We start from the raw sequence: 72089 nt of genomic DNA, 5'->3' as shown, positions 1-72089 counted from the left end.
AACGCATCTTGTTCCAGACCCTGTGAGTTTCTCAGAGATCTCCTGTCTCTGCAGGTCACACCTATTAGCCTTTGAAGCTCCCTGCTGCAGAAGACTTAATTGGCCCCTGTTGAGAAACCTTTTGTTCACACTAGACTGAGAAGGCCACGTCTATAAGGCCCTTCAAGAGTATTATGCATAGTGTTAACTTGACCTAAACTCTGACTATGAGTCTTAAACACAGAAATACATCTTTCAGTAAACTTCTTTCTATATAAATGTAATCTGTTACATTTGAACATGTCTAAATACAAAATTCCCATCACAATTCCTCCCTTTTTATCCATCTGGGATCAACATCTTTATAACATCTCATCATTTAGATTGGGAATTTTCCAGGATATGTGAATTAAAGAAGTAACACTAGTCTTAGCGCAAAAACAATACAACAGAGTTACACAATTGAAAATGATCAGTTTCTACAAACTTCAATAACATATTTTACAATTATTAAAATGATGTGCATCATATTATCAAAATGTTCACTGTGTTGGTGCCACACTTCGTCCTGATCGTGTGTCGAACACCTCCTTGTTGAAGAACATCTTGTTTCAGAGACATCTTGTATGCTCTGACTTTGATGATCAGAAATTTGATGTTGTTCCTGCCAAGCATTCGTGAGCAGGGAAACCATCTCTTTTCCCTTGAATGCTTCTCAGTCGTATAATCATGTGTTGCTGATCTCCTGTTGGTGCGGTTGTGTTCAGCGTGTAGCTCTTCAAATGTGTTGACTCTCCTTGCAACACCTAAAAATTTCAGACTGAAGCTCACACACTGGCACAAAGCACTTCCCGTCCTGTAGATCCACCCCTGGCTCTGGAAATCCTCCTGCGTTGGCCCTCATCTCCAGGTTGACCTCTGCGACCTTCCTGTCATCTGTGTTGAGAGGCATTTGGCTTGCACTCGTTCCATCGACGTCGTCTTCTTCTTCCATCCGCACGTCCTTAAGCACAATCCAGTCTCCTGGTTTCAGGTCACGCAGTCCTCTCTCCATGGATTTAGATAGAATCTCCTCGTCTGCCTGTGGATTTTAAAGAGTACAGGAAACAGTTTAAAACAATATCTACCAGTTTGTTTTTCAATGTGTTTTTCAATGTGTTTGTTATGTTTGTTTTTTACTTCCTTCTCTCTCCACTGTCCCATCCCTGGCGGGATGTGGCATGATGTTGCCTTGTGTTGATACTCATACTCACCAGTATCCATAAAGCTATGCTTATGAATATGTTACCCTTGTCAGCGGACATCCTTTTGAAATCTTCCATCATGGAATGAGTTCTCCGAACAGTATCTGTTTCACCGCTGGAGAATCCTGTTTAGATGTTTGGGAAACACTTCTGCTTGCATAGAAATCATGTCATAAAACAAAACAGTATTTATTTATTTCCCTAACCTACATTATTTAACTTAATCTTTATTAAACCTCTCTATAAATGATTAAACCGTTTGTTTTGAGGTGGATGTCAATCTTGTAGAATCTGGATGTCTCTATTTTATTTGTAACTCAAATTACATAACTCTGTTAAAAAAGTTTTATTGAATATTATTTAGAGTGTTTCTTGTGTACACCCAATAACCCAATTCATCTATATCCAGCATATGTTACTCCTCTCTCTTGACACACTGACTCCAGTCATGTGTCAATCCAACCTAATGAGAAAACATACACAGGTTGAACAAAATCATCCATATCCCACATCAAAAGTCCATCGACCACCAAACAAAACACAGTCTATCAAGACTACTTAATTCCTAAACTAATAAACCCAAATCTGCATTCTAAAAAAAATTTAGTTCGATGTAGTCATGCTAACCGCTCCTGTAACCCACATTAAATGTCAGTGTTAAGAATCATTCAAATGCCTTCCATGTCCTCTACAGACTGCATACTGTTTGCAACCAGTAACACAGTCAAGGCAAGACAATGGTGTGAAGTCAATCTCATGAATGTCTTCTTCAGCCCAAATCACATGCAGAACCCCCATGCAAACAAGCTATCAGTGTAAATCTTGACACTCTCGCCACTAGCATATTTGCATCTCTTTGGTCCATGCATGTAATGATGGGGACGGTTTTCCTTTGTTTCAAACAGAGTCGTAAAACCCCTCTGTCATTCGTTATCACACTGTGATGCTGAAAACCTGTCATCAAACACTTCAGTTTCACAGTAATCAGCTGTTAACCATTTAAATCTGCTCTACTGATAAAGTTAAGAGTTTCCTAGTTAAAAACTTTCTATTTGTAAATAGTAATGTCTATCATCCAAAACAATACTGTATCATAGCTGAACCTCCTAGCTGTTGAAAAGTGAATGTTATTTTCTCAAGCAAATATCATTGTTACAGCATATGACACTAGTAGAGTCTTATTTCAAAGTATCACACATATCACATTACTCTGTTCTCTCAGAAGCTGCCATTGCTCTGAGACTTGCTTGAAACTTTGCATCTGTTGCTTTTCCCCTAAAGGAAAAAGTTTTTCTGTTTAAACAAAAGATTACTCATATTCCACAAGAAGATTTCAGATATTCTTTTCTATTGCGTCTGCTCTTCTGATCAGACCAAAATCATATATGTGTCCGTTTCACAAACATGATAGTACCTGTTATCAACTCAGAAAAATCAATAATGTTTACAACAAACTAAAAATGTCAATCAATTACATCAAAGAAAATACATTTTCATGCAGAAATGTGTTCAGAAACCCCAATGTGATTTAGCATGAAAGAAAATCGTTTGCGATTAACTTTAAACCTTCCTTTTAAAATCTTTTCATTTGATTAAATGTATTTTCTTTTCTTATAGCCAATGTATCTATCAAAAACTACTGAGACAACACCGTATTTACTATTCTAAATGCAACCAAACTTATTTTATCCTTAATTTACTTACTATATAACCTTTTAAACTAAATTTGTCTTACCAAGTGTTTAGATAAATCTAAGTAAATACCATTTGTGCTCTAATTTGATCTCTCCCCTTGCTCTTTGCAAGAGGATGTTAATTTAGAGGTGAGAAATTTGTCTCGGATCATCCATTGATACGCTTGTGTCAGATCCCCCTTTCTCGTTTAAATAAATGCAGATGTTATTCAACTCTGTCTTCCACTACTGCCCTGCTGTTTTAAAATTTAGCATACTATTCTATCTTCCCCCTAAATTTTACCCAGCAGTAAAGTGACAACAGAGATAAATGTTTGTCTTGCATTTAGCCTCTAACCACATTATTAAACCCCAATGATAAAAATGGATCTATCTACAACTTTTGCATATGTTTTTCTATCATTATGAGCTATATAACATTCATTCTAAAAGTAATATCACACTATTCACACATATTTACTGGTGCTTTTAGTTCCTGAACCTAAAAATAGATTTAATTTGTGTGTTTTTAGCAATTAGTTTTATTGATTTCTAATTTAACTATAATAATGTTAACCATATGCTTTATGTGTAACATTAATTCACATGGTGTCTGCAGCTGTGTTCTTACTTATATGAAGTTTTGTTGAACCTCTCTCTCTCCATCATGGTCTGCTCTTGATGGCTGCTCTGTCTCCATGATCTCCCTCTCAGTGGAAATGTATCCAGATCAGAACCTATTTGGAGAGACTGATACCTGGAGATTATTTCGGTTACTTCCTTCTGTATACTGTCTCTTATGTTGACTTCAGTCAACCAACACTCAAATGCTCTCCAGTCTGGCACAAATAGCTCCACATCTCTCCCTCTTGTTGCTTCTTTGCTTCGTTCTTGTTCAATGAGCAATTTGATCTTAAGTTGCTTCAACTGATTTAAAGTTATGTTCCCTGTGTTTGGAAAATCATAGTTTTTTACCCACAAGCCAAACTGTGTAACACTATAATGACCATACTTCAGAACCATATCTTGAACTGTAGGAGAAGAAATCTGTGGTAAATTCATCTCTGTAATGGTTGTTTATCAATTTAAACTCTGATTTATTCAGTAGAATACGAATCTTTTGGGAATTTAAGTTCTACTGATATGGAAAAGACCCTAATGTTTCAGAATTAATTTCTAAAGCCAATTATTTTCCTATTTCTTAAAAAACGTCTATTTTCAAATTCGTTTTAAGATTGATCTGAATCTTTTTCTTTTTCTTTTGATATAAGCCTTTAAAACTTACACATATATCCCAAATATGATTGAAAATATACTCACCTTATTCCAGTGTTGAGAATTCCAAGAAATCCTCTCTCACTCACTCCTCACTTTTTCTTTTTCAGCTGTAATTCTCAGATTAGTCTCATCAAATCATGCATGTTACTTGTATCAAATCATCAACATTTGTGTAACGTTGATAGTAACCTTTCACCTTCAAAACACTTTTTAAGAGACAATGAGAAAAACCCCTTCAGTTATAATATTGCCACTGTAATCACCTCTTGTAATTACTAAGTTTTAATTTTAATTCCTCTAATACAATTCTAAAACTCTGCATGAATCAAATCGCCTTAGAGAAAACTTAATTTCACATTTCTCTTAAACAAGACACATGCAGGTATAAAATGTATGGGAATTTATCAGATTTTCAAACAGATTATTATGCTGAGACGATACAGACCTGGCCTAGGTCTCTCTGTCACAGCTTTTCCTCCATTTCAAAATAATAATACTATTATATATTTATATTCTACTCTTCTGCTTGTTTACAATAACTATGAGCATGCCGCAGCGTCCAATATTAAAGTAATTTAGCATTAAACTCTTTCGCTAAACCCTGTTTAACATTTTGATCTTTTTTTGAAAAGAATCTTAACCTATTAAGCTTATTGTGAATCCTACACCGGTCTCTAAGACCTCCTTAGTATATACACGTCTGTAACTCACTTCCCTGAATGAGTGAATTTCTTTGGACCTTTTTCCTTAAAAGATCTAAAAACAAGAATTATACTTTACCAGAATGAAACTGCTTGCCTGTCCCAGTCGGTTCTTTAGCCCACCTCAGTGAGCACTCCGGATTCTCAGAACATCAGGCCCACTGAAATAATAAAGGTTTAGTTCCAAACGTACTGCCCCGGCGCAATTACCTACCCTCAGCACCGAGAGCCAGAGTCGCTCACGTGGATGTCACTGCCAACAACAGCCAAATGTAATGGAAAATTATTACATATCATGACACAACAAGCAATTATCAATTCTGGATGTTTAATTCAAACCGTCTGCGGACGGTTTACAAAGGTCAAGTCACGACAACAGACTTGACCTCAATGGCACAGAGCTCAAACATCACGGTGACAGATATGAGGGCAATGGCAATGAGCTCTCAAAAGTACACTCCATTTATACAATCAGATCCCTCCTCTCCACAGTAAAATACATTTGTCCAATCAGCTTCTCTCCATGTCGTTTACAGGAAGACCAGACATTGGTCTCTGGCGGTCTCTTTGAAGTTTGAACAAGATGCTAAACGCATCTTGTTCCAGACCCTGTGAGTTTCTCAGAGATCTCCTGTCTCTGCAGGTCACACCTATTAGCCTTTGAAGCTCCCTGCTGCAGAAGACTTAATTGGCCCCTGTTGAGAAACCTTTTGTTCACACTAGACTGAGAAGGCCACGTCTATAAGGCCCTTCAAGAGTATTATGCATAGTGTTAACTTGACCTAAACTCTGACTATGAGTCTTAAACACAGAAATACATCTTTCAGTAAACTTCTTTCTATATAAATGTAATCTGTTACATTTGAACATGTCTAAATACAAAATTCCCATCACACTCCTATAGTCCACAGCTGGAGAGCCTCACTCTGCACTGTATCACATTTTTATGTGAGGACTGAACAAGTGCTTCTGGCTGTAAACATTGTTCCTGCTGATTATGTTCTGGCTTTGTATAAAACGTAGAGCTCAGCTCTGGGCTGCAATTTGCTCATTATTACAACAACCATTCCCATTCCCATTCATCCCTATGATATCAAATTAACCTTAAATTAATCTGTATGTCTTTGGAGTGTTAAAGAACAGATACCCACAGAAAACCTAGGCAGATAAAGGCAGAAGTCCACACGCAAGGAGAGTTTCTTCCCACTCCCTGGTCAAAAAAGGCACAGAAGGGATGAGAGTGTGTGCATGTAAGGGGGGTGCAATGGTACATTACTCTGAAAATAAAAATGTTGTTAGGTGATTATAGCTTGTCAGCTTCTGCAGCTCACCAGCTAGCCCTGCACGCTGCCACTATGACACCAGCTTGTTGTGACTGGGTCTGGAGAATGGAGGTTGTTGTGAATAATGAATGTGAGCAGTTGTAATGTATGTCTGCACCACTGACAGTCTCTCAGCTCTCCTCAGACAGCGTATCATTATAACATAAATTAACTAATTTACTCAACAGGATTTATTTTTAAGCCTAATACTAGTACATGTAATTCATTCATTTAATGAAATATGTTTGGTGAAACCTTAAATAATGTAATGAGGTAACTTGCAATTATGTGGACTCATAATCTCTGGGAGTAGGCAGAGAAGTTATATTGTACCATCAGAAAGGGAGATGGATTATTGAAAATAAAGACTTTTTCCCCCTTATATGAATGCATAATGATATTACGAAACAGAAATCTTGTCTAGAATAGAGCTGAGCTCATTCAAGCCTCTGAAATGAATGAGCATTGAAAGTCGGATCCCTGTTTCTAAGCCTGGTAATTGATTTCCTGTCCGCTGTTCTCCAAAGTCTTATCTCTGCCTCTCTCCCTGCCTCCATCACTAATATGTCTCTTTTATTCACGCTCTCTTTGTCTACTTATGCTCACTCCGTGCTCACCAGCTCACTCAGCCTGCATCCAGTGGCCTTGTCCTAATTAATCAGGCATGTGGGCAGCATGAAGAACAAGGCTGTGTTCTCTGTCAGGAGCCTGCCACACTGTGCTCATGCTTGCGTCTGTGCTTACTCATCTTTCTAGCTGCTACCTTCCCTGCGTGGCTGCCTGCTGGCCTGCCTGAAGGTGGCCATGCACCAGCAGGGTGTAATGAGCCTTAAAGGACAGGGGTTTTGACACAGAGCTTTGCTGTCCATGTGCGTCAGATCTGAGAACACAAACTCTCCTCTGAGGGCTCCTGGTGCGGGTACTGGACAGGAAAGGTATGATCTTAACCTTGGGCTTGTCCCTTTTGCTCATCTCAAGCGACAGGTTTATGTAACAGACGATCCATATATGTGTCAAATGTAATTAATGTAATGATGAGGTCAGGTGTATGAGCTGACAATTTGATCAAGGATGGAAAAGGTTAAGCATCCTCCTGAGGTTAGAAAGAATCAGTGCGCACAGACCCACAGCCTCTCTCTGAACCAAAAATAACTCACCTCACATCATCCTGAGGTGTACCTCTCTGGGCATGGAGAGTCAGGTGGAGCATGAGAGAGGAAATCACAGACTGGAGTTTCTTTTCCTCTCTATACTTGCTGTCAAGACTGATCGCACCTTCACATGTTCGTCTCCATATTAACAGAAAGAGGCATCAACCCCTGAGGTAGCTTTCTCTACTGCTCATCACAGAAAACGAGATTGCCAGGTCACGAGAGAGCCTCGTAAATGCTGATAAAATCTTGTTAGTGATGCTATACTTCTCACAATCTAACCCACAGAGCTGCATTTAATGCCTGCTTTTTTGTATTTAAAGTTCACAGCTCTCGGGAGACAAAGGTTACTCCACTCAAAACAGGAAATATTGAATCTGAGAGGTTTCTGTGATGAGCAACGTGTGTCTGTTAATGAGTGGTTTTCAAAAAGGTTAGAACCTTTTTCCAGCTCTCATGCTGATGCATTGTCTAACAGTAGCTAACGTACAAGCCTAAAATGGGAAGATAAATATATCTATGCAGCTACAGCACTTTATATCAACATCAGATCACAACTATGAAAACTAAAATATATAGGTTTTCCATCTATCCCACGTGTAAGGATCGACGATCTTTCTTTTGCTGAGTTTGGCATTGGACCAAAATTCAGTTTGGATCATCCACTGTACATAAATATAGACTGAATGACTGCTCGAGAAAAGAGCAACCAAAGCATCTTGATCAACACCTGGTGGCCTGCTGCAGTACAGGTCATAAATCCTTCCTCCTCAATGTAATTGTATGGGACATGGGGCAAACTAATAAAAAGTCATGTTTTATGATTTTATTATATAGCCCTCACAGACCCTCTGCAGCAAGCTCACATCACAGACCTCTGGTGCAATTCATAACAATTAAATTCTAGCACATCGACAACTATTCTTTTACCCACCTCTTTTAGTTCCACTCCCATGAAATGTGGTCTTTTTAATGGTCTATGCCATGATTTTATATCTTTTAATAATTTGAACTTTATTATCATCACAGAAACATGGCTTTCCCAAGGACACTATAGTCCTCTTATTGAAACAACCCCCCCTATTTTACACGTCCGGCAGGGGAGGCGGAGTTGCTGTCATTTATAGAATTTTTGTAATACATTTCATTCAAACACCTTGGTTTCATAATTAACTACAAAAACCCAGCAATTTTTTAAATAATCTATAGAGCGAGCCTAACAGTTTTTCTATTGAAGAGTTTGCTGAGCTTTCATCACATTTTGTACCAAAATTTGGTAAAATCCTATGCTTTAAATTGCATTACAGATCGTTTAGCAACTCTTTTATCTAAAGCGTCTTACAATAAGTGCATTCAACCATAACGGTACCATCACTTTTATTTAATTATTTTCATCTTTCCTCTTTAACATACATGTCTGCTGCCCTACTCAGAGTTTTATTACAGATTGTATAGAGAGACTGGAATCATGTTATCCTCACTCAGGCAATACATGTACCAACTCACTCAAGGGGTCACACTATTGATCTTGTCCTTTTTAATGGTCTCAGCCTTAACAACACTGAAACTAAGGATATGTTTTCTGAGCTTTTTACTTCTGCCTCTGTGTCTGCTTTTAATCCAAATTCTAACACAGAGGAGCTGGTCTCCCTTTTTAATCCCCCTGCCAGACAGTCCTGGACTCTGGAGCCCCTACATTGACAAACAATCCAAGATTGCAACCCAGCCCTGGCAAAATGAAACCACCTAGCATTAGTATAGGAGAAAGGACAGAAAATAAAAAAAAAACAGGCTTACAATTATTCTAAGACATCTGGAAAGCTGCAGTCCTACCCAACAACAGTAAAAGACTTCCTTTCTAACTTGATTTTGGTAAATGTCTCTAATCCCAGAATTTTAGCTTAAGTTATAAATTCTATATCCCCCCCCCCCCCCCCCCCCCACACACACACACACTCTCATTTTGTAGACGCCTCACAAGAGATGTGTAAGAGCTTTTTAAATGCTCTTACAGACAGATAGAATGACATTAGGCAATAAATAATTCCTCCTGACGCATTTTAAATGCCAAAAGGAACATTCACACTTATTTTTGCAAATTGAATCCGTGTCCCTGTCCTTTTTATCTGAAATCATAGCCCACATGAAACCAACTACATGTAGCCTTGATATCATTCCCACCAAATTCCTTAAAGAGGTTATTGACACAGTTGGGCCCAGTATTTTAATGATTCTTAGTGATCTACCCCAACAGAGAGAATTTTTCCTTGCAGTTTTACACATGCGGTGGTTCAACTTCTTTAAAAAAAACTTACCTTGAACCCTCTGTTCTTAATTATAGGCTGATCTCTAAACTTCGATTTTTATCAAAAGTTTTAGAAAAGTGGTTTCAACCCAACTTTTCTCTTTTATGTGTCATAAAAACATGCTTTTAAAAATTTACATCAGGTTTTAGATAATTACAGAGTACTGAAACTGCCCTCCTCCAAGTAACCAATGACCTTCTTTGAGCAGCTGACAGAGGAGAGAACACAATTGTAATCCTTCTAGACCTAAGTGCAGCCTTTGATACTGTAGATCAGGCCATTTTAATCAACTTTCTTAGAACCTGGCTTGACCTCAAGTATACTGCAATTAGTTGGTTTGATCCTTACCTTTTAGAAATAACCTGCTGAGTCATAGGCAATTACACATCCTCTTAAACACACATTACCTGTGGTGTACCACAAGGTTACATTTTAGGCCCAATTAGATTTTCTATTTAAATGTTCCTCTGAGACAAATAATCCAGTGCTACAACGCCTCCTTTCACTGCTATGCAGATGACACGCAGGTATACCTTCCGCTGAGATCTGATGACCCTGAAAGCCTAGCTGCTGTGTTAGACGGATGGAAAAAAACTACTTGCAACTCACCAACTTAAAGTCAGAAATAATATTATTTAATCCACCTAACCCACATGTGTCAAACACAAGGCCCGCGGGCCACATGTGGCCCGCGAATGAATTATATGTGGCCCGCATGATAAAATCTATTTACTATTAGAGCTGGCCCGCCGGCAGTGTTTTGCAAGTTCTCAATACAAAATAAGTACTGACAATTCCTGAGGGTCAGTGAACACATCGGGATGGGGCACGTGACAGTTCTAGACCAATGGCAGGCTCTTATTGGCTGACGAGTGGGCGGGTCAATGGTGAATGACAGATCCCACAATGCACTGCCCGTGTGTCGGCACGTCAATCACGGTCCCGCGACCGCGCACCTCACAGTCTGTATCACATATCACTTGTGACAACTTTCAACTATCCCTCTCCCAAACATGGCTAAACGAAAGGTGGCATTTGAAAACAGGAGCTTTCAAGACAGGTGGGAGGAACAGTATATGATCGCGGATGTAAAGGGTGGATCCGAGAAAAGATGAAGGAGAAAAAAAATGAGGAAAAAAGTGAGTTGACAGCTTATCACTGCATCATACACCAGGAGTCTTTGTGTTGCAAAGCCTTGAAAACGAACATGTGATGAGCATCATAACATTAGCGGTTAACTTAATCAGAGCCAAAGGTTTAAATCACCGCCAGTTCAAGTCTTTCTGAAAGCTCCGAAATACAACGTGTCTGTGTGACATCACGAGCCACCCGAATGCGCTCAACCTGCAGCTTCAGGGGCGGGGGGGGCGGGGCCGTGTCATCACTGACATGTACGCTACAGTGAGGGCTCTTAAAACCAAGCTGCGCCTGTGGGAGACGCAGATGCTGCAGGAAAACTTGTTTTTCTCTTGCTACTACAGGACATTTGATTTTTCTTTGAAGTCAATTATTTTTGGCTGTTGTTTGCCTGTAGAAAATGTTTTCAGTGGAAATTACTCTGGAAATACTGCAGATAAAGCCAGAAAGCAATTAATGAAACTGATTTTATTACTTTTATATTTATTTATGTATTATTTATTATTTGTTTTCATTTATTTCATAATTAATGTTGTTTTATCGGCAATACTCTATAGGCCTTGTTAGTTCCAGGTTCAATATGTGCACTAAGGTTCTTTCAATAAGTTTTCAATAAACGTTGAACCCATGTGGCCCTCGACTTGAAGCAATTTTTTGATTTCGGCCCACTGCCTATTTGAGTTTGACACCCCTGACCTAACCCCTTCAATCAATTGTATTTACTTGTCTTGCTTAGTTGTCAAAGCCTGCCATTATATGTATTACCTCAAACACTGATGTTTGTTCAAGTGTCCATGTTTCTGATAATTTGAGTTATTTGATGCCTAAAAGTAAGTGCCATGATTGACAGCTGAGACTGACCCACGATTGGTCAAAGGTGTGTATCAGCGGTACCTGGCTACCACGGCTCCATCCTCCTACTGCTACAGTGCAGACTAGCTTAAAATGTGCAGACTGCGTTTGTATCCATCCGCTTTATATACACTCTAAAAACAAAACAATATGGCAGCTGTAACTTCAGTCATCTCCATCTGCTTTCAGGGGATCTACCTACACTGACTATAAGCAGTTCAATCTCCTAGATTTGCTGAAAGAGAAAGATCAAGATTCAAGAGAGTACTGTATATAAAAGCACTGCATGGTACAACTAATGATCATATAACTACATCCAGTCATGCTGGGTGGCAGCACAGCAATATAAAAATGCAGAGAAGGTCCAGTCGATTTAGATTTTGTATCGACATGACAGGTACTTTAAAAAAGGATTCATTATTGGTGCAGAGATGGAAAATGGCAGGTGCTTCAGTCACAAAGACTCCTCCATCTTTAGTACATGAGGGTTCACTGAATGGTTTGATGAGTCTGAAAATTATGTGATTCATATGCTGTGACCTTTAAAAGCGAAAGAGTTTTGATCGATGTGATAGACAGAGCTCTCCATCGACAACATCAAATGATGGCATATATTTCAGAGAAATTGTGTTCATCAACCCAGTGGTGTTTCTCAGAAATGTAGAATCAATGCCAAGGTGCATAGAAGCTGTTCTGTCTGTATGTGGTGGCCAAATTACCAATACACTAAATGTTGGGTTTTCCCTGAATTCTTCCCCCATCTGTATATATTCAAGTCACTGAAATCCTCACTGAATTGATCTGCTATGATAAAAATTGAGTGAGATGTTGTTTCAGGCTGCATCTCATTTGATTAAGTAAATATGTGACCATACAATTTGTTGCAATTGACCTATTAAGTTGATTATAAAGACCTGGATCTGCTCTCTGGATTTCATTTTTTTTCCCCAAAAAATGTGTGCAATAAAAAGAAATTATTTGGTGTTAAAACACTTCAATGTTGAATATGTTTTTTTTAAATGCAATTTTTGAAGCAATCAGCGGATTTTAGAAAAAGGAACAGACACGGTCTGTAATCAAAAATGGATCACATTTGATTTGTAATGGTAAATGGTTTTGTATTTATATAGCGCTTTTCTAGTCTTGATGACCACTCAAAGCGCTTTACAGTACAGTTTTACATTCACCCATTCACACACACATTCATACAGTGCATCTATTCGCACCACTTTGTTATTCTATGGGGGGGCATTCAGGGTTCTGCATCTTGCCCAAGGACACTTCGGCATGCAGATGGGTCAGACTGGGGATCGAACTGCCGACCTTCAAGTTGGAGGACGACCACTCTACCCCTCAGCCACAGTTGCCTGAAACACACATAATATATCATGTGTGTTTCATACACTCTTATTGATAAGCTCCAACACTGTTTATATAAAAATCATTAAATGTTTGTAGGAGTACAATATGTTTCAGTAGACACTGCATGAAAAAACACAAGTGCATAAGTAGTGTTAAGATAACCTACAATTTTCCGTTAGTGTTAGCTATTTTTAGTTTTAATAATATTTGATCAACCTAATTCTTCATTATTTAAGTTAAAGTTGTTGATAATTATTCAGACATAGACATTAACAGTAGGCACAGGTTCATGGTTTCACGTGTGAATTTACTGTTTCTATCATGACTTCTCCGATATTTCAATATTCTTATGTGATATCACATGCAGAATGGTTGCTGTCTAAATATCCCATCTAAAATGTCTCGTGTTTTTTCATTTTATAGATCCTTACAAGTAGACTTGAAATGGGATCGGAGAAACTCCTGTCAAAGAAATCAGTGGAGGAGGAATAGACGCTTCCTCTGTCAAGTTAATGATAAAGACACAGACGCAGCTTCAACTTGACTATGGGGTTTTCACAATTCTTCTAAAAGTCCTGCTAACTGTGGCATTGAGTGACTCCCTTGTCATAAAGGCCAATTAGCTTGTGTTGCAGAACAGAGCTCCCCCCTGATGCTGAAGAAGAACTGGAGCCAAGCCACTGACAGGAAACTCCTTCGGGAAGATGGAACATGGAGAGAAGCAGCGATCCAGTGGCTGAATCCTCAAATTGAAAGGACAGCGTTTTGCTAGTCAGAGGGTCTCCTAATCATTTTAAATAAAGTTCAACTAAGTCGTGTATGCTTCTTTATCAAATAGAATTCCCCCCCAAACAGTGTCAAAGTCTTGCATACATGAAAGCCTGTATCACTTAGTGAGATCAATGACACGTTATAATGATCAACCCTTGTCCACCTCAAAGAGTAAGAAGGGATTCTTGCTCACAAGGATGCAAAAAGGGAAACAAGAACATTCATGAAACAATATGTAGTGGAAAAAACTAAGTGCCATACTACACACACACACTTCAAGCCTCACAGAATTGAGAACACTAATAGACAAACATAACAATGTTAATTATCAAATACAAATACTGAAACTGCATTACACTTTAATAAGCCCCAAAGTGCTGCTGAACTGCCAGTGCAACATCAGGGAGTTCAAATTGATCGGCCTTGCCACCACTCAGGGGATTTCTACTATTTGAGATGATTAGAGCTGTTTAGAAGATTGTGTGGGAGTGTCAGTATCTTCCTCTCTCTGCTGTTAGCGTTGTCACATCAACCAGAGTTCAAGAAATTACACCTCATCATTCTTATTGGTGCATGGAGTCCAGTTGTCAAAAGTGACACTAAGTGTTCCTCTGTCCACCTCCAACCTAAGCTGAGAATAGGACCTCTAGAGTCTTTGGCTCAATAAATACAGAGATCGGGGTAATGCTACAGTTACAATTAGAGAAACACTCTATTAAATGTGTATTAAATATTCCTAAATTAGGCAGTGCTGCCCATGTTTGAAGTAGTTAATGAATACTGTTTCAGAATCTTTCCCGGGTTAGGTCACTGCAGAGAACTCAGCCCTGCCTGTTATCCACCAAAAAATACTCAGTGGTTGTGATCTATCTCCAGTCCGCAGACGTTGCCTTGGTGGTGAGGATCATTTAATAAATTACTTTTTAAATAGGAATATGTTGATGATATTAAGGTGAGCACAAACGTTGGGCCAACTTACAAAAAGGGATTGTGAGAAACTGACTCTGGAGCCTCACAATCAAAATACCTTTCTGCAGGCTCCTCCTTGGGTAATTGTTACTGTGGTGTAATTCAAAAATGGTCATTTACACGCAATAAAATGGCAGGGCCATATGGAGTCATTTGAACAACCAATCACATCATGACGCTGCATTCGGCCTATGCTGAATGCATTAATGCCATTAAAGAATTGACTGCAATTACAAAAACGTCAAGAAAAATATTTGATAATAGTTAAGACATCATTAAGCAAGTGATCAGTGAGGCATTGCTCATCAGACTGAATCCAAAAGACTGTGTTAGATGTTATGTCTGCTGTTTACAAAACGATCACACAGACATCACTAATTGTAGAACTGCCCTTGACAATATTCCTTGTTAAAATCCTCCCATTGTATAATTTTCATGGTGAAGATCACATCCCCTCCAACACTAAGAAAAGTCTTTTCAAACAATATTTTACCAAACGAACGTCTGGGCATGATTACTGAGGGGAATGAGCAATTTCAACTTAAAATACATTGTGAGCCAGTTCTGCTCCAGGAGGATCATTCAAACATGATGACTTTGCTCTTTTAACAAGAGGAGATGGTCAGGGGGTGCTGAATTTTTGCGGTCGGCAACCCCCCCTCATCCTGCTACATCGCGTTCTTTAGGCTGTATATAAATTAATATTAATAATAAATAAAATTAATAAGTGCACTTTAAACATTTAGGTCTGAGCTGTTAACATGTTATTGTAGATAATTTAAGTGCTTTAAGATTGAAATGGTTATTTGAGTTGGAACAGCCAAACTCATTATGTTGACATTACTGCACAGATAAGAAACAGGAACAATGCAATTATTCAAACTTGACTTGTGTGATATACGAGTCAAGCCTGTCAGACCAGCCAACTCTGCACTCAGCTGTAATTTCTCTCCACGGTGATTTCAGGGGCTGTTTGCTGACTGAGGTGGGATATCAGTAACAAGGCTCACAAATCAACCACAACCTCATTTTACTTCCTTTTTCATTGCAACATAAAGAAGACAGAGAGCAAGGGAATCCCTCACCATCCTACGGTGTAGCTGTTTAGTCTTGTGTTTTATAAAGGTATTAAATTTGCTCATGGAAAGAAGCCAAAAAATGGTGTATTAAATTATGAACAAATCAAAGGTGGTAATACAGTCAATAGTTTGATTATCAGTGAGCCAGACAAACAAATCTGTCAATACCATTATTTTAACTCTGGATGAGGTGGAACCCTCCTGACTCCCACACATCCAGGCAATTACTGTCAATTCGGTTTATGGTTAGAAGGTAACCAGAGGAAAACTGTCGGCTTTAATCTGTGATGGAAGGGAGTCAGCAGGTCTAGACATGATCCAGCTTCCCCTCTGTGACCTGTTTGATTTGTAATTTCATGAGGAAATAACTAACTTGCAGGCTGGAAGAAATTCCTGAAGCTACATGTAGTCTGTGGAAAAAGTCATTCTGACAGATTAGTGTCAGTGTTGTGGGCATGTACATATGTCAGGGTCTTGATGGTAATATGAAAGCCCTTTAAAAGTACTGTAATAATCCAGTTTAGATGTAACAAACAGTTACTGATGTACTGAGTACTGAGTACTTATTATCTTATCTGTGATCTTGTTCCTGTGGTCTTCTCAAGAGGCAGAAAACATATTTACATAAAAGATAAATCATTTTCAGACACATCAGTCAGGTATTGTAGATCTCAACATGTGTTGCAGCCTCTGCAGAGAGTTTAAAGCTTGAAGTTGATACAGACTTAAGGCACAAGCAGCGAGACCCAGATCTACAGATTTTTCATTGTCAGTACATCAGTGATACAATACAGGGCTGGTCTACAAACAAACCATTACAATCTTAATAGCTAAGTTACAGTTGAGACTTCATACAACGTCATACAGAAAATGAACATGGTGAAAATCAGTATAATGGTGAATATATATAGCTAATACGACAGTAGTTGCTAAGAAGTTGCACGGACAAAATATATTTAAAGATGAATACATTTACATATATTTTATGTTAATTATTAAAAGACACATGTGCTGTAGGGATAATTATTCTGTCAACACAAAAATGTGAGGGTTTTACCAATGACATCAGCTGAATCCTGTGTAGTCTTTTTTCAAACATACTTGAATTTGATAACCTGTTAAAACTTAATGTTACTAAGCTGTATATGATAACCTCTACGGCTCCTCTGGTCGTCGTTAATAGCTGAATACATGATGCTTCGGGAGGGACAGCTCTGTGTAGACTGTGTAGTAAAATATATCTGTGACATAAACTGAGCCTAGATTCAGATGATGGCGCTGTGCGGAGAGTTTCTTCAGTCGCACTTGTTATTCAATTTAATTCAGAGGATCAAGATGGAAAATATCATCATTTTTCTCACCCTCGTAGAGAAGCCCTTTACATTAAACTGGCTCCTGGCCAATATTAACAAAACAATACATGGGGATATATTCTCACCAGTACCTGGATATCACAACTGTAATTTTTGTGTATATTGACAATGATTTCATATTGTGTTCAGTCTAATTTTAGGTTATGGATTGGTAAATTCTTGTTATCAAAAGCGACCATATCAAGTCCAAATGATATTATTTTACACTTTCAAGTAAATCAAATCTCAACGGTCATTTGATTACGTTTCACGTTAACAACCACTATCAATAGTTGCATGGGTAAGTAATCAGAAAGTCGAGCTGAAACTAATGTCCAAAAACAGTAATTGACCAGTCCATGCCCAAACATAAATCAAATTGCAACATTTGAACATTGCAGTAATTGTTTTAAACGTTGCAGAGCTTAATTTCTACAGTTGAGTGGCCTCAAAATATGTTTGATCGTGAGAAAAGCTGCTGCAGCATATCTGTCTCTATTTTCAGGATAAGATATAACCACGAATAGTAACCACGATTCACTGAGCATTGAGTTTAATTTTAGCCCTGTCTGAGTGTCCTTTTCACCTTTTAAGGTGTGCTGTTTGTCTTCATCAGCTTGTTATAGATGGTGTCCTGCACAGTAAGATGCTGCATTTCCGCCTTGTGGCCACTGACACCACAGAAAGTCCCCTCCTGGTTGGATATCACCATGGTAACATCCAGATCTTTGAAAAAAAGTAACTCAACTGTTTCTGCTGATACTAAAGTTAGAACAAAATGTTGTGTTTGGAATGAGGGAACATTTTAATTTAAAATGGTTTTAGCATCATGCTGAAGATAAATGTGAAATAAAAAGCACTTCTCATGGCCTTGAATCTAACAGGGAGAGACTGAAGAGGTCTGACCAGGGCTCTGTTCATCAAAAGATTAGTGGTCGACTAAATGAAAGAAGCTCTTCAATGCTCACCTGCTCCTGCCTTTTATTTCCACCATCTCAGTGCTGTTGAGTGTTTGTGTGTGTGTGACAGATGGAAGTGCAGAAGTGCAGCATATTAATCCTGCACTATTTTAAGGGTCATGAGTGCATCTTGTTTTGACCTGACTTTATCATGGCTAATACGATAATGGGTAAGTAAAAGACGGTCAAACCGTTTATAATGATAGACATTTTTTTATTTATTTTAATTAAATTATACATCCCTTTCTAATAAAGGACTTTTTTTTCAAAACATATTCAATGATGTGTGGCTTTGCTCAAATCTGTAGATCTATAAACAGTAAACAAGGGATGCCCTGCGAGTCAGGCATTGCGCATGGATGTTGGATAAATAATTTTCCCCTTTGTGTAAATTGTGGCCCTTTACTGACCCCTGTTTTACAAAAAGACTACATATGCTACTGAATTCTTAAGTCTTGTTTTTGTAATAAATTTCACAATAGAGAGACCCATATTTAAACTACGCTTCATTCAATTAAAAGGAAAGAAACGCTTTTCTTTTCGACCTTAACCATAGTTTATTTCATATTTTATGCAGTCTGTTAAAAAAACGTTAAGGAAGCTTTAACAACAACAGATTCTGCTATAAAACACTAGCATCCCACATGAAACAAATCTTATCTCGTTGTGTTCATGTACACAACTGATTACAAAATTAATAATTTGTCTTGCCTGGGGGGGCCGTCATGTTTCATGTATTGTTCCGCTACTGAATGCAGAAAATTGCTAGGGTAAGGAAATCAATTAATCATTAGTATAACTGGAACGTACATGAAGAAATGATCCTGGATGTAGTCTTCATTATTTTGCATGAAATAGTCACCAAGCAATGTGATCCATCAAAGGTTATTCGTCAAATTTAAATACCGTCTTCATAGTTATATTAAGGCTCAAGGATGTAATTAAAACTTTTAACAACAGGTCATTAATATTCCTAAAAGATTAGTGGGAAGCTAAAGGCTTTGACAGGAAGGGTTAGCTTGCTGTTGTTGCTCAGCAACATTTCCTTCACCTGTCAATAGCAGGCAGCCAGGGCCAAGGTCGCTGCTCACCTTGCTGCTCACCTCATCAACAATATGACAGGAATGTGAGCTGGACATTAAATGTGCTGCACTGAACACACACTCACACCTGACACTGATCCCATCAAGTCAAAAGGGAAATTTACACAGCTCCCTTCTGTTAGGGCTGCTTTGTTTTGGTGTCTCTTATTGACACGTACTACTTATTTATCCTCAAATATTTGAATAATCTGATAATGTTTCAATGACGTTCTCATTCTCATCATGTTATTATGCTACTCTCTTTTACAAGAGTCCCTGCACTATATCGTTCAATGACGATGAAAAAAGTTATCATTCTTAAATTAACAGTTTCCATCATTTAACGCCTGTATATTTTTAATACTAATCACAGACTCTGTCAACACGAGGCTAATACCACTGCCAGCAACAATGTCAAGCAAATACCCACAAATCATTGTGTTCATAAGGAACAGGTCTGTGCTGTTTGAACTGTACAACCCAAGAGCATCTTCGCAGATAGGAGCTAAATGACCCGAGGCTCAATAGGCAGCCATATGACACTTTTCACATGTGACGAACAGAATCTGGAACAGCAGCTGAGGAAACACACAGGCCGGCCGTGCTGAGGTAAAAGGAAAGCCACAGTAAATCAGCACAAAACATTTTCAGTGTCACATTGTTGAAAAACAGTACAATTCATCTAAAATGATCCGATTTGATGGCACCTGGGTAAATATTGGATTATTTATTGGTGCATTTGCAGCGATTCGGTTTGACACATCCTTTAGTTATCTTGTCTAAGTGGTGGATATTGTCTGCATGAAACATTCCTGACTAAAAATTACGAGTCAGACACTGACGTAGATGTTTTTTCCTTTCCGGTTACTCATAATGAAACAAACAATTTAACCTCCAAACATTATAACATGATGGCAGTTTAGCATTAATATCAAATCAGCACTCATTAAATGTGAAGTAAATCATCCTCCTACACTCTCATCTCAGAAACATTATTTGATGAAAGTAGTGCTGCCTGGAAGCAGCTCTTAACTAGATTGTTAATTTACCTTAAACCTTAATGACTTGTTGATCATAAGAGGTTCTGCTGAGATTGAAACATACTTGGGACTAAATTTAAATAATAATCATCAGTAATAATTTAATTTAATTAGCAAATGGTGCAGGGTTGATTTTTTACTTATTGCCTTAATTCTTATAGTTATGTGACAATTTATTTGACATGAATGAATTAGCATTTCATTTGTCGTAGAAGGGTTTTAAGGTGAATTTTTTTTTTTGAAAATATTTTGCATATAAAACCAAAAGATTATGACAGCATTTGTAAAAGGTCTCAACAGTCATTTGTTTAAAATTCTAGCAATTTTCTTAACAAGGTTTCAATGTAATTTACAGAGAAGAAAAACAACAAAGTTCGAATGTGAAATAAACTTAAGTTGGTAAAATGTCAAGAGTTGGAAGACAAAATCCAGCAACGTATTAAGTATTCATAAATGCTTTGCGATAAAGGAAAGGTTTAAGATGAGATTTAAATGATGCTAACGATGTAGCCCGTCCGAGCTAGAACAGCAAAGACCCAGTCACCTTTAGTCATAAGCCTGGATCTTGGAACAACCAGTTGAGCTGCATCCACTGATGGTCAGAGAGAGATTGAGGACATGATGAGTCAATCAATCTTTTAAGTTATTTTGAACGAGGCCATTTAAAGCTTTATTAAAATCTTAAAATCAATCTGGAATAAAATGGGCAGCCAGTGTAGGTGGGCTAACACAGGATTCATGTCATATTTCCAGGTAGCAGTGTTTTGCATCAGTTGGAGTTGGTGAATGGAATATTTGACTGATATCAGCATAAAGTGCATAACAGTAGTCCAGGCAACAAATAATTAAAGCATGTATGACTTAATGTAAATCGGATAGCATAAAGATTACACCAAGATTTCTAGCTGCCTGCTTCATATGTTTAAAGAGGGAGCCGAGTTTGCTGTGAACCAGGCTGGTGGAGTTTGTTTGGCTAGGCAGGCAAGGAGATTGTCTAAACTGCTAGGGTTGCTCGACTGAAGAGAGACATATAACTGAATGTCGTCTGCATAACAGTGGTGCGAGACACCGTGGTTTTTAAAGATCTGATGAGAGGAAGCAAGTATATTGAAAATAACAAAGGCCCAGGGACAGACTCTTGAGGAACACCAAACTTAAAATGGGCTTCTGAGGAACAGGCATTTTCTACTTCAACAGAGGAAGTTCTCTTAGTGAGATAGGGACGTAGGACTTGTAGTGCTCTTCTCTTTAGAAGCTGAGGGTAGAGCAGGTTTGATTCCAGTCTGCCCCCTCTGCATGCCTAAGTGTCCTTGGGCAAGATGCTGAATGGCCCCTCATAGATGTTGAATGCACTTATTGAAAGTTGATTTGGATGGAAGGGTCTGCTTAATGACATGAAATAATCCCATTTAAAAAACAAAGTTTTGAGTCAGTACAAGAGAACATATTGGTAAGAATAATCTCTCTATCATACTTGGCTAAAACAATTGATAAAAATGATAATACCTTGGAGGTCTATAAACTGAAATACATGTTGAAGGAGCAGGACCTGAAATTAGAAAGCATAAGACTTTAAATTTAGCACTTACAACATTTCTTATAAAAAAAAACATCCTAACCACCGCCTCTCCCACAGGGATGAGGAAGGAGATGGTTCAAATAAGGTTTCTGAATAACTGCCTATGTTCCCAGATGTGGCCAGCACAGGTAGATGAGAGCCAGGTGTGTACTTTAGTTGGGTATGGTATGTTTTGTATTGGTTGTTTGTATGGTTTGATTTGTGTTGTATTGGTTTGGTCGATTGGGTTTGTATGGTTTGGATTGTATGTTGGTTGGTTGGATTGTTAGCTAGAATACGCCAAAACTAATCAATGGATTACCATGCGACTTAGTGGAGGGATCAGGTGGGTCAGTGAGAAATCTGTAAAATGTTGGTGCGGATCGAGGGCAGATCCGGGAGTGTTTGTATCCCTTTCCCTAACATTGTTAGATAAGAACATTTTAGACATTTTCATCATTCCCAGGAAATATTTATTGTATGTTGATCTGGCAGATTTAGGAGACTGATTTCTATAAGAATGTGCAATTCGGTGCAACTTGATTGACTTTAACGGAACTACACTGCACAAAAAAAAAAAAAAAAGGAACACTTATCAGGGTATGGCATGAATTCAATTGCACTTTTTTGATAATTATCTGGTCAGTTTAGTAGCAGAGGGGGTTGTTAATCAGTTTCAGCTGCATTGGTGTTGATGGAATTAACAACAGGTGCACTAGAGGGGCAACAATGAGACGGCCCCCAAAATAGGAGTGGTTTTGCATGTGGAGGCCATTTCAATTTTCTCCCTCTCTTCAACTAGTTTTCCATTGGTGTTGGCTTTAGCTAGAGTCATTATCTCTACTGGGAGCATGAGGCGATTTGTTAACCCTATAGAAGTTGCACAGATTGTCCAACTCCTCCAGGATGGCACATCCATGCGTGCCGTTGCAAGGAGATTTGATGTGTCTCCCAGCATAATCTCCAGAACATGGAGGAGATTCCAAGAGACAGGCAGTTACTCTAGGAGAGCTGGACAGGGCCGTAGAAGGTCCTCAACCCATCAGCAGGACCGATATCTGCTGCTTTGTGCAAGGAGAACAGGTTGAGCACTGCCCGAGCCCTACAGAATGACCTCCAGCAGGCCACTGGTGTGAATGTCTCTGCCCAAACAGTCAGAAACAGACTTCATGAGGGTGGCCTCAGGGCGCGACGTCCTGTAGTGTGCCCTGTGCTCACTGCCCAGCACCGTGGAGCTCGATTGGCATCTGCTATAGAACACCAGAATTGGCATGTCCGCCACTGGCGCCCTGTGCTTTTCACAGATGAGAGCAGGTTCACCCTGAGCACCTGTGATAGTCGTGAAAGGGTGTGGAGAAGCCAAGGAGAACGCTTTGCTGCCTGCAACATCGTTCAGCATGACCGGTTTGGTGGTGGGTCAGTGATGGTCTGGGGAGGCATATCCATGGAGGGACGCACAGACCTCTACAGGCTAGAGAACGGCAGTCTTACTGCCATCATGTATCAGGATGAAATCCTTGAACCCACGGTCAGACCCTACGCTGGTGCAGTAGGTCCTGTGTTCCTCCTGATGCACGATAATGCCCGGCCTCATGTGGCAAGGGTATGCAGGCAGTACCTGGAGGATGAAGAAATTGATGCAATTGAATTGCCCTCACAATCACCTGACCTAAACCCGATAGAACACCTCTGGGACATTATGTTTCGGTCCATCAGACGCCGCCAGGTTGCTCCTCAGACTTTACAGGAGCTCACTGATGCCCTTAGACAGATCTGGGAGGACATCCCACAAGACACCATCCGTTGTCTCATTAGGAGCATGCCACGACGTTGTCAAGCATGCATACAAGCACTTGGGGGCCACACAAGATATTGAGAAGCATTTTGAGTTGCAGAAATTGAATTTTGGCAAAATGGACAAGCCTGCCACAACACTTTTTCACTATGATTTTCGGGGTGTCTAAAATTGAGCCCTCTGTAGGCTGAAAACTTTTATTTCCATCAAAGATGTGGCATCCTTTTGTTCCTAAGACATTAAACTGTCCATATCAGTATAAATATCCAACATAATTTTTTTTCACAATGAGATCTGATGTGTTTTCAAAGTGTTCCTTTCATTTTTTTGAGCAGTGTTTAGGCCTGGGCAGAGATGTGCGCTCTACCGAGTGCCGGTCTATCTGTGATGGAGTTAGCAGAACTTATGAAATGTAAAAGTTTTTGAAAATAGCTGCTACCCAATCACAGTATTGGTCTTATTCTGACAGTCAAGGTTATAGTGGCTAATATATTTAGAAACACATGTTAGGCTATCCATTTCATTGCTAAATTTGACAAATTTGTGTGAATCTAGTAAGATCTAGTAAATGACGCACTAGAAACAACCCTGTAACAACCTTCTCTACACATCCTACTTTATGTGTGACTAGCTCATCTGCCACAAATTGTTTTTAGCCTCCTCCCCACTGGCCTTATCAACTGCTGACATGTTTCATACAGGCTGCAGTCCTGTGAGAGATTTCCTGGGGTTCCTGAGTGATGAGCTGTGATTACATGGCTTCTTTAATGCCACACTCTCTCTTTCTGTTTACAATTTGATTGGCCGAGGTGGTGGAAACATTAGCCTGCACGGTCTCATTTCCCAATGTTTGGTCAGGATTTAACATGACTGTCTTGGTCCTTAAATGCATTATCCTGGTTTCTAATTTTAGTCTCGGGGTTTTTGCAGAAGCCTCTTTATTGACAGTTACATAAGATTGATGTGCATCCTCACCAGATACAAATTGTTCATGATTGTGAACATCTTCCGCCGCAAACTAAAAACATACCTCTACCGACTATACCTTGAATACAAAATTTTTTAAAAAATACTAACAATTTTTTAAACTAACAATTTAGTAGCACCTAAATGGCACTTACTTATAGCACTTTGTAGTTTTGCTTCATTTTTGAAGGAATTGTACTTTCTTGATTCTTGTTGTTCTGGGTTTGTACCCCCGGGGTTGAATACACTTATTGTAGGTCGCTTAGGATAAAAGCATCAGCTGAATATAATGTAATGTAATGTAATGTAATGCTGAGGGTCCACAAATCAGAAGGTCGGCGGTTGTATACCCAGCACCTCCACTTTGCATTCCAAAGTGTCCTTGGGCAAGACACTGAGCCCAAATTGCCCTTGAGGGTTGTGCATATAGAAGCACTATATCAATGGTTGCATGAATGGGTAAATGCGAGTTGTACTCCAAATTGCTTTGAGTGGTCTATAAGGCTGGAAAAATGCAATATAAATACATGTATAATATATTATGAATCATTATAAATTTGTTAAGCTTGTTTTTAAATGACAAATGCACAGGATTTAGTTTGAACATGAAAAGCATCTTAAAGGGAAAGTTCACCCAAAACTGAAGATTCACTCATCATCTACTCTCCACTATGTCGATGGAGGGATGGGAGAAGTGTTTGAGTCCACATTATTTCACATCACCAAATACTGAGCTTCAGTGATATCTGTAAAACAAATTTTTTTTTTATTTCAACTATAAAAAAAATGTCTAAGGACTTTGTAGGAAATTGGTTACTTTAATCATTTTATCTACACGGAACTTGATCGAGTGGAAAACTAATGCCAGCAAACGAAAATAGAAATACAGCAAAGCTGTGTTTTGGGAGAAGGTGTCACTGCTTTTTAGCTAGGACAGCTGAGCTGGCTCCCATAATGTGTGCCCCTGCTATTGAAAGTTAAATTAAACCATCAACAGTTTAATGATTATTGACAGGAGAAAATCACAGTCAAAATGTACTAACATCCTCTGTGTTTTTCTATTTGTGGGATTGAATGGATTATATATATAAAAAAAACGGTATCGTTTTCCACAAAATTGTGAAGGAGTAGAGGGTGACCTAAGAGAGGATCCGATCAAATGGGCAGACCAGGGTTTTTTTTCTCCACTTTTTTTTAACATGGTGAGATAGGTTGTTCTTAGATCCTTCCTCGATTTAATGCTTTCAACTGTAGGTACAAATGTTTAGCACAGATCAGAATATTTAATGAGAAAATTATGTTTGAACTATCTTTGAGTTGAGGCTGCAGCGGAAAAAAGAAAAATCTAAACCAAATGAGTTTGAGTTCAGTGGTTTCATAGTTGACCAAGGACAAAGCAGAAGGGACAGAGTACAGGATGAAGGCTGAGATGATGAACACGCAACATGTTCAGAAACTTGATCAATCAAACTTTGGCTGTTTCTTTTGCTTTTACACTTGAACACAGGGGCTCAATAGCTCATCCAAAAGTAATGATTGTGTGCTGGTGAACACCTGGGGAAGTCTAGCATGAAGGCCCTTCCTCTACAAGGCACTGCTGTTATAGGGTAGGATGTTTTTTAATGCAGAGCTTGTCAGTCTCAACAACTACACTAAAAACAACAATTTTTAGGCAGCATTTCCACCACCATTGATTTGGATTGTGTCAATAAACCCCCGGAGCAGCAAACTATTTAATATTTACAGACTAAAGTTGAAGGTATGTACATCATGATTTTACCTTGTTGAAAGATTTATAAAAGTGTAAAAGGGAAAGAGCCTAGCTATTAAAATATTCACCGTACAAATCAATCAACACATCTGTGTGTTGCATTCTTGATCACATTAATGGTAAAACATAGATCTGCAGAAGGGAAGCTCATTCAAATGGTATATCTTCTCAGTGCAAGAATAACAACATAGAGAACTTCTGAGTACATCGACAATCATGTAAATGAAGAGTAAGGAAAGGATAAAAGCCATAATTAAATGTCAGAGCCAACGCCTGGAATCCTGCACACAAGGAAAATGTTGAATTTTCAAAGTAGAATTCTTTGCTCGTGAAAATTTGTTGGCATTCTGCTAGCAGAGCATAATTTCCCTCCTTGTTTGTCATCGTCAAAAAGAACATAAAAATGTACAGCGCTTCAAATGAAATGGGGCTGGTAGGCAGAGCCGGGCAAATAAATAAGGTTTATGAAGCCAGTGCCATTTAACTGGTGCAGCTGTCCACTGCTGAGGCTTTTATTCTCATGCCTCATCATCTCAACCACTCCAGTTCTGGCCAATGGCTCATTTTCATACACTTTAGATATTTAAGTTTTTAGCACAATCAAAGCAGCTTTTCCTGGCAAGTAAACCTTTTTGATATCACTGCCTTGATAGATTTTTCCAAATCTAGTGAGTGTGAAAACAGGGTTTAGTAAAGAAAACTGTAATTGGTACACCAATATTACTTCATCCATTTTGGTGAAGCCTGCATTTCATCAACCTTGAATTAGAAAACACAAAGACTTCCAAATCTGCCCAAAATGCTTCTACCACCTGGAACATCTCCGTTCAGCTGTGTCTCCAATGTATCAGTCATTTGTCAGTGCAGGGCAATGCAAACCACGTGTGGAAGATCTTTGATTTAAAAGTCATACATACTCCTTGATTTCTGAAAACCGTGACCTCTGTTCTTTTCCGGGGTCGACTCCCAACCCAAAGGTGATGCTCAAAGATCACATGATTACCAAATAAAATAGAACTTTCACATTAATCAAACTATGTGAGAGGAGTATACTAGGAGGACTCTAAAGGCATACCAACAGGAGTCTATCTAATGCCAACAGGTCTGTGAAGCTGTAGCCTATAGGCCCAACTGGGCTCTGAGCTAAAGTCCACATGGTAACATGATAATTTTTAGAAGTATTAAGTTTCTTCTGTGGAGGTGAGGAGGCTGGGAGTGCATCTTCATCTGTACCAGAGGATCCATCAGTGCAGGTCAGAGCTGTTAGCTGGTTGATCCTCAGGTTTAAAAGGCAGCAGCTGAGCTGCCTCACTGGGACACTCAAGACTGAGACATAAGGGACACTTTGGAGTTGAGTCTTTGGGGAGTTATGTTTACACTGTGTGATGCTGAAAGCATGTTGGTCTCTGGCTGTGTGTGGGAGACACCATGGTTCATGGGACTTTGTTACAGCTTCTGAAACACTTTTTATCATATTTGTTAAAATCCACTTCTCGTCCTGATGACATTTCATTTTTTAAGTTGGTGTCTGTTGCCAAATACAAACAACCAAACATATCAAATCACGTCATTTAAATCAAATGAAATGATGGGCTGGTGTCACTACGCATGACAGGAGTCTTCACCTGGGGACCCTGAAGCAGAGATGATTTCCAGAAGTGTGTCATAGAAAAGCCTCTAACAGTTTTCGTCAGTGCTTGTTCAGCTATTTTGGGGGCGTAACTTTGACGAGAGGGCCAAAGGGAGGGGTGGGATGTATCTCTCTGTAATTTTGTAGCCTGCTCTTGCTAACTTTTCCAGGATTACCAACTTCTGCTTTCTTGAACAAGATTAAACAGCAACATAAACACTACAGTATTACAATTTATGATTAGGGGGACAAATAATTGAAATATATCCAATAATTGACAAACAGATGCTGGTCCAAAATGAAAAGTCAGGGGATCAGCTAAATGACAGAAAGATTCATCCTCTGATGGATGTCTGAAAAAGAAAGGAAATCAATAACAGCTTAGAGAGGACTCAAGTGGTAGAACCACTGACTGACAGACATCAATACATGAGGGGTCTTGCCACTGGCCTGGACAAGAGTTCTGACATACAGGGTTTTTTTATCTGGATTTTACAAAAGGTATAACTGATTCTGAATCTCTTTTTTGTTCCAAAGCCTTGTGTTATTTAGCGCTGATATTGTGTAGTCTGATATCTTGGGACATTTGAGGGTTTGCATGAACTCCACCGGTGTCATGCAAAATAAATCATATGGCGGTTTCATCTGGAAGGTCAAGTCCTCATACATGCAAACTAAAAGTCACATTTATCCAGTGTTGTGCTTTTGCACAGGGGCATTTGGACACATGTAATGTTTGATTGCCAAAGGAACACCACTCTATCAGTGTTGTAGTGTAGTATGTTGAAACACAATGTGTGGCATTAAAATGTATGGCTGTTCACAAAGCTGATGACATGTTACAGTAGCTGCTAATTTATGTTCATAAGTTATTCCAAGTACATTAAGCTCTTTTCAAATCGATCATTTTGCATTGGTCATCACTGTAATATACACACCAGGGTAGTCTTGTCTTCAGGATGAGGGAGGTTTGATGAGTCAGAGGTCTGCAGTGATCATAAATATCATGGGGATATGATTTTCTTTGTTGACAGTGCAGTTAGCCTCCAATGATGAATTTATGTTGAAGCAAGCCACCACATGCTAAGTAACTTCAGAATGAAGCCAGCGACCCTCTGATTGATGCCCTCTGTGCCGCTGTTGCTCATACAGAAGCCATCTGCCTGATTCATTGCAGCATTTTGGAGGAGACCGTTTCCTTGATGGCTGCTGGTGGCGAAGAGTCAGGAACAAAAGAAGTCACAGTAGGAGAAGTTGAGATGACGTAATAATACACCACTCAAAAGGCCCTGCAATTATTGTGGGTTTATTGTAGGCAAGGAACAATACAAAATACAAAACAATCCATCAAACAGCAAAAAGCAGAAAAAAGGCTACATTTAGAATGAAATGTGCACAAAGCATGGTCTTTCATGGATATGCACCAGGTTTCAGCTTTTCTGATATTTGTGTTCACATCACAAAATCTTGTGTTCAAGCTTCCACTGACATTGACTGACATGGATTAAATGAGATATTAAAAAAATGCACTCCCTGGCATAAAAAAACCCACATAACACAATATTTAATTAATTTCACATTGCACTACACAATCAATTCAGACAACCACAATATAGATGGAAAAAGCTTGCTGTTTTGTATGAAAACATTTCCCTTTCATTAAGTTCACTCAGTTTCCATAACCTCTGAGTGCTCTTCAATTTACACCTGTACCAGGCTAAAGAAGCTGCAGGACTTGTCTCTCTTTTAATGGCAGGGTGAGCTCTTAACGTAGAAACTGAATTGCACCAGCTCAAGAATGGCACTTTGTTGAGATCTTTTTAAACATTCCATCATTGCTCCTTGGTTTGGCCTGGCAGATAAATCACAGAAAAGACCTGCGCTCTAACCCAATATCCGTGAATTAATGCCACACAAGTTATTTTACCCTTTTACAACCAGCCTCACCATCTGCACATTGGGGTTACACATTTCTTCCTCATTAATATCATTATTATACATTGGTCACAGTCCTTCACTGGCTCCTCAGACAGTCCACAGTAGTCGCTTTCAGAGAGACCAAAGCAAACATATGTAATTTTTTTCTGTCAAATCATAAGATTTTAGGCAATCAACAAAGCAGGCTCATGTGTCCTTGATGTCCTTCCCTTTCTTTGCTTGGATCTTTTTGAAAGGTCATGTAATTCCATGTCAGTGCTTTTCTCTCTAGTAGCAAGATTAAAATGTCACGGTGTTGAGCATTTCGACTCAATTGGATTACATGGCTTCTGTTGGGGAGGTACATGAACAAAGAGGACGTTTGTTTGCTACAAGTAATCTGTTAAGCACTGGTACCGCTGGTACAAAAATATATCCTACGGCTGGGTGATGGAAACAATATAAACTATGATCAGAAAAGAACATTTTCATGATTAAAAACATTACACACTGATTTACTGGCAATAACTTGCATTGCTTGTCAACAACCCAACACGAAGACAAAGCTGTCATATTCAGTTTGCGTAAACATCTACACAAAACATATTAAAAATACTTTCTTTAGTAATTACTTAAAAGAAAATCTAATTAGTTATATCACGCACACACACATAATACATTTTATGTATACACCAGCAGAGAAAAAAAACAATTAAAGCTCAAATAAATATAGAAAATAAGATATTGTGCTTTGCCAAAAAGCCTGTAATTAATCACAATTAACAGCTAGTTAAAACTCGCTATCATTACTGCTTGAAAGTCCTGTCCTCACAGGGGAGCTGCAGGGTTCAAAACATAGACTGTATATAAAGATGGACAACATGACTGCTCCATGGTTCACAGAAGCCAAAACGTTTCAATCATCCCCTAGTGGCTGTCTGCAGTACAGGTCATACATCCTGTATCCTCCATGTTAGTGGACATGGGCCAAACTGCAAAATCAAGTACACATAGATTTTTCTCAAAGATTGTTTCAGTCATTTCAGCCAGTTCTTACCATACTGATGTTTGTGGGTAAGTTTGGTTTTAGTTAGTTATTGGATGCGATAAAATCTGAGTGATACGTCATGATTGACAGCTGAGACTGCCTGAGAATAGTCGAGCACGTGTATGTGGGACCTCGCTGCCATGTCTCCCTCCCCCGATCACTACTGTGCAGACTCTGATGGTGGACCATGTCCATCTTTATATATAGACTATTGTACTACAATCTGCAGCTATAATAACTGATTCCTGAATGTAGCCTTACCCATTTGATGACATTAGCAAAGTTGCTAATCAAGGAATGTATGTAAAATAATGTTTGTCACTGGGAAGAGCATCATCTTCCTAATAGCTAATTGCCTGTTAGTGACAAAAAAATGCAATCCCTTTGAATTTTAAATATAATTCCTAGTTGTAAATGCTCAAGTCCATTAAGTTACTGCAAAGTGTTTTGTGTTACTGCCAAACAGTACCAACCTTCCCTAAATAGGTTGGTTGGGTTAAAGATGCCTTTGAGGAAACCGTGTTGCACAGAAAACAAAGCTCAAGAGCTCAAGAGGTAGAAATATGTGTGGTGTTGAGATACTTTGGCTACACCTCTCCCCATTAGATATGATATTCAGAAAACACAGAGGCAACAAACCACACTATGTACTTAGTTAAAATGTTCTCCTTACTACATTTGAATTTCAAGCTGAACAGAATATGATTAACTAAACTTATATTTTAATAAATATTGACATACCCAGCTCTAAAATGTCCACTGGTTCAACAGAGGCTGCTACTGTAAATGTGGAGGAAGTCTGCTTAAAACAAACCAATCGACTGTAGGTGATGATTGACTGCTCTCATGCTGCTCCCATGCAAGTTTTTTCTGTGACAGTTTGGGTTATTGTTTATACAAAACATGTTTCTGCATTATATCATATACTATTAGGGTTGGGTGCATCACACCCTCCAATGACAACATGTTTCCCATTTTCAAGCCAAATTTCATTAAAAACGGTGTTTTCAGCTCTTCAGTCCTGTGCAGGTGTAACAAACAGCTCGTGATAACTCATTTTAGTTATTCTGTACAGAATACTAAAGAACTACAAGGCAGCTCATTTTTCTCCAACCTAGCTGGCATCTGGTAAATGGGCTTGTCAAGTAAAATAAACATTTCAGAGAGAAAACTCCTCAGATAAATTAGAACTGACTGGACTGTCCACTGGGTGACTTAATCCATACTGCAGCTGTCAGTCTCTGATATCTGCTGATCGGTTTTATGTTTGGTTTTATTCATACTTTGACATCGCCCCCAGGGGAAGGCTCCTCATACGGTATCCTCTTGGTGGGTCGGTACTGATCTGCTGGTGTGTTGAACGCGTCCATTTCTGTAGTGAAGTGGTCGGGACTTTCACCGTTGGACGTCTCCTTGATGACACTGTAGGTGAGTGCCACACTGTAAGAGGCTGGTTTCTCCATGCGCTGGGTGCCGCAGTGACACAGCTTCTTGAAAGCGGCACGGAATTTCTGGGACATGGCATTGTAGATGACCGGGTTGATGGCACTATTTAAGTAGATGCAGAGACGACAGAAGAGCAGGAACCAGGTGTCCAGGTAGGCGTTGTCCAGGAAAGAGTTGACCACCACCAAGGTCCGGTAGGGCATCCACAGCAAGGCGAAGAGGATCACCACCACAGCCAGCATCTTGGTCACCTAATAATGTTCAGTCTTGAGTTAGTAATTGCAGCAACAAACTCAAATGACAGACTAGAAAACAGTCCTGTGGTTGCAGCCTTCACCAACCATCAAAGCTTCTACTTATAATATTTTAATGAAGCTCATATGAGGTCACTGTGACGTTTGACCACTGAAATCGAATCAATTCATCTTTGAGTCCAAATGAAGGTTTGTTTTTCGAAATTTAAGAATTTCACTCAAGATGTTTCTGAGATGTGCGTTCACAAGATCAAAAACATCACCGTAACTTTGACCAAATTGGAATCACTTCATACATAAATACAAGTAAATGTTTCTACCAAATTTGAAAGGATCCCCTCGAAGCATTCTTGAGATATCGTGTTCACATGAATGGGACAGAGCAGAAAACATGATGCCTCAGGCCACTGGCTGCTGCCGGTACAGATGCAAAAATATTGTGGAACAGCAAGTCATGATGTGTGACATGATGTGCACAATAACAGGACCCTGAGACTGAAGCAGCTAAATGGAATGCAGCAAACACTATTCTTAGTATTTACGCCTGTGGTTATCCTACTGACACATGTAAAAATGCCATTTATGAAAAAATTAAGGAATGAGCCGTTACACTTGTAGTGTTCAAGGGATCTTTCTATGCACTAGGAATACACACTTTTCCTGCTGCTTTTACTGTCGAGCAATCACAAAAATATGCCAACGTATTTGTTACAGATGTTTGCCCTGACCACGATCATCCATCAAAAATGAATCCACACAAAAACAAGGCGTCATGTTTGGCTTTTTGACAAATGCAAATTCTAAATACGTCCAAAGGAGAAGCAGCTGCTGCCAGAAGGCTCCACACCACCAGTTTCTCAGAAATGTAACCAACAACACCAATTTCCACTGTGCCCTTTATTGCTGTATGTGTGTGTGGGGGGGAAACAAAACTTGAGTTTGTCAGGACTGTAACTGGGCACAAATATTGCTCTTCTGTTTTGTTTGCTGTCCTCAGACAACGTCGTGTTTGCAGTGCTCACAAGAAGAGTCCGTATGAACAACCCTCTCATCCCTTTTCTGACAGATCTGAGTTCATGAGTTGTGACGTGTTCAATAAGATTTTCAGAAATGGCAGAGGCCATGAGAGTACATTTTTTTGTTGAATTTAAAAGTTAAAATAATAAAAGTCACAGAGTTTCTATCCTGCATTGTATATTACCTTAGTGAAATGCAGATATACAATCTCCCTTTCATTATACCTTTGCATTTACTGTATAAATTACCTGACAGCTGGCCTGCTAATTGTACCGTGTACACTAATTCTGCATTCAGGTGCTCCTTGAAAGGTCTCAATTGCTGAGATTCCTGTGATTTAAATAAGTAAATTCATCTTTATGTGTTTTGAGCACCTTGACACCTTTTTCCAATATTTGCAGTAGAGCAAAGGAAAAGGATCAGGTGTGATATAATTAATTTAAAACATGCGCATGTTAATCGTAAAACCATCTTGAGTTTACAGAAGTCTAATCATTTAAAATCCGACATCTCAAACGAAGATCGGCGTAAGTTCAATCAGGAATATTTCCCCCCATTCAATCAATCTCAATTCTCTCACTCGCTCTTTGCTTAATAATCAGCTGATTGTGGGCTTTTTAAATGGTCAATCTGATTCTGCTCTCTTTCAGGCAATCATGCGGCTGCTGTCAAATCCCTTCTCCTCTCTTCTGCAGTCAGCAGTCATTCAGTTACGCGCGTAACCCATCTCCACCCCAATCTCAACCACCACTAGTGTCTAGACCAGGGGTCTCAAACTCAAATTACCTGGGGGCCGCTGGAGGCAGTATCTGGGTGAGGCTGGGCCGCATCAGGTATTCCACAAAAAAAAACTTTGCTAAAAAAATCCAAACTTCTCTAATGTCATAACTAACAGTTATTTAACTTCAATGGGTTCTTCTGAACATGAATAGAATATTGAAGAACACGAACAGTTCTTGTAAACATGGCTTCTCTTGCCTACTTCTTGCTGCCAGAGACCTGGCAGCGCTTCCTCTCACATAGCTGAGCCACATTTGACTTGAGGGAGGAAGCAGTTGAGACCCTCAGTATGGCTTGAAGATGATCATCAGTAAGCCTGGACCTGTACCTGGACTTATTGAAGTTCAAGGTGGAGAAGAGCTTTTCACACAAATATGTGCTCCAAAAAAGGCACATGGTCCGCTTGAACATTCGGGAAAGCTCAAGGAAGCTGGGGTTCAATTCTCACAAAAAGTGCCCCAGCTTGTCTTCCTTTCCACTCACCTCCCTGAACTTGGCTTTGAGGTCAGAGTTGCACTGCAGGCCAATGAGCTCCATTTGAAGCACAGGAGGGGCATCTTGCACATCAAAGGAGAAGGGATCCGCAAAATTTTTGTAAAAGTCGCTCTGTGCGTCTTGAAGTCTGCAAATCTATGATCAAATTCCTCCTGTAGCCTCACATTTTTCTATACATTTTTGTGCTTACTTTGTGCCGGCGTGTTGGCTTGCCTGCGTTCTGGGACTTATTTGAGCAGATCCGGTACCTCTCGTATCGAAAAAAATATGAACATTAAAAAAAGTTTTTTAAGAAATGATTAAAATAAAATATAACAATATAATGTAATCACTAGAAAATTACGGAGCCCCTGTTGACATCGGTGGATGAATTACTAATTTGTGGCCACGCAATAACAAGATAATCTAATAAATTATATATAAAGCTTTCTTAACAACAGCATCACAATTTCATAAAATAATAACAAATGCAGACTTCTAAGATGAACCAAAATAACTAGCATATGGTCATGTACAGTCCGTGGCTCGGTGCGTAAATGTCACCACCAGAGGATGAGGGAATTTAAATCATTAAAATTCATCCACACATATCAGGTGTAAATAATAATGTAAAACAGCCCAGACTGTAAAATGTAGATATTAGCTCAATGACGTGTTATAAACAGTGGCGGCTGGTGACATTTTTTTGGGGGGGGGCGCACTTGGGCGGCGCGGTTTAAATAGCCCACCGCAATGAGAAAAAAAAAACTCCGGGGTGCTCCGGGGACCTCCGGACCGGGACCGGGACGTCCCCGGGGACGTGCTCCTCCGGGACCGTCTCCGGGACCGGTGCACCTCCCCGGGTGCACCTCCCTCCGGTGCTCCGGAGTCCGGTGCTCCGGTCGCGTCCCGGTCGTCCCGGACGTCCCGGTCCCCGGGAATGTGCTCCGGTGCTCCGGGAGGTGACCGAGACCGGGATGTCCCCGGGGACGGTCCCGGAGGAGCACGTCCCCATGCACGTTAACATGTGGTTAAAAATTTCAGCTGATTATTACTGATCGATAAAACTACACACACGACACAGTAAACAACAATGCTTCTATCTGTCCACTGTCTGTCCTCTACCTGTCTCACTCAGTGCTCCGGGACCGGAGCTGCACCTCCGTGCAGATTAAAAGTATCTGCTAACTATGCAGCTCCTGTAGATCAGTGATAAGGTCTCTGATTGGACAGTCCTGTCAGCATGATGTATAAGAAACCCTTTCATTGGCTGTAGGCGCAGGTGAAGTGCGCCCATGGCTCGAACTGTCATCCGCCATTGAGAAGCTGTCCTTGCTCAAATGTTCCTGCCCCTTTTGTTGGCTTCCATAGACTTCCACTTGCCCGGCGCCCACAGGGAGGAGTGGCTTCTCTCTCAGTGATAACGAATGGCAAATATATTACCAAATATAATATATTAAGTGGTTTTTGACAGGGGCTTACGGTCTCCGGCACACATTAAATGCTTTAAAACAGTACATTTCTTATTAAATTATTTGATATATAATGTTTTTTGACATGTCATTTTTTTTTTTTCATCTCAAAATTGTAGGGTGGGCGGCGCCCCAGCGCCCTGTATGACGAACCGCCACTGGTTATAAACTGCTGCGGTTTAGAATAATCTGTCTGCGTAAAGAAGCTCCCAAAACCTCACAGCGCAGCGTGTGCGTAAAGGAGCCGTGGTGTCCCTTGAATTTGCCTTCAATTTAACAAATTGTGTGTGTGTGTGTGTGTGTGTTCCGTTCCGCTGGACACAGAAGTCGCCTTTGCTCAAGACGCCACTTTATTAATCACTGACATAAAGACTGACACCGTCACTGCAGTATAAGTCCCACTGCATTGTAAGTGGCATGTGTGTGCTGTTTTAAGCGGCGTTTTATGTGCGTTCCGGGACCTGTGCTCGTCGTACCTGCGCTGTGATATGTACTTAGCGTTCCGGCACCTTGTGATTTATAAATGAAGCACTGGATACATCATGACCTGCGCGAAAGAGGGCAGAAAACTATGAATTTCACCCTCCTGCACCGCACATCCAAAGCCACTCTTTTCTCTCCCGGCTCTCTCTCTCACTCACTCTCACACGTACACACACACACGACCCCGCCCCCCATGTCACTCACTTACATGCTGCGTTCACTGGTCAGGCACACAGTAGGAAACCAGAACATCATAACATTGTCCCACACAGCAGCTAACAGCGGAGCTGCTACAATGTTTGTGCGGGCCGCACTAACATTAAACTTTCATATTAAGGTGGGGGCCACAAAATATCGTCCCGCGGGCCGCAATTGGCCCGCGGGCCACGAGTTTGAGACCCCTGGTCTAGACCAATGTGGGATTGATATCCTATGTTCTGCTCCACCCCTAACTTCTAATCCTGCACTGTAAAAAGCCCAACTTCAAAATCATTGGTCTAACTTATTTTTAAAAGTTGAGTGAGCAAATTTTTTTTTTAAATGTTGAGCAAACCCAAAGTTTCAAGTTTACAAATAAGTAGTGCAGTCAACTGAACATTTTAAGTTGAGGAAACTTCAAATATTGCTTAGCCAGCTCCGGGATGCAAATATAAGTTCAGATTGAATGATATGAATGCATTTATATATGGAATATATCTACTTAGATATGTATATATAAACACACACACACAAACAAACATATATACATATGTGAACATATATATTTATGTCTTGTATTATTATTATACACATTTACACACACATATAAAATATATATATATATAGCATGTTCAGATTTCTTTTTACCCCTTACTTTGTATTCACCTTCTGTCGTCTTGGAGTTTTAATTTTACCACTTTTACCAACCACATTATTAAATGTCCCCCTCTGCCCATCCACTGCAGCCACACAAGCAGTGATAAAGATTAAAAGAGAGAGTGGGGCTACGTATTCTCCACACAGGCTTGAGTGGAGAATACGTAATTTACCCTCGACAGCCGACATTTAACGGAGCAAACAGCGGAGAACTTCTTCAACATGGATGGCATTAAATTAATAATTGAAGTGGAGAAGTGCAGTGAAAAAAAAGATTAATGATGGGACAATGTTGGTTAATGTTGGAGCAAGCGCTGCACGGCGCTTCAGCGTGGCTTCCGCGTCCGGAAAGCGACGTCATGACGTAGTCAGCGTCACTGCGCACTCGTGTTTTGAGACGCCAGCCCAGCGCTCTCAGGTAGAGTGGGCTTGTCTGGACATGTTGGGGTGTAGTTGATCAGATGCACGTCCTTCTATCGCAAGTTCCGCCGCCTGATATCGCCCGACGGCAAGTTTTGTCGACTGATGTCCTCCGACCGCATGTCCTACGGCTGCGTGTCCTCCTCACTTTCTTCCAGCACTAACTAGGTAAGACTCCCGCCGCTATTTTACTGGTTATTCTGCGACCCGTTGTCTTTCGAATGCAATGATTCACAACGTTTACAAAACTACATGTGTAAGCTATCCATAAAATCTACCTGTTAGCTACCCGTGAAAGCCACGTGTTTGCTAACTTTCAGCTACATGTGAAAGCCACGTGTTTGCTTACTTTAAGTTATCTGTAGACCAACCCCACCCAAACCACCGTGCTACGTTTATAAACTACCAACGTGTTAAGTTGAGTTATCAATAAAATAATGGTAAATTTTGATGATCTTCTCCTTGTGTATACTGGGGTATGTGTCGTCTGTTGGTGTCTTTTCTGTTTGAATCTTAGCATAACGGTGAATTTAACAATTAAGCTTTCATACAGAGCTCGTTCACGTGTTATTTATTTCAAAATAACTACTTATTACATACATTTCCCACAAATATGGGGAAATGTAACTCAAATAGCCCTACATAGTTCTGTGTTTAATTTATTTCAAAGTACACCTACACTTGCCTCTGTATTTTTCTTCTCTTCATAAGAGTTTGGTGTTTTTTCCTTTGTAACAGGTAAAAATAGCTATAAAAGTCAACAGTTCTTTATTGTTCTATAATTTCATAAATGCAACTTTATAAGCTTTCTTATCAAATATGTTTCTCAGCTCCAGACTAATTTTATTTGGGCGAAGAGTGGGCAAAATGGTTCTTTTGATGTAAAGGTTGCCTACCTCTGCCTCAGCCAAATTGAGTTTGTTCATTTGGGTGGTGTTAAACTCATAAACTAAATGTGTTTTCCTTGTTTCACAGGATTTGGATGCAGTGTAAGGAGTGCAAGTTCTCGCACCCTAATCAGGATATTCTCCTCAAGCATTACCGACTTTGCCACTACCGGGGACGCTTCTGGCCACTGCCGTGCCTGTACACTGACTGCTGCTGCACTTTCAAAACAAGCGGTGGGTTAAAATGCCACCTTTCAAGAGTACACACAAAGTCCAGAAAAACTGAAGTAGAAGTCACCTTTTTTTGTCAATTGTGTGACTTTAAAGACATCTGTGCCCCAAAGAAATACATAGCCCATCTAAGGACTAATTTGAGGCAGCATGTGACTGTTTATTGTTTACTGTTTACTGTTGGTAAGATTTTTTTTTTATATAATGTGTAATGTCCTAAATGCTCTACCAATTCCACCATTCTGCTCAGCTTCCGGATGTAGCAAACCTTTTTAGTTTATAACTGTACAATGTGGGCACCTTCTGTAATTGGAGTCTGTATTAACACTAATACTGTTATTTCTCCTCTCTTAGATATATGCTGAGTTTTTTTGAATCACTCAAGTGGATCTAAAGAAGACATTCTTCACATCTTTGGATGCACACGCCTCAAACCTGATAAAGCTTTACAGAACACGTAGCGGGACACTAGGAAAGGACTTAAAGGCCCTATTTGACAACCTTGATGAACAGGTAATGCAAGTAGGAGATAAATTAAGGTTTTCTGAGAGTGCATTTTCACATTGCAAACAGACATTAACATAAATTGTGAATAGGTGTGGTGTGATTTTATTTTCAGGCCATGGTATATTTTTTTTAACTTTATTTGTGTCTTTCAGACAACCAATGTGCTTGCACAAAGGAAGGCCACAGCTCTCCGAGGTCTACCTCTCTATTTGAGGGTGAATCCAGGCAACGTCCTGAAGACATGTCTGGTAAGAATACTTCGGTTTATACCATTGAAGTTTTTTTCTTCCATTTTTTTAATAGCTGGGCCAATATAAATATACAAGGGGCCAGAACATCTCTGATTAGGGAGCAAACGCATTCATTTGATAGGAATATGCAATAAAACCACTTATTTATATTCCCTTTAATGTAATAGAAGTAGTTATCCCTAATTAAGGCTGAAATCTTTAACAATAAAAGTAAAAACACATTATCAAGAGGTAATCTATGAGGGTTGACCTAAAAAAAACCTTAAATCAGTAAATTTTGCTGCAAGTTTTAGTGTTTGGATTGTGGCCGATTTTATATGCACTGTCAGGGTGAGATATTGTCCATCCTTTTTGGATTGTTAACACTTATGGAATCAAAGGATTATCCCACACCTTTTAAACTGCACACCAGCTGAATTTTAAGAGCACCTTTAGAAAAAAAATGCCAGATTTCGCACAAATTATCCCTTCACATGGATTAATTGATGACATCTGGGTGGTCAAAATTTATCTGGTGGCCTTACAAATTGTATTTTTTAATGCATCTTAAATTTGTCGTTAGGAAATTTCTTCATATTTTGAACAGTGGTCACTTGCACTCAAAGTTTAACTCATAAAAGTGCATGTCACTTTACTCATGGGCAGGGGTATATAATTTATTTATAAATGTGGTGATGAAAACATTAAAAATTTAAGTAATGTCTGTTTGTTTTCTCTGTGATACAGACTCGGAGGAAACGTCCGTTGCAGGTGTTCAACTTGGCATAGTCACCATTGTTGAAGATGATGTTGGGAGAGCTCACTCAATGCCCAGAACAATCAACATTGCCCTTGTCATCGAGGAAAAGGTTGTTGTGGAGGACATCTCTGACATCAGTACAGCCATTGTACTTCTCTTTGGATGCATCTACAACCTCAACCTGGACTACCCCAAAGGGTTGAGGTACACTTTTGAGGCCCTTCAAAAGATTTTTATGAACCTTGGCACAGAGTGTTCTGCCTGTGTTCAGGCTCTGAAAAACAACTTGTTAAAGTAGCCCGATACCATGACACATAGACATGTGTTCAATGCACATATTTGCACACATTGACATGTCACTTTATTCCTCAAAATATGTTTTTAAGTTCAGTAGTAGCTACACAAATCCCATGTTCCCATTTGAAGTTAGTGTTAATTAACTGCTGGATTTGTTTGTCTCTGAAACTAAACACGTTTGTGTCTTGTTACACGTTTTTATGGATGCACTTTCTATAGACATGTCACTTTATTCCTCAAAACATGTTTTCAAGTTCAGTAGTAGCTACACAAGTTTGTGTAGTGTTGCTACGAATCCCATGTTCCCATTGGAAGTTAGTGTTTACTAAGTGCTGGATTTGGTTATCTCTGCAACTGAACACGTTTGTGTCTTGTTACATGTTTTTTATGGATGCACTTTCTTCACTGCTGGGTTTGGCCAGTGGTTTCCTCAAGTATCTGACTAACACATGTTTTGTGATTCATAGTGTCAATCATACTGTTTTCTATATTATAGCTAAAGTATTGAGAGCTGGTTCTGCACTTTGTTATGTGTTTACATATTCTATCTTTGAAAATAATTGTATAATGTTACCAAGTTCACTTAAGCATCCCTGCTGCTGCAATTTCAATGTTGCCTTTTTTGTAGTTATTGGATTTATATAATGTTAACCCCTGTGTTCTTAATAAACAGATTCTTTATAGAATTTTGGTGTTATTATTGAATTTCCACAACAGTATGAATAGAGTAAACTTGAGTTAGCTCAACTGATGGGCAGCAAAGTTGAGTTAACTAAGCATTTCAAGTTTAAGTTTAAGTTCTCTCGACTGAAACGATCCAGTTCTGTTGATGTATGTTTTCAAATCATTAGCATGCATATAATCTAGTATTCCTAACTTGTAGATTTGAGTAGCTCTGAATGGAGATGTTAAGTTAGTCTAACAGAACATCACCATTCAGAGCTACTCTATATAACATTTTGAGTGAACTTAATTATTTAAGTTGACACAACTCACAAGCCCTTAAGTTAGGTCAACTCAAAAAAGCGTTGCAGCTGGTTGCTTTACTTTTTTAAGTTGAGTCAACTTTTCTTTTTTTACAGTGTGATGACATCACTAGGGGTCTAAAACGCCAAAGACTACAGCATTCAACTTCACTTTCTCTGTGCGCATTTCAAAAAATGTTGTTAAGCCGTTGAGTAGAAGTCTCTCTTGATTGAACTACTGTTTAGAGATGATTATGTTCATTGGTTTAAGTGATGCTGTCAGCAATTCGTAAAAAAAATGTTCAAACATTACGATTTTGTTCCGAGTCTGATTTGAGATGGCGTTTTTCCCAGTTGGGAACTCATTTTTTACATTATATCGAAAAGTGAACGGACAAAACTTCCATCACCACGAGCTCATGAGTTCTATCTGAAGACAACAAAAGTAGATGCTCAATGAGAACTCTAGGACTTTTATTATTATTACTTGTTACCTGGAGCACCCATGGGTGTCACTAAATTAACTAGGTGCTCAAAGGATCAGTATGCCCAGCATTAAAAACTATTGTCAAAGAGCTTTAATCCACTAAATAACAGTGTCCGGTTTGTGAGCACAGCTGCATCTCCACCCAAACACTTGACTTGAGTCAACTTGACTAAGCCTATTCAGATTAACATGATGCAGCCACACTACTGCTTAAATATTGATGAGGTGACTTGATTTTGCTTAGGTCCAACCCAAGATATCATAAGAGAAAAAACCCTTGTACCTATTATTTTGTTTGGTTCTCTTTATTTTTTAAGAAAAAGCTCAGTGTCTTTGTTTGTCATAAAGTGAATAAGGAAAAGAAGGGCAGCACACAAAAAAGTTTGATTCATTTGTCAATGTCTTTCTGATGCCTGTATTTACTAGGTGCCGCTGATGCATTGTGAGGAAGCGCCTCACAATGAGTTTATTATTATTAGAGTTTCAGTGAGTTCTGCTTTTTAAGTGTACCTCACACAATAAGCAATAAGCAGGGAAAGCAGCTACACCTGATCCTCACAAAGGTGCATTCAAGAGCGGCAAAGATCCACCAAGTTCTCAAGTTACAGGCTAAATATTCCAAGAAAGACAAAACAAAACCCCATACCACCATTAATGGATATCTGCATGAAAATAATACCAAGAGTTCTCATTCAGTAAATCTATGTTCATATACAGTAGCTGTTAAATTGCAAGTTAATCATGAAACTGCATTTGTGCCTGTTTTTCATTCTGTTACAGACCCTAACACTAAAGCTGTTCAGTCGTCCGTCTCATGCATGTCTTCAAATGTATGTTTCAATTAGCTGAACGTTCTACACAGGGCATGTAACAGCTTGTGATACGTCCGTTGAAAACAGCCCGAAGCATAGTTTTATCTATTTTACTGCATTTTTGACACAGCTAACTACACTAATTGTGTGTTGTGATGACCTTTGTAGAAACACGCACTAAAACTTTGGCTCATTTATACGCTAAACTAAAATGTCTTTTTAAAATAAGAAATTTACAGTTTTCTAGTTTCGGAGATAATTTTCTTTAATTTACATTTTGCCTATAAGTTTCCATCTTTTTGAAAGGCAACAAAGATCTCCTGAATTCAATGTTGAGAGTTTATATACACACTTTATATGATAAAACATGATAATCATTTATACCACCATCTTTAGGTGACTTTGCAGCTGACGTCAAAAGAAGTTGTTTTTTTAGAGTTGCGTTAAACTAATCTCTTCTGGGTTTAGTTAATTCTTTATAAAGCAGAATTCAAAACATCAGTCTTATGCAAAATTTAGATAAAAAAACATTTTAGTTACTTAACATGTAATGATATCTACCATAGTAGTGGCACTTCTGGACATGGTCACATATTTAAAAACAACCCAAAATTCTCATTTACATATGATATATTTAAAACACAGTGATTCAAACTTTGAACGAACCTGGAAACTAAACCTGGTTATTTCAGTCAAGTTAGGGATCTTACCCCTCATAGCCTAGAAAGCCTAACACATATTAGTCAATCAATAATTCTAATTCCAACAATGTTACAATGTCTTACATTCAATCAAGCTTCACCAAATTTCTCACACACATAGATAACAGTTCCCTTAATATGTCTGATTTTTCTCATCAAGTTTCATGATAAGAAAAAGGAAAGAAGAAATAAAGGAAAGAAGTCCTGGATCTGCCCCTTGAACCGAATCTACACCGAAATTAAATGGGTACCTCTCTGACCCATATCTTTCCTTCTATGAACTCTCAGTCTGTTCTGTTGTGAAGTCTTGCTTACAAACACACACACAAAGGGACAGGAGTGAATGAGCTCCTCGGCGGAGGTAATTTAAAACTAGAATCACAGAGACGTTGTCAGCCTGACTTTATGTAGAATAAGACCATGAGTCACCCTCATTAGTCTGTTGGTCCTTTACCATTTTATTTTTGCGTGACAGAGTCTGGAGAGAAATGTTCCGCTTGGACAAACTTGGTGCAGAAGTCATTGCCACCACATGCTCTACTACTCAAAAAACTGTGGACTAAGAGCTATTCTTTATTTTTAGTTTCATCACATTTCTCTCTTTCTTTGGTTTAATTGAGCTGAGAACACTTGAACGCATCCTGTTGCTCGTCTTTACAGGGGTATCTCTTTCCCTGTTGATTACTGATTGAAGGTTGAAATTGAAAAAATTAGCTCACTGCTCCTCTGATGAAAAACCTCTGACATGTCACCACAGCTCCTGATGCAAATGAGCCGACCACAGAAATGATCCAGACTTTGATCATTTTGCTGCCTTCTTTGTCCCTAATTAATTTTACTCTAAACAAACATGACTGATTAGAAAGAGATTTCCTGTTAAGACACCAGGACGTACTCTGAATATGACTGGCTCAATGAAGTAGACTCAACCCAGAGGTCTCTACTACCAAGCGAGTTCAACCCACCCTGGATCTCTTTCCGATCACCGGGTGAACCTTACAATCACAATCAGGCTAAGCGGTCACACGAAGCAGCTCATCAACTCGATTAGTGAAACCATGTTTTCCTCATCAAATCTGAGCTCATGCAGATGAAAGCTGCGTGTTCACTGCATGAGACCAATCAAAGACATGGACAAGTGAACTGACCACATATTTCACAACAAGGAGAAAACTAGAATGTTAGAAAAATGAGTGGAAACGCATTATCCAGACTAAAAGAAACACAGTTAAAGCTGCTAAATGCAAGAAGGACAGCAGGTAAAACATCTCTTATTGTGTGAATGTGTAATTTAACAAGGAGCTTTAGTTTGACACACACTACCTGCACTGACTCAGAGGACACACCGGGCTGGAAACATTTGCTATTATTAGTCAATAAAAAAATATGGACTTATTTTCGTGCGCCATGAACATGACTGTGCGCACTTTGCATCTAGGTGACAGGGTTTTAAACTTCCCATATCCTTCGCTTTTAGGAGAGAACTAACAGCGCAACAGTGTAGTGTCATTTTGGTGAATGCTGACTACACAAGTCTCAGCGAGAGAGAGAGATAGTGAAAGAGAGAGATAGTGAGAGAGAAGGAGAGGGAAGGATGGTAGCTGTCACAAAGTAAATCTGTAAACTATCTATCCCCCATTCCAAATAAATAGTTAATTGCACCTACTTAAAGAGAAGGATAAAATTATTTAACTGTCTGGTTATCCCGCCGCTAACACACCCAGTACATGAATATCAGTAATTTCAGTAAAGAAACATAGAGCGATGCAGACTGTCTGTGGTACTGTGACTGTGAGCACATTGCTCTTACGTGTCAGGCTGGTTAAATTCGGCTCCAGCAGCTCACAAAGCTCCACAGGATGCTGTAACAACGCTAATGTCATGTTTCAAAGGAATTGACTGGTCAGTGAGCAGAGCTTTTATACAGGTTGATGTTTTATCATCAACTTTACCTGCTCCGCAGAAGTTACCATGGTGATTTAACCCGATAAGAAGTGAACGAGCTTCATAGGACATGAAAGCCCGAATAAGCAAATCCGGCTTCGTAGCACAGGACCCAGGTGATCCAAGTATACAAAGGATCTGAGCGTGAAGACAAATATCTAATGTTGATCAATCAGTCCTCCACTGAACAATCAAACAAGACTGTTCAAGGCACAGTTTTTTCATTTTGCTTAACAATTCGGATTAGTTGTTTCATGTGACTGCCTTCCATTTGAATATCTACACGATAACCTTCAACACTGAGGTTATGTTTTCATCGCTGTCCGTCTGTGAGCAAGATTATGCAAAAGTTACTGAACAATTTTGAAGCTTGGAAGAATTGGTTGTGGGCCAAGGAAGAATACAATACTTTCCAGCGCAGATTCAATTTAGATAGGAGGAGTCAGGATTTTTTTTCCATTTGTTTTAATACTGCGAGATGTTGTGTTTAAAAGAACACACTTAGCATTTGTATTGTTCCGCATGTAACAAAGTGGAGTGTCGTAGTTGATGCAATTTGGAAACGTGATACATTATAAATAAAAATTTTGAAATAAACAGGTGTAATGGAAAAATTTGACCATTATACAACACTATATATTATCTCTGCTTATGCATACTATTTCTGCTTGTGTAACTGTAAGATGACATCAGGGCCACAAATCTGAGACTGTGCTCGTCTCCCCCCCACCAAGACCTTGAAAGAGGCCTTCAGCCTGTGTCTGGGTCTTATCTCCTGGTATTTTACTATTCACTCAGTTCATACACATAGTTCACACACACACACACACACACACAGACAAACACATATCTCTTCAGTGCATCTGCATTAAAAAGCACACGCCTGCAACTGTAGCTTTGTCATCCCCTCTGCAGAATGCTCTTCGCATGCTGTATGCTTGTCTGACCTTCCTCTCAAGGAATAAAGTATACTTAAAGACTATTATTCACTAATCTCTTTATTTCAGAAGTCTCACCAGGTCAAATTTCCATCACACAGGCGACCAACAATCTTTAGAGGTACTGGCTGGGACTCATAAACACACGTGACACAACGACAACAGCAGCCAACCCTTCAGTTCGGGGTCTGTAAAACGTATGGAGCGTTACTGAACTTTAAATAAACAGGTGATAAGCTATTTGTGTAGCCTGGGTGCAGCTTCAGATTCTGTGGACTGAGTCCTGCAGCAGGTCTTTATTTGCCATGGTTCAATTATTGTCGGTCACGTTGACATTGTCAGGAAAAATAAGCTGCATCCAGCATCACCACAGACAAGACAAACAGCCAATTCCAAACAGGGAGGTGTAGAACGGACATTTTACTGGTATCTAAAAAAACAGATGCAATTGTGTGGATCCAGAAAATGATCCAGATTTTGTGAATCAAAATCAGTATTTCTAAGAGGCTTATCTCTCAGTTTCTGTACAGTGACAGATATTCCTTTCAACATCATAGGAGAATGGATATTTGCCCCATGTTTAAAGGGAGCAGTATGCAGAACTTTTCTAATCTCACTACATGTAGATGCAATTCGGTGATAAAGTGGCCTGTCAGCTTTGGTGGAGGCACTCTCTGGGTACCCTTGTAGTTTCAATAAGCAATAGGGCAAATCTAGATGGAAGAATAATTATAATTTGATAGAGCAGATATTTACGTGTAGAAAAATAGAGCTTAAAACAGCTTTGCAGCCTATATAAATTAATCACATTTATGAAAAGACAACTGCAAAGGTGTTGGGAAGAACTGCTCCTTGGGGAAACTTTGTTAAACTTTATTTATTTATTCAGATAGATTTCCAAATTGGAAGACTTTTCAAATCTGTACATGTGCACATTTAACAAAGCCTGGATTTGTTATATATTATTAACCAGGTGATAATCCTGATGTGAAACTTCAGGTTTGTAATTAAATATTCTCTGCTTCTATGCTATGGTGTTTGAGCTGCACTGAGGAGAGTTTAATTGGACTGGAAAGGGGCTCCAGTGAGCGAGACACCCAGTCCTCATTATTTCTTCACCTTTGGGTAATTCACTAACGTGCATGGTATGGATTGTTCCTTATATGAGCACAATGAGCTTTTAATGCAGACACACATGGTGGGTGTGTTTAAACATGATAAAAAAAACAAGCCAAAAGCCTATTTGGGTTGGGGTTAACTGATTTGGAGTTTGGAGCTGCCTCAGGGCACCACACCCCCTGTCATTCCAAGAGAGCGTCTCCTCGTGATCTGATAAACAAACGTCCAGCTCTGCTATCTACCTGAGTGTCTGCCACAGTCGTGTCTGTGCCTCAGAGCACCCACTGATTTTCAACTACGTCAGGAGGATAGAACAGTTTTATAAAGGATAGTTTGAATTTAGATGTGTCATAATGCAGTGTTTTAAAAAAAAGAGTCTCAATTCACAAAAAGTAAAAAGGTCAATTGAAGGTTTGTTAATCTCTGAGTTCCATCCTTATGATCAAGATTGGACCCAAATAGGTCCTGTTGCATTCATCACTTTTTTTACTTTGACTCTTATTTACTGTGAGCTCTACTATAAAGGTGTGTCAAAGATTTAAGAAGATGTTTTAAGGGAAAGTGGAAAGTGATTTTGTACTTCACTAAACTCTATGAAAATGTAAATTGAGTCAATTCAGGGTCAGCTTTTACCGGTTTGGATATTTTCTTTTGTCTTTAATTATTTTTTTTCACATTTTTCATACATTATAGCTACATGTCCCTGTGGTATAGCAACAGCTCCACAAGAGCTCAAGCAGAACAGCTCAAAAGGTTAACATTATTTTATTAGTATACCGCCATTAAACTCTGTTCCTTTTCCTAATTGAATGCGAATTTGCTATAAACCTGATTTTGGACTGATGTTATATACTCTATATTTCCCATGTGTTCGGGCTCAGAGAGCTCAGCTGCAAAGACAAGAGATTTTTTTTAACTGTTGATCTTTTCTTGGTGTCGACTACGCACACCTCTCACAAATAAGATCTCTATTGGCTTTTAAGTAAAATAACATACTGTAAATTTCTTTCTTAACTTTTTAGTAATATTAATATGCACTACATGTAAAACACACATACAACATGAAAGACTTCTGGTGAAATAACAATTGCTTTGTGGTCATTTCTGTATTTTGAGGCAAGGGTCACCACTTTGACAATTTAAAGGGACTCTTACCTTTGTTGCATTTTTACACTTTTTTTGGATAAGGTTAAATTGGTATTAATAAGGTAATGACACTCTAAAATGCAAGACAGACCCACCAGGAGTAAAAACAAACAATTATTTCACTCTCATAATATTTAGTGAAAACTTCAACCAATAAAATTCTTCGGACCGAAGGACCTTATTGGCCGACAGACCTGTCTGTTTGCTGCATGGACATGCAGGTTTTCCGTCTGCTTCTTGTGGCGCATTCGGGCCCGCGTCATCAAGGCATGTGAATGTAAATGTATATAACTTACCGAATCCATTGCTATGGTAAACAAAAACTCACGAGCGTGCGCGGAGGCAGTAGATTGTAAGTCTGCTTGTAAATAAAGTTTCTTCAAAAAAACACCGCGGATGGGAACGAGGGGGTGGGGCATTGGAGGAAGGCGGGATGATTTGAATGTGCTGTAATTCTCAAATGCAACAAAGGTAAGAGTCCCTTTAATAGAAATAAACTATTCAAATGGGAAAAACTTGAATAGTTTATTGATACACATCTGGCATTAATTTTAGTAAGTAGGCCTACATTTGGCTTCATAACATGTTTTGTGAAATTTACGTTTTTTATTAATTCAGTTTCTCCAGGACTGAAATTACATAGCGTAGATGACTTTGATTTAATTTTGATTGCTTTACTCAGAGATATTCATTTATATACACAAATAAATAAAATGTGATGCAGAGCTGCAAACCACACCCCTCAGAAGGGTTTGATCAGGAGACTCTCCAATGGAACTGCTGGTTCAGATCATTAAAATAAGAAACTAAATATGTCTACACTCAGGCAGATATATGCCGGAACACAAACTATGTAGATAACAGCTTTCTTAAATTGTGCAGTTTCCAAATTGAAAATGTAAGAAGGTTAAGCATCCTGTGTAACTCAAACCAGCTGTAAATGAGATGTTTGACTGGATAACTTTTGGAGCACATTTGAGGAAGCCTGCAGGGATCTTTATGAAAAAGAAACAGGCACATGTACAGTTTAAACAGGTGTCATTTGGTGCGGATCCAGATAAGGATCAAGATTTTGTGAATCAAAATATGTTTTTAGGGAGGGTTTTTTGTTTCAGTTACTGGTATAGGCATAAAAACAATATCCAGAAATCTCGCTGTATAATTTCTTTCAATAGCAATAGGTCAAAAGTTCAATCTGTCAATATATTGCAGTGTGCATAGTGAGGAGTTATAACACACAAGTCATCTACCTCAGATTTATACAATTCTGTGTTGTTTATTAGTTTGTGTCATTCTCTGCTCATAGAGGAGAGCTTAAAACCAGATTAAAAATCTGTCTTTCAACCAAACTGTACTTGACATGTTGAACAGATTGGAGTGTAAAGTGGTTTCGAGTGGAATAATCAAGCAGTCAGTGATTATAAGAGGACGAATCATGAAATGATGAAGGATGGCTCTTTTTTTAAATACTACATGTGGGCAATGTCTGAATGAGATCATGTCCACATTGTTATCTGACAAGCAGGGGAGCTGAATGAGATCGATCACACTATAGTTTCTGATTGGAGGGTCAACCTGGGGGGGACAGCTGACCTGAGGTCTCGCTGCAGCTGCCTTCCCTGCCTCTACACAAACACAGTGATGGAGCTGGTGAACAAACAGTGGCCCACCTGTCTGCGGGAGGCCGCAGTGGTGCTGCTGGAGCTGCCGGAGCTGATCATCCTCCCTCCCTGGCTCATCTCCCTCTTCCACTTCTTGGTGCTGCCTTTGTCCTTGGTGTCGGACGGCAGCGGGTTCAGGAACAGGATCCTGGCGATCAGCCCGTACAGGACCGTGGCCAGCATGAGGGGCAGCACGTAGAACGCCGCGAAATCCGTGAAGTAAATGGGCAGGTAGTGGCTCCTGGACACTTTGTAGGCGCAGCTGAGAAGCACCGCGTTGTCGTACACCAACTCTTTGGTGTCCGACAGGAAGAGCCACATGACGCAGTAGACGGAGGTGAGCGCCCACACCAGCAGGATGATCCTCTTCGCCCGGGACAAGGTGCACAGGAACTGCGCCTTGATGGGGTGGCAGATGGCGATGTAGCGCTCCACGGTGAAGGCGGTGATGGAGCAGGAGGACGCGTTGATCCCCAGGTACTGCAAGTAGGTGATCCCCAGGCACCCTACGTACCCGTACACCCACTGACCGTACAGGGCGTCGGTGATGTTGGGCAGCCCGGCGGCCGTCAGCACCATCAGGTCGGCCACGGCCAGGCTCACCAGGTAGCAGTTGGTGGGCGTGCGCATGTGTTTGGTGGTCAGCACCACCAGGATGACCATCACGTTCCCCACGATGCCCACCCCGCATATGAGGCACACCAGGAACACACTGAGCGCCTTGTACTCTACAGTGTAGTCAGTCCATGGGCCCAAGGTGTGATTGCCCTGCACCGTCGTGTCATTCAGCACGGTCATGTTCTCCATGGTGAGGTTTGCCATTACAGCGGGAGGCTGGGACTCTGTGCGCTTTAACGAGAACCACACCAGGCGTTCCAGATCAATACATCAAATCATGAGGGCCCCAAGAGTCAGAAAGTGCCAACAGGAGCCCGGTTATAAATCCTGCAAAAAAAACTTCCCTTCATCCAGATGTAATCCAGTCCCACTGCGTCTGCTCCAAATCCAGCCTGTGATGCTGCATCATGAAACTCCAGCACAGTTCTCCATCACGTCGAAACAGTAGGAGTGTGAAGTGGAGCCCCGGCTGGTGTTGGTAGAAGTTTGCAGAGCGAGGATGTGTTGCAGCTCCGCTCCGCGCTGCGCTCCTGTCTCCCTGCTCACCCGCTCATGACTGAGCGCGTCCTGCCCAGCCCTCCTCCTCACACACACAGGCACACAGCAGCTCCTCGCAGTGCACTCACACTGAAACCCTTCTTTACCTCCTCGGGTGGGGACTCCCCGTGCAGGCGGGTGCATCTTACTACACAAAGACACGTGACGGTTTTACTGCACAGAGTCACACCTTATCTCCTGCCATTTAGATATCAAGACAAGATGAACTTTTTTAGATCACACGCCGGCGAGAACTCACATTTGACACCAGGGGATGGTCAGAATGAGGTGGATGAGAAAATGTAAATTGGGCGATAAAATAGAATGAAAAATAATGTTTAAGATAGAGAGAATATGTGCACAATATACACATTTCACTACATATGGAGTTGAGAATCATACAGAATGATTGCACACGGATGTTGAAATACAAGTTTGTGTATATATGTGTGTGTGTGTGTGTGTATTTGTGTGTACTTATTTGTGTGTCTGTGTGTGTGTGTCTGTGTGTGTGTGTGTATTTTTGTGTACTTATTTGTGTGTGTGTGTGTGTGTGTGTGTGTGTGTGTGTGTGTGTGTGTGTGTGTGTCTTTGTGTGTGTGTGTGTATTTGTGTTTACTAATTTGTTTGTGTGTGTGTGTACATATTTTTTTTGCAAACACACCAGGGCTGAGTATTTCCACCTTATGAGCACAATCACATATTCACAAATGTAGCAATAACAAACCTTCCTCCCCTGAAGTTTGACCGTAGACATCACAGCCTTGTCCAATAGCAGAGACGTTTGTGTGGTTGACCTTACTTGGCCGCAATATACCTAAAGGCTCAGTGTGTAAAATGTTGTGACATCTAGTTGTGAAGTTGCATGTTGCAGCTGAATACTCCTCACCTCATCCTCCCCTTCCAAACATGAGAGAGAACCTGCGTTAGCCTTCAGTTGTCCTAAAAACTCAAAAGGTGTTTAGTTTGTTCAGGACTACTGTAAAAAACACTGTGGCCTCCAAAGAGAGGACACGCTCCCAATGTAAATATAAGTATTTAAATATAAAGAGCTAATTTTAGGGGAAATAAACAACAATTGGTACAATTTAGATCATTACACACTAGTGAAAACAGCAGTAGGATTATTTTATATTCGATTAGGGCCAATCGATCCCTTTTACCTAAATCTTATACACTTGTGCACAAGTTTTCCTTGTGAGCCAATTTGGAGGAGAACCTGATATTAGCTGTGTCAAACCACTTGATGATGTCAGACATGGAAGCTATAAACTGCCCCATTAAAGAAAGGCAGTGAGTCGGAAAACTGGCATTGATTGTTTGGGGCAACCAATCCTGTCAACTTGTGCATGGAGCTCAGTGGCTGGAAAAAGGTTCCTCAGCTACAGGCGAGCTGTGAGGCTGGGGAGACGTGGGGCGGGGCCAATTCAGCAGAGTCATGTGTCCCAGTCTTGAAATGTGGAAGGAAGAGTCATGGATACACTTAATCATTCTAAGGCCATGAGGGGATACTTTTCATGACAAATCTTGTGAATGGGTAATTTTGAAGATTTTGAAGTTCTAGGTGTAATAACCTACTGGGACAGGGACTTAAATGTTTATGTAGCTTATTTACCTACAAGTTAGTAATGTAAGAGAACAAATATAATCCCATAAATCACAATAAGTTCAGCCTAAACTTCTTGTGGCATCAATAAGGGACACTGTTACCCAAATGTTTTATTATGCAAATTTGCTCTAATGTATCATCTCATGTGGTGGATCCAAAATCTTCACAGCATGACAAGAAGCACAACAGCAGCCTGTTTGCACTGCTTTTGTTTATTATTATGTTTTGTGAGTACAGGCTCATTTGCATGAGAACACAAAGGCAAAATCTGGCTACATTCACGGAAGTAGGTTTTCTTTTGACATGCCATTTTTTAATTATAGCTCATATCACACCCATGTAAGCAGTATTATTGTGAAATGTAGAATTTAATTGCACTACAGCTTTTAGCAAAGACAGCGGGGTCAGCAACGTTTGTTATGAATTATTCCTGTTGTGTTCTAAACTGGGAGCTGAGTGTAAATCTGGTTGTTTTCCTCTGGAACATGGTCATGTGATAGGAATCTGATGAGTTATCGATGGCTACGTGGTCACCATAAAGAGCCAATCAGCAAGCTGTTGTGATTGTTTCCAAAAGTCTCAGTTTCTGCCTGTCCAGACAGAAAGGCAAGAGTTTTCAAACTTTTCAGTTTTAGCAGCTCGAGAAGTCCATATCTGTAGCAGATGAAGAGGTGTGTTTACAAACAAAAACAGATTATTGATGTAGCCTCTGTCTGTTTGCTTCTTTTTCAACTTCCCCATCTACCTGTTCCGTTGCTCATGTGTTTCTCTAGGTCTCTCTACCTCTCTCTCATTCTGTTGTCTGCCTGCATCCACTGACTTCCCATGCCTCATCGATAAGGAAAAGAAACGAATGTTCAATCTGTTAGGCTAGATTACATCACTGCAATGTAGAAACAGGTGTGTGAGGTCTCAGGAGTGTTACAACACACAAACACACACACACACACACACACACACACACACACACACACACACATACGGCTGCTGTTGTAGCAATTCTCGTCCCTTTGAGATAAACACCTGTAACATTATAGATAGAGGATCTGAGGCAGACTCGTTGGGAGGGAACGTCCTCTGCTGTGTGTGCTCATGTTCAGGATATCTGCCGTGGAACCAACTGAGGCATAGATATTCAGGATTTACTGTTTGTGACTCTGCTGGTTTAGACTCTGGGAAGATGAACGAACTGGCTGCGGTTAGAGCCAGTCGCTCAACACGCGTCCAGATAAGTGTGATTGTTATTCCCTGGGAAACTGCATGGGCTCTGTGTAAATGGGAAGGATGGAACTGGCTCAGATTTCAGCACAGTAGGCCATGCAGCTGTTTATATTACTGTCTATAGTAACCATCCCAGGAGGCTTCCTTTGCAATGGGAGCACCCGCAGTCTGCAGGAAACCCATCCTGGAAGGAAGCAAGTCTCAGTTTATAGGACTGAGGTAAAGAGACAGATCTGTGGATATAAACTAAGATTGCCTGACTGGTGTGGTGTTTTTCAATATCAGCAGTGGATTTTTGTGTTTTAAGTGCTCCCTAGTTTCCGTTCCTCCAGCAAGTCAATTCTCTACGTTAACCCCGGCATCCCTCTAAAGATTTCATGTCAGTGTGCACGTAATTTATTGTGTTGTATTAATTCATTGTCACCTCAAATCGATTCCTCTCTGTGTCTGTTACATCAAATCAGCGGAGGGCTAAATTAAGTGTTCTGTTCTGGTGGCAGATCATCAGTCCTCCTCGCTGCCTGCAGGGGGTCAAGGGGTAAAAATATCACAATTCACAGGTGGATGAGACATTTTGCCATCACTGCCTGCAGGATTCATCCACCTGGGGTGTCAGAGACAGCAGGCTGGCCAAAGTAAATCAGAGCCAGTATTGATTTTCTTAAGGGGGATTGTTATTTCAGCTTTAATATTCCATGGATATTATACAGGGCGTTGCAAGTGTTTGTTATATGTGTGAACCAAGTGCGCTGAATGCTGGTTAGTGTTTGATCATGAACATTGATTTATAACCTGAAAACAACCTTTATTTATTTTTAAATATAATTCTGGATTGAAAACACCAAGTACTGCTAGTGGTTATCAATTCCTTATAAGCAAAACACTTAAATACATTATTGAAATGAAACTAGAACGACAATTAACAGTATTTACAGGTTGTTATTTTCTTATCATATTAACAGAGAGCATTAGGTGCAGTGATTAGCACTGTCACAACCTGGTTTGAATCCCACATCGGGGTCTTTCTGTGTTTAGTTGTCATGTTCCATCTGTGTCTGTGTGGGTTTTCTCCACCCACAGTCCAAAGACCATGGGATTAGGTTATTTGTTGATTCTATATTGACTGTGGGTGTGAATGTGACTGTGAATGGTTGTCTCTATATGTTGGTTCTGTTATATGCTGACAACCTGTCCAGGCCAGTGTCAGATGGGATTGGCTACAGCTCCCTTTGTGACGGATCAGGATTTCTACTTGAATAAATGTAAGTACTTGCTTTTAAAACTACTTACTATTAAAGTAGTAAAATTACTTAAGGAGTATGTCATATTCCCTAAAGCAACTGTCCACTTCTCATTATTGATTACGTTCTAATTTTGTAAAAAGAAATATGCACCTGTAACAAAATACATAGTCCAAATATAGTGTAGTAGAAAGTACATATATTTGTTAAGCTGAGCTTTGCATAAAGGCAGGAGGGAGAGGGAAACAACTAATTATTTTACTTGAACAGAACAGTTCCCTATGCTAGTTGCCAGCAATGAGTCACATGACGTAACCTAACAACTCAAAATAATAAAAAGAGACAGGACTTGATGTTCTCTCCACTTGATCAGTGCACACTTTTCTGCCTGGACCCTGATGTTGATACTGCCCCCCTTAAAGTTCCAGAATGGTTCTTTACTGCCACCTTATGGTTAAATGCTTCTACTGACACATTAAACCAGGGCAGCTGGGTTACTGTACATATTTAGATCATGACACGGTTTACAAAGAGGGCATCAATCAGTGTGGTTTATGAAACTCTTTTTTTATGTATGAGTATTAATGGACCCTCACAGCAGCCACGTGGCTGTATTTTAGTCTTCACTTTGGTTGAACCCCTTTGTGTAAATGTGGGTGTGGGCTGCAAACCTTTACTGAGCTGAAGTCAATTGGATTTAATACTTATTTTGTACTGTTGAATTCTTTAGCATATTCTTTTGGGCTGGGAGAGGTTTTCTTTCCCTTTGCCTCTTAGTTCATTTATATTTATGAAATGCATTCCTTCAGACTTACTTGACTCTGATATTTCACCTCAAGGGAGTTTGTTCCGTTGCTGAGCAATCACTGGAGGACATGAAACAAACCACTATGTAGAGCTGCCCGTCTAAAGCTGTAAAGGGAATACTGGTTGTCTAGTTCTACAAGACACAATAAAGAAATGTTATACGAGTGCCTTTAAATGTCTGAATATCTACAGTGGGAACCATTTACAAATTCTCAGCAGTGACTTCTGTGTAATTATTCATTCACTGCAGCTTTTAAGAGCCAGGTCATTTTGTTCTGAATGGAAAATTCAATATATCCCAACTGAAATTCAGAAGCAAACATTTTATCAATGGCAGTGGTGCCAGCAGATTACTTAGTGCTTGGCTCACTGTGTTCACCAAATATAAATGAAATCTTTGGCTTGAATTCCAGACTTTCTCACTTACCTAATTAATGAAAGTCATCCTTTGTTGTCTGAAATGTCCGTCTTACTTAATTTACTGCACCAAGTAAAGAGAGCTAGACTGAAGCTGAGTGTGTCAAAAGGAATGGGATCCGGCAGCGAAAAACCAACCGTTTGTTCTTTTCATAATGAGGAACCTATTATAACTGGGGACATCAGAGTGTCTGTAAGAAATAATCAGCGCTCCAGATGGAGATAGAGAAGCAAGAGACAGGACGGACAATTATCATCAAGAGTTATGGACGGCGGTCTAATGCAAAAGCGGCTGTGGCATGTGGGATAAGATCACATTAATTATGATAAAGAGATGACTCAAAGAAGACTGGTCGATTAAATGGCGGAATTAATCATCTAAGTAGACTTACTTAATCACAAAAGGCACTTTTTTAAATCCTTAAATGAAGAATAAATCATTGTGCACACACACACACACACACACCCCCACACACACGGCACAAGGAAAACCATTACTATCCTGTTGCTATTCCCACAGTGTCTGTGGTGAAGCCAGCCAAATCACTTCAGTCACTGTAAACTACCTTGAAGGTCAAAGTTTTAAATATTTCATAACAAGTGCCACCACCACACATAGAGTATGCCATCCCAAACAGAAAACAACCTCAGTCTGCGTTTCTCTGAATTCTCTTATCGTGCTGCTGTCTGCCTGCACTCTCCTCTGTGGAAGACTTTTTAAGAGCTGCTGGAGAATCGCGTGCTACACTCGCCAAACAAACCCAGGGGACTGTGTACACATGCTTATTAATAATCCACTGTTCTCTGCTGCCGTGACACACTACCCTGTCGGAGACCTCAGGACACTCTGTGCCTGTCTGTGGTACAGTAACAAACTGTCCTGATTTGACCTCAACGACATTGGCACGTTGATATGTGATAACACTGTTAAATTGAAGATTGTGTTTATCTTTTATGAAAAATGTGTCCCTTAGAATTTTTGGGGATTGCGTCGCATTATCGATATTTTGTAGCAGCCAATTGTCCAACCATTTAAAACGAAGATTCAAGTGACTGTAACATCAAAAACTAAGTTGCAGGCTTTATATATTTAATTATTTTAATTATAAAGTTTAAGTGCACCTCTGTTGTTAATGTAGATATAGGTATTTTTTGTCTTTAAATGCACACATGGATACATGTGTTTTGGCATCATTAGTCTTCAAACAGTTTAGAATGTGTTAGCTCACAAATCAAAACATTCCATAACCGAGATAACATATTAAGGTAATTTTTTTAAATGTTACTTTCATCAATGTATTATCATCTTTCCTGTGTATACTTTTTTATCCATTGGTCAAGCTGGAAATACGCCACAGTTTTTTTCCCTTATAAGTCTTAGCAGGTTGTACACTAGCAAGCTAACATTTACTTTTTCTGTTGGTTTAGTAATGCTGGAATTCATGTCATAAAGAACAGATGGCAGAAAGATTCTCTTGTTTTTCAACTTGCAGTAATAGAGTTGTTTGTGTGACGGTTTAAAAAATACTGAACTATGACACCCTGGACAGATTGAAAGAAGTAAAAAATCTATTACAAAAACGTCTGTATGTCTGTATGTGGAACCCATATCTCGCAAACGGTTCATCTTATTCATTTCACACTTGACAGCAGTTTTGAGTTTGCTATGATTTAGACACATGATAAGTTCAATATGAATATCTTTTTAATAACCGTCAAACAGCGCTAGCAGTCATTATTGACAGGGTTTTTATCCTTTAGGCTGCAGACCGAGTCTTCTTCAATGTCCTCAGATAAACAGCAGCCCTAGTCAGCAAAAATATCCATCCCGCCAGATAATTTTGATAATTTTCATTTTACAATATCAGGCTGACACAGACATTCACGGCAGTCACCAGTGCTGATCTCTGCTATAGCAGCCACATTCTTAGAATCACTTCCTCAAGTTAAAGCACAATGTTCATTTTGTTGCTGCAATGCTTTATACCAAGCTGAATTACAGAGTTTTTATTTTGAAAAGTTCTGAGCTTTGGTCTGAAGATTATGTTGATTGCTTAACAGATCTCTAAAATATTCAAAATGTAACAGCAGTTAAAAAAAACAACAGCAGTTAAGTCAACCATTAAATCATAAATTTGAGCCACACACGTGAACAGTAATACAGATAATTCAGTTGCCTTAATGAAAAACATTGACCTTAAAATCTTCACTATAAATAAACCAGGTAGGATGAACACAAAGTTTTTTCTTTACCTCACTCTGCACCGTAGACTGATTATAAAAAGCTCTGCACACAATGTCCAGCACACAAACAATAAAAATTGACATTATGCTGGTTAAGGGGACTTGGGGTCTTTTCCCCAGCGGAAGCCTGTTTCACACTCGTACAGTTTTATTTATTCATATTCATCAATTTTGCTACGCAGTCTGCTACTGTCGGACGCTGAGCAGCTGGAGCAGCTGGAGGTGAGGTGAACTCATTAATTAATGCACTTCATACTAGTTTACACTACTTCTTTTTACCATTTGCTTTCAGAGGGAACCCCCCTTCCCCATATCTGCTACATCCATCATCTTTATTTGGTGTTCAGCTACATGCCTGTGGCAGTAGACACATTCACACACACACACACACACACACACACACACACACACACACACACACACACACACACACACACACACACACACACACACACACACACACACACACACATACACACACACACACACACACACACACACACTGTGGATTTATAGCCTTTAGAATCACGGACTCCCCAGCCGCCCCCCCTCTCCCCAGCCTGGTGTCCTTGCCAACAGGAAAATGGTGCACTGTTGCAGACAGATAGCATCTGATAGTCGGCTGTTGTTAACCCCTCACACGTGAACAGTCAGATTTCTGCTTCCTCTCTCTGCATAACAGTGAGTTCAGTCTGATAGTCTGAGCCAATGCACCATAAACCGGTCATTCAAGGACCCAGGATGTTCACCTGCCACTGCAATTTCTAAAACATGTAGTCTCTCTTTCTCTCCTTCCCTCCCTCACCACTCTTTCTCTCACTTTACTCATCTGTTAAATGGAGTCTTGTTGGGAAATGAGCCAAAGCCATTCTCTCAGCCACTAGGACTTCAGGAAAAGTGGCGACTATATTTATAGCTGCTGCCTGGTTGTGCTAAAGAAGGTGGAACAGTTTGCAAATGAATATTCACTTTAAAGTGGGATTAAGAACTGAAATGGCTGACGGTGGCCTTTGGGGCCTACTAAGCATCTAGTTTACACTTTGCAGGGAAAAATAAATACTGTGCTGATTGTTAATGTGTTTTTTTGGAAGATGCTACCAACACTTAAGGCTCTGAAGGCGTGCAAGATGAACCTCCCAAAGATTAAGCCCACATGGGGTCACAGATAGGATGACCTATTAGATGTCTAGATTAAACATGGATTAGGATGGCTTTGACATACTGACCAGTAATCTTCTGAGAGAGCACGGCAGAACAGATGGTGCGTGATACACGCAGCTGAACAATACTCTTTGCGTCGCACAGTTGGATACATTTTTTCTCTGATATGATGATGGAATTAACTGACATCAGTGCAGATTACTGTGTGCATGTACATGATCCTCAACTGTGTGGCCACACAAAGATTTATTTGCTCTGATCAAATAGTCTTTGGGAGCCTATGGGGTAGTGCGATTTACGTTGCATTTTTATTTAAAAAATTGTATTTAATTTAATGTAACATACACAGACAGACACACAGACACACACAGACACACACAGACACACACACACACACACACACACACACACACACACACACACACACACACACACACACATACACACACACACACATACACTACCAAAGGGAAAGAGCAAAGACTTAAAAGTTTGGTGTGTATTCAGGGGATTCTTCACATATACAAACACCCATTTGACCATACACCCCTGCCAACAACCACAACAGACCTCTGACAGAATTGCTTGGAATATTTACCACAATAAATATGATATTCAACCATAAAGATTCTTGTTATGTTAAAAAAGAAAGAAAGAAAGAATGAAGGAAAGGTTGGAATGTAAAAAACCAAGAAACAACCAATTTGTAATATCTGGCCAAATTAATTTGGAAGGTATAGAGGGTGTTGAAGGTAAAGAAGGTGTTGAAGGTATAGATTAGAAGGTGTTGCCTGCTAAACAGAAGGTCTGCGGTTCAATCCCAGTCCAAGTGTAATCATGCATGAAAGATAAACTGCTGCACATAGATGCATTATATGAATATGTATGTGAATGGGTAAATGGCAAAACTGTGCTGTAAAGCACTTTGAGTGCAAGGGTACTATAAAAAATACGGAGAATATTTAATTTTACCATTTCATGTTTTGTTTGTAGGGAGCCTATTAAATCACACTGTCATAAGTAGCAGTCTTGTACAAGGATTTCAAATATTTCTATATTCCTCTTTCTATTTCTATTTTTTCTATTTTTATTTATATTTTCTATATATCTCTCGGCTCACAGGCAGATAGCTGCGCTCCTTTCAGCGCCGCGGCGCGGGCAGCTGAGGCTCTGTGTGTGGGAGGGACTATAAGAGCTGCTGCTTCACAGCATCGAGCGGGGAGAGAATATAGGCTATTCAACGCATATTCACTGATAAGGCTTCTTTAAAGATAAATCCGCCTCCGGTATGCGCTGTCAACATCTATAGTGACGAAGAGGAGGAGAAGGCGAAGGGGATGCTGAGGTAGCGCGGTGAGTTCTCCCCTCTCTGGCTCAGGGAGGTTTCTGTTTGGCGATCAGGGGGGAAAAGAAATAGAAATAGATAAGAGCCGGATTGTGCATGACTGGTCCACCCTCATGCAGCATCCCACCGCTCCTGCAGGACTGAGAAAGTGTGCAGACACCGTTACCACACGTATATGGGAGTATTGCTTGTATTCACGGCAGAAGATTATATTCTCGACAGCAGATTGACTGTGGGTATGTTCAGTTAATGCAAACATTTATATGTGATTTAGATTTCACAATTTCCACGATCTAGTCCATAAATGCAGTATCTGCTTTAAACAGAATTAGAATGGGTTTTATAGCCTTAATCTCGGTTTATACGTGGAAGGTTTTCCTAATTGGATACAGAGGTATTTGGCTAATCACAACCGCTCTAAGCGCCTTTCAAGAAGGGTCCACGGATTTATCTTTAACGATCTAATCAACTTTAGGTGCTGCTGATGATTTTAGTGCAACTAGGTACACGTGCATTCCGCGCACCGTTAGGCACAAGTTTTTGGCGCATTAGAGGATGTGCGGTTTCACGCGTTGTAGTGAGGGGGATCTGATTGAGATGCAACATTTAACTTGGAGCTGTGCCCTCTTATTAGGGATGCTGTGGAGGGACCACATCGTGGGAGGAAGGCTCAGAGACAACCAGCGGCTGGCGATAACCGAATGGCTTCTCCGGAGCCGCTTCCAGCGGATGAGGCAGGGAAGCGGTCGGATCCTCCCGACGTCCTTGACCGAGTTTCCGGTTCGCCGCACGTCCGCAGGTCGGGCGGATCAACAGGAGGAGCGCTCCCCGGGGAGGCTGGCTGTAACCCCGCCCGCAGCTGCCATGGCAGGTGCCTTTCAGCGCCAAGGACGGCGCCGCGCAAGGGCGGCGCGGAGCTCAAACTCGGTCACCTCGGCGACGAGAAAGTGCGAGTTTGCTGCGATGAGGAATTAGAGACCTCTTTCACCTACATTGATGAGAATGTCAACCTGCGACTGGCCAGCCCGGCCACCAGCTGCAGAAGTGCGCACAGACCCGTGCGCAACGGCGAGCCTTGCTCCGAGACCTTCCCGGAGCTCTCCTTCATGTCCGAGGACGATCTCTCCTTCTTGGAGGGCTCTGGAAGTTCTATAGACTACGGCTTTATTAGTGCAGTCACGTTCTTGGTGACGGGGATCTCCCTGGTGATCATCTCCTACGCAGTGCCTCGGGATGTAGTGGTGGACCGGGACAGCGTGTCGGCGAGGGAGATGGAGAGGCTGGAGATGGAGAGCGCCCGGATAGGTGCCCACCTGGACCGGTGCGTCATAGCGGGACTGTGCCTGCTCACGCTGGGCGGCGTGGTGCTCTCCACGCTGCTGATGATCTCCATGTGGAAAGGGGAAATGTACAGGAGAAAGGTCATCGCTTACTCAAAGCGCTCGGCCAAACATTACGGCTCTATCAGCCTGAAAACGAGGTCCAGTCCCAGCCACTCCTCTGCGCACTTGTCCCTGGAGGAGGACATGGAGGAAACTTTGACTTAACATGCTGCTGTGTATCCAACAAACTGCTTTGCATATATAAACCTTTTGTGTATAACTGAGGAATTAACGCCATTCACATTCTCTAACATCCTACATCCTACTACTGTATCATACACTCAAAATAAGTCTGCATCATTTTGTCCTGTAGAAACAGATCACATGTTTTATTATGTATCCACTGGAGAGCAGAAAAGCACTCTAATGAAAAGTGAGCAATAGGTAGAAAAACACAGTGTGGTGTCAAATTGTTCTGAATTGATTTTACCACACCACAGCATAAAAGTGATTGTTAAGAGCTTTGTGTCACAAACCCTGGTTCATGTGTTTCTGCACCACGGATGCAAACTCCTGAGAGCTTCCATTTATTATTAAGGCTATTCATATTTAATGCGACTGTTTCCAGCAGCAAATTTGTGCCCAGACACATTTCAGGAAGTCAGGGAAGAGTGTGTCCCCAGGGCAGGAGAGTGGGTGTAAGGGGGGATTCATGGCCGAGCTGTCCCTGTCCACTGTGATGTGGGAGAATCAGTTCACCGGTCCACACGGTAATATCCAGTGACAGTGCCTCTCTGGTGCAGTGCTGAGGTAAGCCAGTAAGCCTGGCGTCGTGCATCTGAGCCAGAGCTCCACGTCGGTTTGATTGTACTGAGAAATTTGACTATGGGCCACATTCGACATTGCTGACATGCACTGTGCTCTCCCTCCTGGGCTCTCTGCTAACTCTCTGCTGCTTTTTGAGCAGTGTACACACTCGGTGGACACCACAGACATGTAGTTTATATCTTACTAAATCACCTTATTGTACAGTTGGAAATTGTGGAATAGTGGGCACACAGAGCCCTCAGTCTTGTCAGTGTGGTAACAGCAAAGTGGAGGGTACAGTGACCCCAGAATGAGATGAGACAGTGAAAAGATGGCCTCAATTTTATTACACACAAAGAGTGACTATTTCAACCTGCAGATTCATTGATGAAGAAAGAAAAAAAAAAAAATATAATCTCTTTATTTTCATCGATTGTAAAAGTTGTTGTTGATGATCTGCCTTGAATGGCTGCGCTACACATTTAATTTCTGGTGAGCTCAAATAATTTTCGTGATGACTTTGTGCACCAGCAGCACAATTATTAGCACACAGACAACAGTGCTCTCCTGGTTACTGTCTGCCTCACTCCAGGAGCTAGACTGCGGCAGATTTACATTTGTTGTCTTTCTAGACCTAATGGTAATAATCTATTTTAACATTTCAACTAAAGCAAAAGCTAAATATTAGTTATTGACTTTATCTTAAACTGAGGTTTTTACATTTCAAGGTTGATCAGCCTTTTTTTTTTACCATACTGTCTGTTTTCCCCCATCTCTCTCTATGTAAGGATAGACTCAGGAACCTCTAATCACACATCAAAGAGTCGCCCTTATTCCAAAACCTTAAGCCGTCACCACTTCAAAGAGCAAATTACCTCTCCAAAGTGAGGGATCATTCTTTTTAAAAGGTTATATCTGATGTTATCATGATGATTTGCCAAACCCCCAAAATTGCAGGTGGCACAAAGAGCTTAAAGAGTGAAGTATATCACGTGCCCAAAATGTTAACGCCCTGGTGATCAGGATCTTGGCTGAAGAAAATTTGAGATTCTGCCTAAACTGAGAATGTGTCTCGCTAATGGATGTAAATGCAGTCTGAAAAAAGCCTGCAGAATGAAGGCTAAAGAATGGCACGCAATTCTTTTCAAAAAGTTAGTCATTTTTTGTGTAGGCTCCCTGTGTAAGGATCATAAATCATGCATGAACCATTCAAATGTATTCATATTTTCATATATTCATATAAACATCCAAGTGCTGCATTATGCAAAGACATGTACTAATGATTCTTCAGCAGTGACACTATGTTACCTTGGTCTTCCAGGCCGTGTGACCCTGAGGCTTACATTCAGGGTCTCATTAACAGCCTCTGTTAATGAGATGCGTGGGCTGATCACTCTGGTAAACAGCTCCAGGCCGCGCCATTGCTGTGCTCTCATTCAGCTGCCTTGCTTCTGTGTACACTGTCACTACATCTGTTACAAATGCCAGTCAGAAAAAACATTTTTCAAAACATTCATTATTGTGAAGTGAAAAAAAAACGGAACATCGATTCTGAAGGTATTCAGCATTATCATTCAAAAAAGATTTGTTGCAGCAACGAACTAATGCGCATCTGTGTTACTCAAGCTTTTCATTTTCTCTGTCTGTCACCACAGAGGCGACAAGTGTGTTTGCTCCCTGAAAAACATCCATTACGTTTACGAATGGCAATAAAATGACAAAATGAAGAGATTTCCAGGAAAGGTAATAAAAAATTAATGATCCAAATGAGGCAATGTTGTCCCGTTCTCTTCACAGAGGCTGTAAATCCACGACTAGTATTACAGATGTTAAAGCCATGTTTCGTTTAGTGAGCTTTCCTGGTGACGTTGGCTGTGGAAACAGGGTGCGATGCCCAAGTGCTGGACACTCATTCCTTCCCTCTACTCATAACAATACATTTGTATAGAATGAACCTCGTAAAGAGAAAACCAACAAAGATGTGCCACAAAATGTGACTGAAAACATTAAGCGATAAATTCTTCGATTAAACTCCAGCTATGTAATGGTTCCGTTACACCTGCACTACGTCACTGCTTTGCCTTCAGTATCAAAGTCATATCCAGAGGTGGCCTCATCTGTGGGAATGTCACTCATGTAACTGCACAACTGCTCTGTAGGTTTTCTGACATATAATATTCCAACCCCCAACATCTCTCCTATTCCTTCTTTATCCTCCCCCCTACCTCGTTCTGTCCTCCTCCATGGTTGGCACCGTGCCTCACAGCCAACTCCAGGCTTCCCCTCATGCAGCCAACTAGATGTGTTTGGGGGGGGATTTAATCAGGGATTTGCTTGAAGCGACAGCATTTTACACGCCAAGCTCAAGTATATTTCCTGAGGTTTCATGCATAAGCTCTTTATCCTTTAGCAGTGCACAGCTAAATCACCCCTTATTGATATTTGGTTGGCTCCTACGTAAGTCGATCCCTTCAGGTAAGGCCGAGGAGCAGCTGAGCTGCTGCCATCAGCTAATTTCCCAAAGGCGTTATTGCACTCCCTCACCTTGTCAATGCTAATACTCTGTGTGTGTGCACAAGTGTGTGTATATTCCTAACTTTGCACAACTGTTGTGTATCACCTTAGATTAAGTAGCTGCTGACCTGAAAATTCATTTCAGACAGTTTCTGTGATGATGGTGAAAAAAAAAAAAGATCATATTTTCTGAACTTTGGTGAAGATCCAAATAAAAATCCAGACTAGTGAATTGAAATGTCATTTCATAAATAGACTGTTGGGCCTTGGTGCTGGTATGAACTCTATTGAGTGCCCTTGTAGTTTTATGTGGAGTAATGGTTCGGGCTATATGTCTGGACAGGGTGCAGTGAGGTCCTGTAGTCTCTGCTGGTTGCCTGGACACCTAAAGGGGATGACATTACTTCATGGGGTCAAAGGTCATGAGATAGGTCCACATGGAGAACCACAATTAATCAAAATATAACATAAATAAGGTTGCTTGTTCATGAGCTGAGGAGAAACTGGTAAACAGATTTAGTTTCCTTTGGCCGAAGCCACAGCTGTTTTCCTGTTTCTAGTAGTTTTGCTGAGCTAAGCTAATCGGCTGAGCATATTTACCAAAAAAGTCAAAACTCTTTCTTTTGAATATGTGTGCAGCGCATCTGTGTGGTGTGTGCATCCACCTTTTAAGCAAGAAGTTAAGAATGCAGGCCCTCTTTTGTCATACACATTAGATATAGTCCTGTCTGCGGTAAGCTTATCCCCCAGCTATCAGTGGATAATGAAGCCAACAAAAAAAAAGGTTCCACTCCAATTGATTTGGAGGGGAAGACAAAAGCCAAACTCCTCAGGGATATGAATGAATTCTGGGTTGCTCCACAGCCTTATTCAGGAAGGATATTTTTAGTCAATGTGGATTTTTGGAGAGCTCATTGTATTGTAAATATAGTTTGCAAGGACCATTTTTTCAGGATGCACTTAGCTAGGCTGTTTATCATTTAGCCCGCAAGAATATCCTCGTCTAGCACCATACGAGCCCTTTCCGGTGGTTTCATTTTTACATGGCATTAAAGCTCACGAGAAATAAGTTTATTCTGCTTGTGTGTGTTCCCTTTAAGTCAGTTTATTATTAGATACCCCCTCCTCATCAGTCCTCTCTTGTCTCATCCTTTTTCTCCAGCCATACTATTTTGCAATCCTCAGTGGCTCAGCAGTTTCCACTGCCGTGTAGTGAGACTGAACAAATACCCTATTCCTACAAGAAAAGACCACAACTGGCGCTCTGTGTCAAATCAATTTATGTCTCTGGTCAGCTGTGTTTGACATGGCTGATTCTAAAACAGTCCTCAGAAACGCATAGTCATTCACTCACTGGTCAACCCCACTTATGGCTCTTTGGCCGCCTCATCCCGCAGACGGCAGTCAGGCCAGACCTAACCCGACACAAGACCGTCTGCCGGGCACCTTCCTGTGTTGCGCTTTGCACCTTAGCATCACTTTCTCAGACAAATGAACCATCAGTGCTTTGGCTGCCATGGTAGATCAGAGAGGAAATTGAAGTGATCGGTAGAATCTGTCTTACAGTAAAACCACTCCACTGCTCCGGGGAGGCCTCTCTGATCATCCACTACAGGGAATTTTAAATGGGCTCTTTGTAATGGCATTGATGTGGTCAGACAGTGGCTGCTATAACAATAATGTAACCATTATATTCTCAGCTAAATGCCTCCCCAGCTTAGCAGATGTGGTTATATTGCAGAAACAAAACACAAGCTCAGTTCACCTCTTGTTTACCCCCCTTGTTGTAAATCAGTTGTGCTCGGCTCCATTGATTTAATTTGTATCAAACTGCTAATGCAGTTATTCGTCATGTATGGCCTCCTGTGCGTGCATGTTTCCCCCATTATGCTTATGCATCCACCCCTAATTGCAATATGTAATGACAGCATTCTACTTTTCTGCAGTCAATCTTCTGTAAGTGGACATGGCCTTTAAAGACGCCAGTGACACAAGAAAACAGCTTGTTTATCTGCAACTGCACAACAGAACTCAGTGAAAAGAATGCGGCTCAATCCTACACATATTATGGGGGGGGGGGTCTGTCTTTTTTCAAGAGCATCGTCTTTCAGGTTGAGAGCAGAACTTATTGGTTTCACCTGGAGATTTTGTAACGCTGCCACTCAAAACTGCGTTCGCACCCGGCATGGGCTCAGACCAAACACTTCCACTCAGATATTTTGTTCCTTTGACAGATTTTCTGACCTCCAGCTTCAGCTCTTCTCATCACGCTCAGGCTATTTAAACGTCTGCTCTTGGATGATCTCCTCTGCTCTTGGATGGCTTTATGCAACTGCCCTGTTAAAATTGCCAAACCAATGGAAAACCAGGTGCAGTGTTGACAAATGAAATTGTGTCTGTGAAATCAATAAGTACTCCTCTCAAACTGAGAGCAGGCTCTTGAGTAAAGATAGGAAAAAAAACATACATTATGAAGTAGCCTATTTTGTGTGTGTTTTACTTTTTTCAGTAACCACTACCATATAGTTTGAGTTACACTTCAGTGGACTCCATAGCAGCTCTGCGAGATTGCTCTTCAGCTAAGCTTACAGAGGGATGATGCATCTCCCCCTCCTCCCATGTACAAAAATTTAACCAAAATATCATCATCTTGCCCTGGCAGATGATAATATTTCAGATGATCTTTCAGAGTCAAGAATCTACACAGTGGTAATGGAGGGGAGCCGTAGTTTCTAGGTCCTGTCAATGCTTGTGCTTGACCAATTGCGAGTCAGTTTCAGCTGTCAATCATAACCTGACCCTTCAAATAACCACTTGAGCAAACATCAGTGAGATGAGAACTACAAAAAATGACAGAAATCATCTTTTGAAAACATGTCTTTAACTCAGGCATTTGCTTTTTTCGCCCGACCACTTACATTCAGGAGGTGGGGTTTGTGACCTTTACTGCAGTCAGCCGACGGGGCGTCCAGATGTTTTGGAAGCTGTTATATCATCCATCTTTAATTACAGTTTATAACTGTGAATGTCTGCACATATCGTATCAGTCAATCTATTAGATGTTTACAGTACCTGCGGGTAGCCCTTGGAGACACTGTGCTGTAGACCTCAGCTTGAAGAGCAGAAATCGGCTCTAAACAATCAGCTCTGTTTAGACTAGAAGCAAGGCGGCAGATAGAGGACAGGCTCTGGACAGACAACAGACCAAGAAGCAGGCGCTGCAGAGCTGATCTGTCTATCTCTGTCTGTGCTGAGTTTGCCTCCAGTGTTGGGTTACCAGCCAGGATCTGAGCTGCTGAGAGATGATACAGGCTGGTGGAGAGAGTCAGCAGGATGTGGAGAGGGAGGATGCTGAGGGGTGTAAGACACACTTTCACACACTTTCACACGCACTAACACAATGTAGACACACAGACACTTGCACATATAGGTACATGCATGTAGGACATTTTACACAATACATCCAGCTGGGATCTGCTGTGCTCAAGATTCATTTTATTGATGAGCTAAGCGTTATATTCTAAAACCAAATGGATGGTGGAAAAATCTCCATTATTAATTAAGTTCTGCATTTAAATATTGAATAGAAATTTACCAATAAGTTATATTATGTTGAATGAATGGTGAGTGTTATATCACTACATTATTGAATAATAATAATATTAATAATACATTTTGTTTTTAAAAGTGCTATATAAAGAGAGATTACAGTACTTTTACAAGACATTTTTTAGTAAAAAGACGACATCACATTAAAGCAATTCTATAAAAATAAGTTTTAAGAAGCGATCTAAAACGTATATTAGATATATTAACCCTAAATATCAAAATAATTAAAATCCTTATTTTTAACCACTGTTATATTAAGTACAAAATTTAGGGGGAGAAAGGGTAGAAAACAATGATAATAGTTTACTTACTCTATGTAGAACTTTGTATGCACAAAAGAAAAAAGAAAATAACTGATGATTTAAAAACTGTTTAAATACTTAAAAATAAAAACAGAATAAACAGTTAACCATAACCAGGACCACCAGTGTCATCTAAATAATCATAATGTTTAAAGATTAAACAGTATTGTGTACAGTCATGAAATAACAGTAATGTAGTATTAAAAGACATATGAGTGATAACAGATTCTTTGGACTAAACAAGTTTAACAGTCAATTGAAAGCCTTGAAAGCTGTGCTCTGATTCAGAGACAGAAATCCAAAGATTGGTTCTAGAACTACAGGTTGTGTTGTACGTCTTATTTGTTGGTTCAGTGAGCAGCCGGAAGTCCATACCTGTGCATCAACTGAATAGTCTTGTACACATTTTTGGGCAAAAACAAACTGCAAAACTAGCACAGAGACCTAATAAACAGGGGTAATGTGAGGTCTTTCATATGTACCAGTTGAAACTCTGACAGTGCCCTCCTGTGTATGCTGTAAGGTCAACTGTCTAACCTGCAAGAGACAGAAATGACCCGTTCCACTAATGATACAGAAACAACAGCAACAACTATCCTCATCCACTTGCTTATTATGATGACATATGGCAAAAGCCAGCTGCAACAGAACGAACATTTCATCTCCATGAACGTTATATTAATAAGTCAATTTGTACCATTATCTGCATGAGTCCTGAAAGCAAGATCAGTTACATATGCAGTAATATATACACTGGAGACGAGAAGCACTCCACCCTGCTGGCTGTAGACAACCTGAAGATGGCAGCATTGGACCTCACAACCAGACATCCCCAGTGCTGCACTTATTGCCCTGTCAGCGTTGGGAGGAAGATGCTGTGAGAATAGGCCGTGTGAAATCCCTGGATTACAGCGCTGAGCTCTGTAAATCACTGTGGTTCTGTAAAAATGTACACGGTAAAGAAAAAAAAACAATGACGTGAAAGTTTAGAGCGATCCTCTCACCGATGTGAGAGTCCCCCCCACCCCCAACACCCCCACCTACCCTCAATCTGTTGGCATGCCCGTGAGTACATTCATAAATGCAGGCACACAACTTCCTATACAGGTTTCCTCTCAAAAGCCTTCCATCCCCAGCGTGGTGTTGTGCAACATCTGGCTAATACTGTATTGATCTTGGCTGAGGTCAAGATGAGGGGTTGAGCAGAGAAGGGGGGACTGTGTGTGTGTGTGTGTGTGTGTGTGTGTGTGTGTGTGTGTGTTTGTCTGTGAGAGAGTTAAGTGCACAGGTCTTTTTTAAGGACCTCTTGTTTGTCCCAGTGAGCATTTACCGTCAAGTGGTGCTCTAACATTCGAGGAGAGCGAGTGGTGGTCCCGGAGGAGATCAACCAGCCAGAAAACTGAATAATTCATTCGGGCCTGTGCTCCCTCACAGCACCAGCAGTCTGCTATGATGATGAGAGGTTATAAAACATCAGCCACTTTCTTCTTGACTTTGTTGTCTTTTG

The 72089-nt window shown here is 40.3% G+C and overlaps 2 protein-coding genes and 1 long non-coding RNA gene across 3 annotated transcripts; 2 read left to right on the top strand and 1 right to left on the bottom strand.

Annotated features, from left to right (window-relative positions):
* Nucleotides 1-32219: 32219 nt before the first annotated feature.
* Nucleotides 32220-51650, bottom strand: trhra (thyrotropin-releasing hormone receptor a). The gene is made up of 2 exons (XM_061082040.1): nucleotides 50838-51650; nucleotides 32220-32639 (listed from the first exon to the last, which is right to left on the bottom strand). The coding sequence occupies exons 1-2, from the start codon at nucleotides 51648-51650 to the stop codon at nucleotides 32220-32222; spliced, it is 1233 nt and encodes a 410-aa protein (XP_060938023.1).
* Nucleotides 38140-39982, top strand: LOC133014777 (uncharacterized). The gene is made up of 4 exons (XR_009681486.1): nucleotides 38140-38311; nucleotides 39119-39264; nucleotides 39616-39774; nucleotides 39921-39982. It is a non-coding gene; the product is annotated as an uncharacterized LOC133014777 (long non-coding RNA).
* An 11079-nt stretch (nucleotides 51651-62729) lies between the features above and the next one.
* LOC133013450 (transmembrane protein 74) lies at nucleotides 62730-63575 on the top strand. The gene has a single exon (XM_061080395.1). The coding sequence runs from the start codon at nucleotides 62730-62732 to the stop codon at nucleotides 63573-63575; it is 846 nt and encodes a 281-aa protein (XP_060936378.1).
* The last annotated feature ends 8514 nt before the right edge of the window (nucleotides 63576-72089 follow it).

The sequence above is a fragment of the Limanda limanda genome, chromosome 11, assembly GCF_963576545.1.
Source record: "Limanda limanda chromosome 11, fLimLim1.1, whole genome shotgun sequence".
Taxonomy (NCBI): domain Eukaryota; kingdom Metazoa; phylum Chordata; class Actinopteri; order Pleuronectiformes; family Pleuronectidae; genus Limanda; species Limanda limanda.
The sequence above is the reverse complement of the archived record's forward strand: the minus strand, read 5'-3'. Positions and strand labels throughout refer to the sequence as shown.

Excerpts from the sequence above, each read along its gene's own strand:
- LOC133013450 (XM_061080395.1), top strand. The coding sequence starts at position 62,730 with ATGGCTTCTCCGGAGCCGCTTCCAGCGGATGAGGCAGGGAAGCGGTCG.
- trhra (XM_061082040.1), bottom strand. The coding sequence starts at position 51,650 with ATGGCAAACCTCACCATGGAGAACATGACCGTGCTGAATGACACGACG. Across the intron at positions 32,640-50,837 it reads CTGCGGCCTCCCGCAGACAG|GTGACCAAGATGCTGGCTGT; the intron begins GTGGGCCACTGT and ends GAACATTATTAG.